This window comes from Bos javanicus, chromosome 15, assembly GCF_032452875.1.
Source record: "Bos javanicus breed banteng chromosome 15, ARS-OSU_banteng_1.0, whole genome shotgun sequence".
Classification (NCBI taxonomy): Eukaryota; Metazoa; Chordata; class Mammalia; order Artiodactyla; family Bovidae; genus Bos; species Bos javanicus.
Window position 1 is genome coordinate 3,740,392 of NC_083882.1, and position 72,089 is coordinate 3,812,480.

Consider the following 72,089-nt stretch of genomic DNA (forward strand, 5'->3'; position numbering starts at 1 on the left):
AGCCTATTATACAGAGTGAAGTAAGCCAGAAAGAAAAACACCAATACAGTATGCTAATGCATATATATGGAATTTAGAAAGATGGTAACAATAACCCTGTATACGAGACAGCAAAAGAGACACTGATGTATAGAACAGTCTTTTGGACTCTGTGGGAGAGGGAGAGGGTGGGATGATTTGGGAGAATGGCATTGAAATATGTATAATATCATATATGAAATGAGTTGCCAGTCCAGGTTCGATGCACGATACTGGATGCTTGGGGTTGGTGCACTGGGATGACCCAGAGGGATGGTATGGGGAGGGAGAAGGGAGGAGCGTTCAGGATGGGGAACACATGTATACCTGTGGCAGATTCATTTTGATATATGGCAAAACCAATACAATATTGTAAAGTTAAATAAAATAAAATTTAAAAAAAAAAAGAAAGGGGGATCTTACAGGAAAAAAAAAATAGAAACTAGACCTAGAAAACTACAGAGCATTGATGAGGGAAATTAAAGAAAACATAAATAAATGGATATACAGTACATGTTCAAAGATCAGAAGGCTCAATATTATTAAGATATTGTTGTTCAGTTGCCCAGTCATGTCCAATTCTTTGCTACCCCATGAACTGCAGCACACTAGGCCTTCCTGTCCCTCACTATCTCCTGAAGTTTGCTCACGTTCATGTCCATTGCATCAGTGATGCTATTAGGCCATCTCATCCTCTGACTCCCTCTTCTCCTTCTGCCCTCCATCTTCCCCACTATCAGGGACTTTTCCAATGAGTCAACTCTTTGCATCAGATGAACAAAATACTGGGATTTCAACTTCATCATCAGTCCTTTCAACGAGTATTCAGGGTTGATATCGCTTAAGATTGACTGGTTTTATCTCCAGTCCAAGGGACTTTCAGAAGTCTTCTCCAGCACCATAGTTCAAAGTCATCAATTCTTTGGTGCTCTGATTTCTTTATGGTCCAAATCCCACAACCGTACATAGCCACTGGGAAGACCATGGCCTTGACTATATGAATCTTTGTCAGCACTGTAATGTCTGTGCTTTTCAACACACTGTCTAGATTTGTCACAGCTTTCCTGCTGAGAAGCAATCGTCTTCTGATTTCATGGCTGTGGTCACCATCTGCAGTGATTTTAGAGCCCATGAAGAGGAAATCTGTCACTACTTCCAATTTCCCCCCTTCTATTTGCATGAAATAATGGGGCCAGATGCTATGATCTTAAGTTCATTTTTTTGTTTGTTTGTTTTAATATTTAGCCTTACGCTGTCTCTGTCATTCTCTTCCTTCACCGTCATCAAAAGGCTCTTTAGTTCCTCTTCACTTTTTGCATTAGAGTGGTATCAACCACATATCTGAGGTTCGTGATGTTTCTCCAGCCTATCTTGATTCCAGCTTGTAACTCATCCATCTGGTATTTCTCATGATGTGCTCAGCATATAGGTTAAGCAAACAGTGCAACAGCAGACAGCCCTGTCATACTCCTTTCTCAGTCTTGAACCAATCATTTGTTCCATACAGGGTTCTAATTTTGCTTCTTGACCTGCATACAGGTTAAGCTTTTGTATTAAGAAATTAGTTTTTCATAAGTTGATTTATGGTCAATCCAATTTCAGTCAAAACTCAACAGACAATTCTATAGAAATTAGAAATTTCAAATGGAAATTCAGGTGTCTAGAAAAGTTAAAATAAATTTGACCTATAATGTAATTTGATGACTTATGCAACCAGACTTTAATACAAATTATGAAAACTACAATAATCCAGATAGTGCAACATTGGTGTTAAGATAGACAAGGAACAGTAGAATAGATAAAATAATCCAAAATTTTATTTTCAACAAAATGCAAAGAAAATTCAGTGGGTAAAGAATAGTCATGCTTTGTATTTTTTTAAAAAACCTGGAAATTGGATATCTATATGCAAAAAATAATGAAATTTAATCCATACCTCATGTCATATACAAAAAGTAATTCAAAATGGATCACAGACCTATGTGTAAACTTAAAACTATTAAAGTTCCTAGAAGGAAATAGGAAAAATAGGAGATATTCTTTTTTATTTTTTTTATTTTTTATCTTGGGATAGGAAAAATTTCTTATTTAAAAATAGCACAAATATATATAAGAAAAATAGATACATCCTATGTCATCTAAATTAACTACATTTTCTGATAAAAAGACACTGTAAAGAGAATGAAAAGGAAAGTCACAAATGAAGGGAAAGAATTCACAACTCATTAAGTTGGTAAAGGATTTGTATCTATATTATATAAGAAACTTTCAAAATAAGAAACGAAGTCACGTCAAATCATGGGTGAAATTTTTAACAGAATTCAGAAAACATGTATGCATGAGCTCACTTCCTCCTCTTCCACTCTCTCCATGCCTGCCATAGACAGAAAGAAGGGTTCATGTGAGCACACATGGGAATGGTAACTATATGCAAGATAAGAGAAGAAGCCTTGGAAAGAAACCTACTTTGCCAGTATCTCGATCTTGGACTTCCTGGCCTTCAGAACTATGAAAAATAAATTTCTGTTGTTGGAGAAAGAAGTATATGAGTGATAGATAAGTGCAGGAAAAGGTGCTCAAATTATTAATCATTGTCGTTGTTGAATTGTTGGGTTGTGTCCTACTCTGTGATCCTACTGCAGCATGCCATGCTTCCCTGTCCTTTACTATCTCCCAGAATTTGCTCAGACTCATGTCCATTGAATCAGTGATGTTATCTAACCATCTCATCTTCTATTGCCATCTTCTCTTTTTGCCTTCAATCTTTCCCAGCATGAGGGTCTTTTCCAGTGAGTCAGCTCTTTGAATCTGGTGGCAAAGTATTTATTAATATTAATAAGTAATTATTTATGATTAGGAAAATGCAAACTACAATGAGATATCTCTACACAAAAATTACATTTGCAATTTAAATGACTGATTCAACTAAGTGTTTTGAAGGACATGAAACCATTCATTTTACTCATAAGTATTTGTTGTTTTTTAGTCGCTAAGTCATGCCTGACTCTTTGCAACTCTATGGTGTGCAGCACTTCAGACTCCTCTGTCCTCCACCATTTTCTGGAATTTGCTCAAATTCATGTCCATTGAGTCAATGATGTTATCGAATCATCTCATCCTCTGCCATGCTGGGGTATGAAATGGCAATCTACTTAGAATTTTTGCCTGGAAAATTCGATAGGCAGAGGAGCCTCGCAGGCTGTAGGCCATGAAGTCACAAAGATTCAGACATGATAGAGTGAGTGAGCAATCATATAAGCATAAGTATTTACATAACACAAATAAAAGAGTATATCCATAGAAGAGTTTGTACATAGCAATGTTATACATAATAAACATTAGAAACAATGCAAATTTCCATTAATAAGTGAATAAATTAACAAATTTTAGCAAAATGAACTGCTGTTCAGAATAAATATAAAAATAAAAAGTATGATACATGAAATAACATGTAAGAATCTCAAAATAACTGTGCTAAGAAAAATAAACAACAGAAAATGAATACATACTGTATGATCACATTTATATAAAATTCTAGAACATGCAAGCTAATTCATAGTAATAGAAAGTGGGTAGGGGGTTACCAGAAATTGTTGTGGATCATGGGGTATATAAGAAAGATTATCAGGGAAGGGACAAAAGACAACTTTGGGGGGTGGTAGATATATTTATTATCTTGACTCTGATGATAGTTCCATGAGTGTGTAAATATATCTAAATTTACAAAATAATACACTTTATAAACTATGTGTTTTATTTCCTTTTCACCTTTAATATTAAAAAAAAAAAAAGGAAAGCAATGAATAGCAGGAGATAAATTGGCTAGCCTGGATTGAAAGATTTGCACAAAAAAAATGGTCCCAGTTATTTCTTCTCTCATGTCCACATATTTTGCATGTATTTAAGGACATTACAGGGTACTATAAACTTAATAACCAAGTTTCTGGAAGTTGAGAAATGAAAGAAAATAGTAGATTAATCATTAAAGATATTTAATGATTTGAGATGCATGAGAAATTTGAAGAGAGATTTCAGAGCTGGTGCAGTGTTTCATTAGTAGTTCAGTCACTCAGTCGTGTCCAACTCTTTGCGACCCCATGAACCACAGCACGCCAGGCCTCCCTGTCCATCACCAACTCCTGGAGTTTACCCAAACTCATTTCCATTGAGTTGATGATGCCATCCACCCATTTCATCCTGTCATCCCCTTCTCCTCCTGCCCTCAATCTTTCCCAGCGTCAGGGTCTTTTCAGATGAGTCAGCTCTTTACATCAGGTGGCCAAAGTATTGGAGTTTCAGCTTCAGCATCAGTCCTTCCAATGAATAATCAGGACTGGTTTCCTTTAGGATGGACTGGTTGGATCTCTTTGCAGTCCAAGGGACTCTCAAGAGTCTTCTCCAACACCACAGTTCAAAAGCATCAATTTTTCGGGGCTCAGCTTTCTTTATAGTCCAACTCTCACATCCATACATGACTACTGGAAAAACCATAGCCTTGACTAGACTATTACTTTGTTGACAAAGTAATGTCTCTGCTTTTTTTTTTTTTAATTTTATTTTATTTTTAACTTTACATAATTGTATTAGTTTTGCCAAATATCAAAATGAATCCGCCACAGGTATACATGTGTTCCCCATCCTGAACCGTCCTCCCTCCTCCCTCCCCATACCATCCCTCTGGGTCGTCCCAGTGCACTAGCCCCAAGCATCCAGTATTGTGCATATAATTTATTTTACTATGAAGGGGTCATCTTTACTAATTATATCACACTCTTTAGGTGACTGTCTGTTTAATAAAGCTTACTCTATCATTAAAAAAAAAAAAAAAAGCATCAATTCCTAGGCTCTCAGCTTTCTTTCCAACTCACATCCATACATGACCACTGAAAAAACCAAAGCTTTGACTACATGGACCTTTGTTGGCAAAGTAATGTCTCTGCTTTTTAATATGCTGTCTAGGTTGGTCATAACTTTCCTTTCAAGGAGTAAGTATCTTTTAATTTCATGGCTGCAATCACCATCTGCAGTGATTTTGGAGCCCAGAAAAATAAAGTCAGCCACTATTTCCCCATCTATTTGCATGAAGTGATGGGGCTGGATGCCACAATCTTAGTTTTCTGAATGTTGATCTTTAACCCAACTTTTTCAATCTCCTCTTTCACTTTTATCAAGAGGTTTTTTAGTTATTCTTCACTTCCTGCTATTCAAATGATCTTGAGTTCTATGCCTTCTCTCTTCCATTTGGAGAAGGCAATGGCACCCCACTCCAGTACTCTTGCCTGTAAAATCCCTGGATGGAGGAGGCTCGTAGTCTGCAGTCCATGGGGTCGCCAAGGGTTGGACATGACTGAGTGACTTCATTTTCACTATTCACTTTCATGCATTGGAGAAGGAAATAACAACCCACTCCAGTGTTCTTGCCTAGAGAATCCCAGGGATGGAAGAGCCTGGTGGGCTGCTGTCTATGGGGTCGCACAGAGCCGGGCACGACTGAAGTGACTTAGCAGCAGCAGCAGCAGACAGCATATTAAAAAGCAGAGACATTACTTTGCCAACAAAGGTCCATGTAGTCAAGGCTTTGGTTTTTCCAGTGGTCATGTATGGATGTGAGTTGGAAAGAAAGCTGAGAGCCTAGGAACTTATGCTTTTTTTTTAAATGATAGAGTAAGCTTTATTAAACAGACAGTCACCTAAAGAGTGTCATAGAATTAATAAAGATGACCCCTTCATAGTAAAAGAAATTATATTCCCCAAGAAGGTATAAATTCTAAATTTTAAATCTGGGTGAATTGATGCTTTTGAACTGTGGTGTTGGAGAAGACTCTTCAGAGTCCCTTGGACTGCAAGGAGATCCAACCAGTCCAACAGGATTTCTTAAAAAAAAAAAAAAAAAAAAAGGACAGAACTATTGACTGTATTCATAAAGAGATGGGAATAAGAGAACACCTTACCTGCCTCCTGAGAGGACCTGTACACAGGTCAAGAAGAAACAGTTAGAAATGGACCTGGAATAATGAACTGGTTCAAAATTGGGAATGCAGTACATAATGGCTACATGCTGTCACCCTGCTTATTTAACTTACATGCAGAATACATCATGTTAAATGCCAGGCTGCATGAAGCACAAGCTGGAGTCAAGATCACCAGGAGAAATATCAATAACCTCAGATATGCAGCTGACACCACTCTAATGGCAGAAAGTGAAGAGGACAAAAGAGCCTCTTGATGAAAGTGAAAGAGGAGAGTGAAAAAGCTGGGTTAAAACTCAGCATTCAGAAAACTAAGATCATGGCATCTGGTCCCATCACTTCATGGCAAATAGATGGGGAAACAATGGAAACAGTGAGACTTTTTTTTTTTTTTTTGCGGGGGTGGGGGGGGTGGGGAGCTCCAAAATACTGCAGATTGTGACTGCAGCCATGAAATTAAAAGATGCCTGCTCCTTGGAAGAAAAGCTATGACAAATCTAAATAGCATATTAAAAAGCAGAGACATCACCTTCCAACAGAAGTCTGCATAGTCGAAGCTATGGTTTTTCCAGTAGTCATGTATGGATGTAAAAACTGGATCATCAAGAAGATTGAGTTCTAAAGAATCAATGCTTTCAAACTGTGGTGCTGAAGTAGACTCTTGAGATTCCCTTACAGTACAGAGTTCAAACCAGTCAATTCTAAAGGATATCAATACCCTGAATATTAATTGGAAGGACTGATGCTGAAGATGAAGCTCCAACACCTGATGCAAAGAACTGACTCATTGGAAAATATCCTGATGTTAGGAAACATTGAGGGCAGGAGGAGAAGGGAGTGACAGAGGATGAGATGGTTGGATGGCATCACCGACGCAATGGACATGAGTTTGAGCAAAATCTGGGAGATAGAAAAGGACAGGGAAGCCTGGCATGCTGCAGTTCATGGGTTCACAAAGAGTTGGACATGACTGAACAACAATAACAATTTTTTGAAGCAGAGTACATTTAAGAAACTTAATAAATATCATATATCTGCAAATGGAAAGCCATAGTTTGAATGAAAGAACTTTTGCTCAATCATAAAGCTAAATTATTCACTTTATTTATTATTTATTTTAATTCATAAATTAATCTTAAGTGTTTTTTTTAAGTAGGTCCTTGTTGATTACCTATTTTAAATGTATCAATGTGTACATGTCAATCCCAAAATGCCAATCTATCCCTTCCCCACAACTTTCCCCCTTGGTAACCATAAGTTTATTATTTAAGTCTGTGAGTTTTTTCCTGTCTGCTGATAAATATGTTTGCATCAAAAAGAATAAAATGCTTAGCTATAAACCTATCTAAAAACACAAAAGACTTGTCTCTGAAAACAATAAAACACTGATGAAAGAAATCAAAGATGACGCAAACAGATGGAAAGATCTGTCATGTTCTTGGATTGGAAGAATCAACATTGTTAAAATGACTATGCTACTCAAGGCAATCTACAGATTGAATGTGATTCTATCAAATTACCAATAGCCTTTTGTTATAGAACTAGATTTTTTTAAAAATCTTAAAATTTCTATGGAGACACAAAAGACCTCAGTAGGAGACCTGGGTTCAATTCCTGGGTCAGGAAGATCCCCTAGAGAAGGAAATGGCAACCCACTCCAGTATTCTTGCCTGGAAAATCCCATGGATAGAAGAGCCTGGCAGTCTACATTCCATGGGGTCGCAAGATTCAGACATGACTTAGCAACTAAACCACCACCACAAAAGACCTCAAACAGTCAAAGAAATCTTGAGAAAGGTGGAACTGGAGGAGTCAGGTTTCCTGACTTCAGAATATACTACATAACTATTGTCGTCAAAACAGTAATGTTGTTGGCACAAAACCAGAAATAGTCCAGAGTAACATCCATTCTCCTAAGGTCAATAAGTCTATGACAAAAGAGGAGTACAATGGAGGAAAGATAGGCTCTTCAATAAGTGATGCTGGGAAAACTATATGTAAAAAAGAAGGAAAGAAAATAGAACACTTCATACCATCATATACAAAAATAAACTCAAGGTGGATTAAAGACCTAGATATAAGATCAGACATTATAAAACTTTTAGAGGAAAACATAGACAGAAAAAGTTTTGACATAAATCACAGCAAGATCTTTATTGAGGCATCTCCTAGAGTAATGGAAATAAAAACAGTAATAAACAAATAGGACCTAATTAAATTCAAAAACTTTTGCAGAACAAAGAAAACCACACACACACACACAAAGGACAACCTGTAGAGGGAGAAAATATTTACAAATGTTGTGACTGACAGGGTACTGGTCTCCATAATTTATAAGCAACTCACTTGCCAAAAAAGGTCTGTATAGTCACACCTATGATTTTTTCAATAGTCATGCACAGATGTGAGGGTTGGACCATAAACAAGGCTGAGCACCAAAGAATTGATGCTTTTGAACTGTGGTGTTGGAGAAGACTCTTGAGAGTCCCTTGGACAGCAAGGAGATCAAACCAGTCAATCCTAAAGAAAAACAACCCTGAGCATTTGTGGGAAGGTCTGATGCTGAAGCTGAAACTCCATTATGTTGACCACTTGATGTGAAGAACTGACTCTTTAGAAAAGACCCTGATGCTGGGAAAGAATGAAGGCAGGAGGAAAAGGGGACAATAGAGGATGAGATGGCTGGATGGCATCACTGACTGAATAGACATGAATTTGAGCATGCTCAGAGGGATGGGGAAGGACATGGAAGCCTGGCATGCTGCAGTCCATGGGGTCACAAAGAATCAAACATGACTGAGCGATTGCACAACATGTGGCTCAATAAATAAATAAATAAAACAAAATAACAATAAAAAAATGGGCCTAAGACCTAAACAGACATTTCTTCGAAGAGGATATGAGACGGCCAAGAGACACATGGGAAGATGCTTTAACATGGCTAATTTTTAGAGAAATGTAAATCAAAACTACAATGAGATATCAACTTACACCAGTCAGAATGTCCATCATCAAAAAGTCTGTAAACAATAAATGCTGGAAAGGGTGTGGAAAAGGAACCCACCTACACTTTAGTTGGAAAATAAATTGCTATAGCCACTATAGAGAGAAAGGGTTCCTTAAAGAACTAAAATAAGGTTACTTATAGGAAGCAGCAATCCCACTCCTGGGCATATATCCAGAGAAAAACATGCCTCAAAAGGATATATGAATATCAATATTCATTGAAACACTGTTTAAATTAGCCAGGGCATTGAAGCAACCTAAATGTCTATTAACAGATGAATACAAAAAGAAGTTGTGGAATATTACTCAGTCATTAAAAAATGAAATAATGTCATTTGCAGAAACACGGATGGACCTGGAGATTATCATCTTAAGTGAAGTAAATAAGACAGAGAAAGACAAATATTGCTGCTGCTGCTGCTGCTCCTAAGTCGCTTCAGTTGTGTCCGACTCTGTGCGACCCCATAGACAGCCGCCCACCAGGCTCCCCCGTCCCTGGGATTCTCCACGCAAGAATACTGGAGTGGGTTGCCCTTTCCTTCTCCAATGCACGAAAGTGAAAAGTGAAAGTGAAGTCGCTCAGTCGTGTCCGACTCTTAGCGACTGCATGGACTGCAGCCTACCAGGCTCCTCCATCCATGGGATTCTCCAGCAAGAGTACTGGAGTGGTGCCATTGCCTTTTCTGAAGACAAATATTGCTATGCTAAGTCACTTCAGTCGTGTCCAACTCTGTGCGACCCTATAGATGGCAGCCACCAGGCTCCCCCGTCCCTGGGATTCTCCAGGCAAGAACACTGGAGTGGGCTGCCATTTCCTTCTCCAATGCATGAAAGTGAAAAGTGAAAGTGAAGTCGCTCAGTCCTGTCCGACTCTTAGCGACCCCATGAATTGCAGCCTAACAGGCTTCTCCGTCCATGGGATTTTCCAAGCAAGAGTACTGGAGTGGGGTGCCATTGCCTTCTCCGGAAGACAAATATTATATATGCTTATATGCAGAATCAAGAGAATTTCCTTAATATATGCTACTCACTTATAGAATAAAAATTTCCAAGTCTAGTTTTAAGCATATAAAGTGCAATAGTGTTTGCTTCCAATTAGCATCTTACTTGTCTAGACATATCTGCTAATTTTGTGTTTTGTAATCAAAATACCAAAGTACAGTGATAGTATGAGAAATGCTAAATCTGCCCTCATTTAATTTGTGGTCCCAGAAACATACCAGAGCAATTTCATATTTGATGATCTCTGAAAAGAGAGGTTCAGCTATTCTTGGCCAATGAGAAAAGATTAAAAGGAAAAGTCAAAAGCAGAAATATAATAACTCACTGGAATAATTCCTGTGATGTCTGTAATATAAAAGTGAGTCTTCCTATATCCCTGTGTAAACTTTAGGATGTACTCTATAGCTCATTCTCATATCATAGCATTTATATATGCTAAGCATAATATTTTTAATAATTTGAAGTAAAAGATAAGTAAACTGATGTGACTAGAAAATGTAGTAAGACTGTGGATGTTCATTGATTGCTTTCACAGTTCCCTCAGAGTCACCGACTTATAGGTCAGCATGCTATTCTTTACTGAAAGAGATAGAGAATTTTTTTCAGGTTCAATTTCTTATAGAGTTTTTTCACCTTTCTTGCCCCAAAGATAGTTTTAGGAGAGTATAGGATGCATCCCTATTAAAATTACATGGCCATAGACAGAGATCAGCAAATTTCTTTAGGTGTATGAAAAACAGAAACAGTTCGAATTTGGAGATTCATAGGGAGGGGTCACCAGACCATGTCTTGCATATGAATTGGGTTCAAAGGACCAAATCAAGTATGGAGAGAGTGTAACTTAGATGACTTCCTCTTTGAATATGCCAAAATAGAGCCGCAGGATTTCCCTGAAAAAAAAAAAAAAAAAGCATGTTAGAATCAGAAGGAAATCATTTTATTAAATAGGAAAAAGGAGAAACAGGAGAATAGGAGACAATACTAAAGTCATGTGGAGTTGAAGGAAGGTAGACAAGAAACATGCCACAGCCTATGTGCAGAAACTTGCAGATTTATTTACATTTATTGTAGCATTGTTTCTCTGTTGTGCTGTCTATAGTCCATGGGTGAAGAAGCATATGTGAAAGCGGTCAGACCAAATGTTGGTGGTTATCCTGGCATCTTGAAAAGACATATCTAATGCCTTAACATCATAGAGGCCTGAACTGGGTGTTGCTATGTGGCTTAAACAAAAAAAAATATGACATATTTAGCAGTCATTTTGTACTGGCCCATTCCTGCTAAGATTCAGTACCCTCGGTGCTGTTCTTTGTGCTTAGTCTCTCAGTCGTGCCCAACTCTGCAGCCCCATGGACTGTAGCCTGCCAGGCTTCTCTGTCCATGGGATTCTCCAGGCAAGAACATTGGAGTGGGTTACCATGCCTTCCTTCAGGGGGATCTTCTCAACCCAGGGATCAAACCCCGGTCTCCAGCATGGCAGGTGCATTCTGTACCATCTGAGCCATCAGAGCTCACCCTTAAGCATTTATTTTCCTAATTTTCCATTTCTGCTCATACCGCATACCTGCTTTCCTCATTTTTTTTTCTAAATTACCAGTCTTTTAATATAGAGGAAAGAGAAAAGAGCTAACCTAGGAATAGTGCTAAAAAAGTAGAGTGGAAGAGAAATTCAAGATTGTCACTTTCAATCCTCTACTACACACAAGGACCACTCTCTCCAAACATTTGCATATAGCTTTTTTTAAAATTTAAATTTATTTAATTAGAGGCTAAGTACTTTACAATATTGTATTGGTTTTGCCATACATCAACATGAATCCGCCACAGGTGTACATATAGCTTTTTTTTGAAATATCCAATGATAGGAATCTTGCTGCTTCAGAGTCAGCTTCTTCTATTCATGATCAATTGCAATTTTTAGAAAAAATAATTCTTACAGTGAGCTGAGATAGCTTAACTAACTCAAATTTATTTTTAACCTATCTTTTCTAGTAGAGTACAGAAATGTTACTTCCCCTCAAATTAGTTTTACTTGTCTTTCCATCAGTCACCTGTTTCCCAAACTAACATTTTTCCTTTTTTAGTGGAGCTATCAGTCACTACCACTGAGAGGTCAGTGACACCCTTGGGGCTGTAAGATCTAGAGTGGATTTAGACTCATTAAAAATAAAAACAAAACTTCTTGTACTAACTAGAAATTTTGGTAACCACACAACCACAGCTGTTTCACAGAGCAGAGGATTACTCTTTAGTTAATAATGAATGCTGCTTACCTGTCTGATTTGGCTCCTTTTATAATTGACACTTGGAGAAGGAAATGGCAACCCACTCCATATTTTTGCCTGGAGAATCCTGTGGATGGAGGAGCCTGGTGGACTGCTGTCCATAGGGTCGCACAGAATCAGACATGACTGAATCATGCAGCAGCATGTAATCAGCAGCAGCAGCAGCAGCATAATTAACTCTGAGCTTTTCTGTAACTCTTTGCTATTTTTAAAGAGTCTTTGGGATGGCACAATGTTGATTCTATTTCTCCCCCACCTAAAAAATTTTGAAACACTAAATAGATCAAATTAAAAGCATTCATTAAGAAAAAAATTGATAATCTTAGGGATTTCATTGCCCATTAAAATAAGGTCAGATCCCTAAGAGGGGGTGCCCCTTCTTCAGAGGCATAAAACCTTAATTTAAAGATAGGTTTTGCCACTGCATGACTGTGTGATTTTGGGGAAATGGCTTGACTTATGAAATTCAATTTTCTCATCTATAAAGTAACATTAATAAAAAATAAGTAAAATATATAATCAATAAAGCACTACATAAACTTTAGATATTATTTTTATCCTACTATACTATGGGCTTCTTGAGGGTGGCAACTGATATTACTTTTCTTTGTATCATAGAGTCCAGATATCCTGAAACAGAATTGAATGCTCACTAAAAGCTTGTTTGAAAAAAAGCAATAATTTCACTTCCTTTTATTTAGTAGGTAAACAATTTTCAGTAAATTTAAGACAAAGTAAACTTTTATGGACAAATATTAACACAGAGCTCAGAAATTTTTGTATTGTTAAATCAGTGTACATGAAGGCAGTGTGGGAATATTTATTTAAATTATATATATACATATATATATAATTTCTCAATTAAATATATAATTTTAAATAGCTATTCCCCAGGTAAAGTGGATCTTTCTTGAGTTTCCATAATACTATATTAAAGAAAATAGTGGGTATTTAATCAATATTTATTTGTTGAAAAATGGATATATATTCCAGCATTCCCAAACCAAGGACACATGTAATTTTTTCCTGGAGTTTTAATGAATTTGTGTTTTAAGGTTTATTTATAATCTCTGAAATTCAAAATAAGAAAAATAATAGAGTGGATGTCTCATGATAACTGAACTGTATGTTCTCAGGATCATCAGATTTTGGGACTTTGTAATCTGACAAAGTTCTTTGACTCATGACAACCAAAATAACTCTGAATATTTTACAGAAAGAACTTGATGATGAAGTTATTACAATAGAAATTTTGTTAATATAAATGGATTGCATCTTTCTGTAATTAACTGCTATAAATATAGAATCTGCCTCTTTAAATCTTTACTTCAATGCTACCTGAGTTCTCAAAATTTACTCATTGAATATAGACAAAGCACTGTCAGACTGGCTGGTTTAGCCTGACAAAGTGACCATTTATCAAGAAAATGTCTGCCTGTTTAGTCACCAGTTCCTAGAATCATTGCCTATTCTGCTTCACAGTAAGACACAAGAAATAGAGAGAAATTGCTCACAAAAGACTCTTGTTAGTTGTAACCTCCTGCAGATGTCTGTAATTAGGGTTAAATTGGTGACCTCAAGCCTATTTGGAAGTAGAAACTACTTTAAGGGAGAAGATAAATTCAGTTGGAACTTTAAGGAAAAAGAAATATATTCAGAGCTCCTGAGTGGGAACAAGATATTTAAGCAGTGGTGAGAGCATAAATACAGACTTGGAAGAGAAAATATCACTATGAAAAGAAAACAGATAAGATGAATTAAAAATTAATGGAAAACTAGACAATAAAATAAATGAGGGCAAAGTTGGGGTGGGAGCATGAATTTCAGCCAAGAAGTGTTACTACAGCTAATTGGATAGTGAGATGACATTGAAATGCAAAATATGAAATGACCAAAAGGAACTTGCAATTCCTACAACTGTGCCCGGTGCTGAATATACTGGTTTCTTGAGCAGTATGTTACTTGTTTTAGATTAAATTTCTGTTTAAAAATGTAGATGCTATATACACCTTCATAGAGTATTTTCTCATTTTTAATTTAAAAATACAGAAAAATATCCATACATAAGGAAATGTTTCAGCTAAAAGCCGGGGGTGGGGGGCGGTTATGTCAAATGCTGCTTATGATTAGAATATGGTGATTGATGATACGATGTGCCACATACATTCATCTTTTAGAGCCTTAAAGATTATCACACATCCTAGTAATCTATCCTGTTTTAAATATTATATTTTGCCTATGATCTAACATACAGTTGACATTTACATAATATGCAATTCAACAAGAACATATTTTTAATATACAGATTCAACTTAGTGATATTTATCTCAAGATTTTTTTTTTGGAACCCACAATATCTGTTTATTCTAATTAGTATATTGCATAATAATTTGATCTCTTCATCAGATTATCACTTTGTTCTTTCCTTATGCATCTTTCTTTCTTTCTGGGTACAGGATTTTTCTGCCTCTTGGAAATGTGACTCTGGAATCACTTCCTGTCACTCTATATAGGCAATTCACTCACGAATAAACTATTTTTGACTGTGTGCTGTGCTGTCGCTTCAGTTGTGTCCGACTCACTGTGGCCCTGTGCACTGTAGCCTGCCAGTTTCCTCTATCTCTGGGATTCTCCGGGCAAGAATACTGGAGTGGGTTGCCATTTCCTTCTCCAGGGGATCTTCCCAACCCAGGGATCGTCTCACATCTCCTGCATTGGCAGGTGAGTTATTTACCACTGCTGTCACATGGGAAGCCATTTTTGACTATAGACATAGCCAATTTCAGCTTTTTTTCCCCCCTGCTTGCATGTTTTTATTTCAGGACAAGTATTCTATTTCCTTGTCATAAATTGAGATGACTGTGACAGTGACACTTTGCAATATATTAATTTGAATAAGTCAATGCTGAGACCCAAATTCATTGATTTAACCAATAGTCTAATAATAATTTAACCCAAAGTTCACATGGTAGTGGAACAAGGCAGGAGTCAGTGCCTTGAAGTACAAATGTTCTCTGACTTTTCTGAATTTAATCTCCCAGAAAGCATGTCTTTTGTGCATTATCTTGGATTAAGTTTCAATTTTATTGCAAAGAACTCTGTGATATTGCACAATACCTGGTGAATACCCAGGGCAGCATTCTGAAATTGTACAGAGAGTGTATCCTCTCTTGAATATAATTGAAAACTATGTTGCTGCCCCTCTTCTATCACAAAATGCCATTTTTCAGAAGCACTAAGAAAAGTTGGAGCGAGAGTGAGACACTGTAGTAGAAGAAACACAGACCCAACTCTCAAGAAATCTGAAGTCTAGCTTCAAATCCATTGCTCAGGATCTTTGTGTACATAAGCTATTCCTATAATCCTAGTTTTTCGTCTCCAAAATGAGTTATAAAATTTGACCCAACTTCACAAGATTCATATCAGATCAAGCTGTTTAAAAATTGCAAAATGCAATTCAACTGAAAAGTATTATTGTTCCATATAACCATATGTAATCTTACGATGATTGAGAAAGGCTGAAATTGGCTCCCACAAATAAGATGCTAACCCAGAGAAAGGCCATAAGAAATACTAAAGGGTCTGTTTGCCATTCATTCAGGCTCAGATCACAGGAATTTAATTCTTTGATATAGAAATGAATTGCATTCTTGGCTTATAAATGTTCCTATCTTGCACTTAACCAACTCCAAATATATAGAATTTTTGATCATTCACTATCAAACTTAAATCCATATTGCCTGATGGCATAGTGTTAATATAATAAAAATGACAATGGATTACATCATGGGTCTAAAAAAACAAAAGTTTGGCTCAACAAATATTAATTAAAAGCACAACAACTGATAGTAAGGTGTTCTGGTGTATTGAAAACGTTGCACAACTTGGAGTCAGAAGTTATAGAACTAGTTTTTTCTCAGCTGAGTAACCGTGTAACAATCCATCATGTGTGACTTCATTCTTTTGTCCTTAGTGTTCTTAACTATAAAATGAAGATAAAAACTGATACTTTATTGGACTATGTTAAACACACAAAGTAATAAAATATGTGTATTTGTGATATATGGCATACGTAAATATATTAATTTAGCTAAAATTAAACTAAATCAGAGATGGGAATACCAGAGCATCTGACCTGCCTCCTGAGAAATCTGTATACAGGTCAAGAAACAACAGTTAGAACTTGACATGGAACAACAGACTGGTTCCAAATCAGGAAAGGAGTACATCAAGGCTGTATATTGCCACTCTGCTTATTTAACTTATATGCAGAGTACATCATGAGAAATAGTGGACTGGAAGTATCATAAGCTGTAATCAAGATTGTTGGGAGAAATATCAATAAACTCAGATATGAAGATGACATCACCCTTATGGCAGAAAGTGAAGAGGAACTAAAGAGCCTCTTGATGAAAGTGAAAGAGGAGAGTGAAAAAGCTGGCTTAAAAACTCAACATTCAGAAAACTAAGATCATGGCATCTGGTCCCATCCCATCATGGCAAATAGATGAGAAACAATGGAAACAGTGACAGACTTTATTTTGGGGGGCTCCAAAATCACTTCAGATGGTGACTGCAGCCATGAAATTAGAAGACGCTTGCTCCTTGGAAGAAAAGTTATGACCAACTAGACAGCATATTAAAAAGCAGAGACGTTGCTTTGCCAACAAAGGGCCATCTAGTCAATGCTATGGTTTTTCCAGTAGTCATGTATGGATGTGAGAGTTGGACTATAAAGAAAGCTGAGCGCTGAAGAATTGATGCTTTTGAGCTGTGGAGTTAGAGAAGACTCTTGAGAGTCCCTTGGACTGCAAAGAGATCCAACCAGTCCATCCTAAAGGAAACCAGTCCTGATTATTCATTGGAAGGACTGATGCTGAAGTTGAAACTCCAATACTTTGGCCACATGATGTGAAGAGCTGACTCATTGGAAAATACCCTGATTCTGGGAAAGATTGAAGGCAGGAGGAGAAGGGGACATCAGAGAATGAGATAACCATGTCAGGGATGACATCCCTGACTTGATGGACATGAGTTTGAGTAGGCTCTGGGAGTTGGTGATGGACAGGGATACCTGGTGTGCTGCAGTCCATGGGTTGCAAAACCTTGAACACTACTGAGCAACTCTACTGACTAATTTCATCTTTAATATTTTATCTTTCCCAACTTTTTGAATTTACAAAATGGATTGGTGAAGTTTCAAAATAGGACTCAGTAAATCCTATTTATAGATCCCATTAGTACATATCTATGTCAATATGGAGGGAAAATATTAAGTTTATGTGCATCATCATCACTTATTAAAAGAGTTCTATACATGATAAGGCCTGACATTTCTAGGTTCCTGGTGAATAGACACAGCTTGGCATTAAGAAAGTTCATGATTAGAATATACTCTCCACAAGTAATTAGGTACAACTTTCAACTTTATATATATCAGATTGTAACAGACTCATGATTTTAGTGACTTAAATTACTTTCAGTGAACATTACATCCAAAATAAGTATGCATTCTTGACCTTTATAGACATGTTTCTCTATAGTTTAGTTGTTACTTGTTGGGTCTTGTTAATAAAGTAAATTGTATTAGTTATGTGTGATATTCTAATAGAACATTATTAGTGTGCTCAGTTGTGTCTGACTCTTTGCAATCCTGGCAATCTTTGGTATCCTGGCAAGAATACTAGAGTTAGCTGCCATTTCCTCCTCCAGTGGATCTTTCTGACCCAGGGATTGAACTTGCATTTCTTGCAGGTCCTGCATTGGCAGGCTGATTCTTTACCACTGAGCTACCTGGGAAGCCTGCATTTTTAAATGAATATAATTTTATGACAGCACAGTTTAAAATTTAAAATACTGTAGGGTGGGAGGCCCAAGAAGGAGGGGATATATGTGTACATATAGCTAATTCACTTTGTTGTACAGCAAAAACTAACACAACGTTGTAAAGCAATTGTAAGGGCTTCCCAAGTGGTGCAGTGGTAAAAAAGCTGCCTGCCAATGTAAGAGGTGCAGGAGATGCAGGTTAGATCCTTGGGTCAGGAAGATCACCTGGAATAGGAAATGGCAACCCACTTCAGTATTTTTGCCTGGAAGAGTTCATGGACTACAGAATCTGGTAGGCTATTGTAGTCCATGAGGTTGCAGAGTCAGATGCAATTGAGCATGCATGCACTCATAAATGTGTTCATAAATTTCCCAGATGAACACAGATAATTTTTTAAAAATAAAAAAAATTTTACTTCTACATTCTACGTATTTCACTCAGTTTACATTTTGTTTCACATTTTTTTCCTCAAAAGAAAATCACTACAGCTTACTTAAAACATCAAAACTCAACTAAAATCTTAACTTACAAACTGTCCTAAAGGATCACCCACAGATATTCATTGTCTAGCTAACTTGACCATGTTTTCTAATTTTAAAGGTAAATTTAGCTAATTTGCATTCTCCTAGCTACTTTGCTAATAAAATCAGGGTCATAAACAGGGACTATGTTTTTAGTTTGGGCTATGACCAAATCTTTTTAAAAAAGTCCAACTAATATTTTTAAAAAGTATTGTATCTATGAGTTAGTTGCAGTGAGAAGAACAATGATAATTGAAGTATTAACAAAATGATATTTCTATTGCAATTAAAGAAATAAAAATAATGAGTTACAAAGGAAAGCCTGAATACCTAAGACTTTAATAATAATAATAAGAAGAAGAAGAAGCCATTTTAAAGCTAGTTTAGACAAGAAAAAAGACTGCTTGTGACTGATGGTGTACAGAAAGAACCACAGGGATTTTGCTATGGTCCTCAAGCTGTGGTACGTTATGTGTTTTTGTTGAAATATGGTAATAAGAAAATCTGTTTTTTAACATTATTATGCTAAGGTGCCATCAGATCCACTATTCTGAAGCCATGATCTAAATGATAAAGACGACCAGTTAGTAAATTTTCCCATTAGTTTACCAAGCTAAAGGAATAAAAACAATTGTCAATGTGAAATTTGTTCATTTACTATTACTTTTATATTGTGGAAGACTCTATCTCCAGGTCTCAAAAGGAAATATTTCCTTTCTCTTAAGGTGGGAAAAATTAGAGCCATAGTTTTTTAGCCTTTAAAAAAAATATTTTCCATGATTGTCTAATTTTAGAAATTTTTATTTCTAAAATTTAGAAATAAAATTTTAGATTATTGCATATTTAGATTATTTGATCATTGTTGATGAGTTAGAAACATCAATTAAATAGAAATACTCTGAAATATAAAACAGCTTACTTCTATGTTTATTATTAAAAACAATGCCCCCAAGAAAATAAAATGATTTGATTTCATGTTATTATAAAAATATAAGTAATCAATTTATTTTTAAGTAAAGCATTTTGAAAAACCTCTCCTAAGTAATGAATTCTACTCACTTAGTAAAATGTTCTTTCTTAAGAGAGTTCATCTGGTTAAAAGTGTGTATGAAAACACTTGTGAGGCTGTCTTCTTTTCTTATCACACTAGCTCTATCCTATACCTCCTCTTTATGCCAGGTCTTATGGTGTCTGTCAACCTTTTATTTATCCAGTTGTTAAGTAGGAAGTTAGCAGAGGAGCCTGGCTGAAAGGGATGCATGCTGATCTCTAAACATCACAGACACACCCAGGAGAGTTCAGAGATAAGCTGCAAAATAACCACAGAGACTTTTCAACTCCTACACACTTGCCCTAGGCACACAGTGGGTACAAAATAACCACAGGGGCCTCTCCAAGTAACCTTAAGCAGTTAGGAGCTAATACTCATGAGTATTCTACATCTAATTATAACAGACTGAATCATGGGAAGACATATGGGAAGATATAAACAACAGAGTCTGCTATCATACAACTTGAAATTATGTAATTTGAAATTGTCAGTTGGCCTTGAATGTGTGCCCATTTTCATTCGCTTTCATTACTGGTGGTGGGTACAAGCTGTACTTTGCACTGGGAATAACTAGAAGGAGGAGACGGGAAGTCTAAGAGGTTGAAGCCAAGCAGGATTGATAGGAAGGATAAGGAGGACTCCTTTGGAAGTGTCTAATAAGAGACCTGTCTGCTTGAGTTGAACTGAGTTATAACTGGTCTGTTGTTTCACACCTTTTGGCCCATCACTCTGAATTTTTGTTGCAATGAGATGAGAACCAAGAAAGAGAAATAAACTGACCTGACATAATCATACCTCGTAGCCCATAAAATAATTGACCTCACATTGGATCACGTGTCTATATAGGAGTTGCTCTGGAGTCTTTTTGAACTTTTTTTTTTTTTTTTTCCTGAGTGTAGGCTAAGTGTTATGATTTGAATGCTTTTGTCCCATCAATATTCATATGTTGAAACATTAACACACCCCATGTAATGCTATGGAGGTAGGGCCTTTGAGAGAAGAGGCCTTACAAATGAAACTAGTTCCCTTATAAGAGATCATTAGAGACCAAGCTCACTCTCTTTCTGCTGTATGTGGATACACTAGGAAGTAAGCATCTGCAACTTGGAAGAAGATCCAAACTAGAACTCAATGATCCTGGACTGTGATAAACAATCTCCAAACTCCAGAAATATGAGAAATCAATTTTTTTTGTTGTTAATAAGTCACCCAGTTTATGGTATTTTGTTATAGTAGCCTAAGTTGTCAAGGATACAAGAAAGACTTACAAGGAAATGTTATTACTACTGTTAATAGGTGTAAAGTTTATTGAACACCTGTTAAAATTTCTGGCTCTGTGCTAAGGGCTTTATGAACACTCTTTTAATCTACTCTGAAACCCTACAGAGTAGGATTTATTATTAACGTTTCTTTTTTAATTTTTATTTCCTTCAGAAAGAGACTTAATTTTGCCTAAGGGAGAAACATAATTACATATTGGCAATAATCATATGAGAAATTTTATAGTCATATTGCCAAATATGTTTTCAGTTCACAAATATATAAATCACATATACACAAACACAGAAAAATGGTAAAGATTCAGCTGGTTAGTGTAACAATTGTGACAGTTTGGCTGTCAGACTGGCTTCCTTGGAAGCCAGTAGTGATTACAAAGCACAGAAAATAGTAATAAAGAGTTCTTTCTTGAACATAGATGTTTGAATTCTGTTGCTGCTAAGTCGCTTCAGTCGTGTCCAACTCTGTGTGACCCCATAGACAGCAGCCCACCAGGCTCCTCTGCCCATGGGATTTTCCAGGCAAGAGTACTAGAGTGGGGTGCCATTGCCTTCTCCATTGAATTCTGTTAGATCTTCACAAAAAATCATTTGAAAGCAAAACATTTCTCTAATGTATATAGAAGAGCAAAACAGTAACAAATAATTTTGATCTATTACCTTTTCAACTTTGCTCAAGAAGTCAACCTCTAAAACACATGTGCACTGGTCATGCTAGTTGACTTACACCACCATTAGTGGAGAAAATACAGCAAATTCAACCAAAGTTGTATACATAATAGAAAAATATATATTAAGAAAGAAGCCGGCAAAGAAAATGCGGAAGATTTTTTAAAACATTATTTCATCATTCCATTCTTATGTGTTTGCAATGAGACTGTTTGTCGTAGTCAGAATCTCCCACTATCAAGAAATCATAGTTCAGAGATTAACATAGACACACTGCTATATACAAAATAGATGACCATCAAGAAGCCACTATACTATACTATACTAGTGAACAATACACTATATTTTATAAAAATCTATATGGGAAAAGAATCCCCCAAAAATCTATATGGGAAAAGAATCCCCCAATATATATTATATATATATATATATATATAAATAAATACATACACATATATATAAAATATATATATATATATGGGGGTGTGTGTATACATATAAAACTGAAATTTTGTGCTGTACACTTGAAACCATCATGATATTATAAATCACTCTACTTCAATTAAAAAAATTGGCATTAAAATGAATAAAATGTACCTACTAAATTAAAATTAAAATGATAAAAATCATAGTTCACTACAGAGGTCACCACACCTTTTCTCTAAAGAGTGAGATAGTAAATAATGTAATCTTTGCAGCCTAATTTGTCTCTGTCACAACCATTCAGCTCTGCCATTGTAGTACAAGACCAAACATGGACTTACATAAACAAACAGAAATGACTGTTTTCAAATAAAATGTTATTAAGACAAAAAAAATGGCAACCAGCCTACAGGTCAAAGTTTCCCAAGTATTGCTCTAAAAGAGAGAGAGAGAAATATTTAGAAATACCTATCTTCCTGATAAAAAGAACTGGGACTACTTAATGATGTGGAGTCTTAAAGATCACATTGGATAGCTTTTCAAAATGAGTACTAGAAATGTGCTAGCATTCTTTTTATTATTTATGGGTGTAAACAGAGAAAAATGCATTCCATAACCCAAGGCAGTGAGCTCCAATTAATAATTAGAAACCTTTTAAAAAGTCAAGGCAATGTCACCATATATCTGCTGATCATGAATAAGCATTTTAAGATTATATGACAGCCAGGAGAAATTTACCAGAAAAAGTCCACATAGAAAGACACTAATTGCATATGAGACCATTTCAGGATCTCAAATTTGTGATAATGGGCAGCCTCTAAGCTCTTTATTGAGGTCCTTAAGACACTTGTGCCTTTTTATCATAGCTATTCCTTGTTCTAAAATTTGCAGATGATTTCAGAAAGTGTGCAGTTATCTACAGTGTGTACACACCTATTCATATAGATGCAAATAGATAGAAAAGGGAAAAGTTTACTATCTGAAGAATTAACACTTCTATGCATGAAGGCCCAGTGGAAGATATGGATTTGAGGTTCAGTGTGTGAGGAGAGTAAAGGCCATTTTTCAAAGCATACTCTTTGTTGACTCTGATCACAGACACTTCTCAAAGATCTTTACCTACTATTTGACTAAACATCACCTGCTGAACAAGCTCAATTCCATCAGAAGAAGGAAATGAGAGTGATAATCATTCTTTCTCTAGGATAACAAAGCTTATAGTCACTGCCAAAAACTGAAAGTTTGTTGCTGAACAAAAAGACGCTGGGATTCTTGGCCTCCAGAGGAGAAGAATTCAATCCGTGGCCAGAGACAAGGCTTGATCACTCAGAGCTTTTGTGTAATAAAGTTTTATTAAAGTATAAAGGAGATAGAGAAAGCTTCTGGCATAGACATCAGAAGGAGGCAGAAAGAGTACCCCCTGCTAGTCTTCAGTTGGATGTTACATAGTCACTAGCAGTCTGTTAATGAAAGAAAGGAATGTCTTGAAACTCAGAATGGCACCAAGCCCCTCATCCATAAGATGCATTTTGGGATAATCTTGGCACCAGATGATTCATCCCGGGCCATAAAATGATTGACATGAATCTTGTAGAAGGGCAGATTACCATACAGATAGTTTCATTTACATATATTAGGGGAACAATATCTGAGTATAATATACTGGTTTGTCAAGTAGGTTCTGAGCCATTAAGCAGAATCGACTTGAAGACAGAGTCTGGGGTAAATGCATAGTACGTTAATATAGCTTAAGACAAACATTTCCATAAGAAAAATGCATTGGTTAACTCAAGGTTTGAGAATAGTTAACTTCAGGTGAAACCAGGTGTCATTATAGCAACACAGTATTTTAAGAGAAACCTCCTTTTAAATTTGTATAGAGAAGGAAAAAAATATCGCTAGTTTGTTTCCTCCTGCTGCTTAAGAGAGATAAAAATATCTGACACTTGCAGCCTATTTCCTCCATTTGGAGACCCCTGGCCTTCCTGCCTGTTACCCTCTCAAAACCAAAAGAGGAAAACTGGACAGATCTTATAATAATAAATTCATTTCAAAAATTGCTGCAAAACCTGTTTTTTCATGTTGTCCGTACATTGTGAATCATATCATCATTTATGCAATCACAGAAGTATGGGTAAACTTCCTTTCTTATATTCTCCCACTCTCCATTCCCAAATGCTGACAATCTTACAGATTCTATCTTTAGTACCATTTCCCAAGCCTGACCTTACTTTTCTACATCCATTGCTATTGCCTTCTTTACGCCCATCATTGCATCTTAGCTATATTGTAGAATAGTCTCCTATAACTCCTATCACTTGTATTTTTTTAATATAAATTTATTTATTTTAATTTGAGGTTATTTACTTTACAATATTGTATTGATTTTGCCATATATCAACATGAATCTGCCACAGGTATACACGTATTCCCCATCCTGAACCCCTCTTCCTCCTCCCTCCCTGTACCATCCCTCTGGGACGAAAATTTTTTATTTCATGGAAATCAGAACCACAATGAAATATCATCTTACCCCTGTTAAGTGGCCATTATCAAACACGAGATCATGAGAACTGGGTAGCCTGTAGATAAAAAAACAAAAAACAAAAAACCCTGTGCACTGTGTGTAGGAATGTACATTGGAACAGCCATTGTAGAAAACAGTACAGAGTTTCCTAAAAAAAAAAAAAAAAAAAAAAACTACAGTATGATCCAACAGTCCCACTTTTGAATATATACCTGAGAGAAGTGAAATCACAATCTTCAAGGAATACATGCACCTCCATGTTCATTGAAGCATTTTTCATAACAGCTAAAATCTGGAGACAACCTGTGTCCATTAACTAATGAACGGATAAGGAGATTATAATGTGTGTGTGTGTACATATATATACATGCATATACAATAGAATTGTACTCAACCAATAAAGAGAAGAAAATCCTGCACTTATGAAAACATGAATGATCTTTAGGGCATGGACCTAAGTGAAATAGGTCACACAGAGAAAGAAACATACTGTTAGATCTCATTTATATTTGGAATCTAAAAGACCTGAACTCGGATAAAGAAAGTGTAGATTGATGGGGGTTGCCAGGGGTATGGCATGAGGGAAATGAAGGCACATTAATAAAAAGATACATGTTTCCAGTCTGGCGATCTAATGTACAGCATCATGACCATAGTTAACAACACTGTATTGTACTTGTAAGTTGACCAAAAAAAAGAAAAAAAAATAGCTCTTATGTGTTCTCACCACACACACAGACACAAAGGCAACCCTGTGTACTGCTGGTTGTGTTAACTAACCTTATTTTAGTATTTCATAATATATATGTATACTAAATAATCACCCTGTATGCTTCAAACTTACACAATGCTATATATATATATAATATCTCAATAAAACTGAAAAAATTTTACTTTAATAAATCTAGAGACAGTATCTCTATTTTATTTCTTACACTGGCACCAGGAATTTTTTTTTTTTTTTAACTTTAACTTACTTTGTTTTTCTTACTTTTAAATCTGGGGGTATAATCATGAAGTCGTGTCCGACTCTTGTGACCCCATGGACTGTAGCCCACTAGGGTCCTCTGTCCATGGGATTTCCTAGGCAAGAATACTGGAGTGGGTTTCCATCTGCCAATGAATAAGCTATGCATATTTGATAAATGTCAAATTCTTTGGCAGGGCGTAACAAACTCTGCATGATCTATTCCTGACCTGATATGCAATAAATGTGCACTTTCTTTCTTCTAATAGCCAAACCTGCCTTCCTGGCTACAACTGTGGATGTGTGGCCCAAACAGAGCTATCATAAAACTCATAATAACCCATTTATAGTGAATGGTAGAGAAATTGGTATATAACCCAAATTGGGTCTATTAATGCCTTAGAACTTTTAACCCCAGATGGGAAAACAACATTCTATTCAAGTTTCATCATGTAGATAAAGAACACTGCATACAGGGCTGAGATCTATCTTCAGAGACCTTATCCTCCACATCACTCTTAAGGTGCAGTAGATAAAGAAAAAACTGCAAAGAGAAAAGTAAGAATAAGAAGTGGACGCAGTAGTTTAAGTCTGGCTGCTGCTACCCCTAACTTAGCTTCCATCTACTTCATTACACTCTGTTCTTCCATTATGTCACATGATCTAATGAATTTCTTGCTTTATCTTAAACTGCTGTACTGGAGTATTTTCACATGTGACTAAAGTTTTGCTGAAGTAGAGGTGGCTCAGTGATAAAGAATCTTCATGCTAATGCAGGAAGCACAAGAGTCACAGGTTTGATCCCCAGGTTGAAAAGATCCCCTGGAGTAGGAAATGACAACCTGCTCCAGTATTCTTTCCTGGAAAATTACATGGACAGAGAAGCCTGTTGGGCTATAGTCCCTGTCTCAAAGAGTTGGACAGGACTGAGCACACACACAAAAATGTTAAACTAATGCAAACTGCCTGACATGTCTTCTCCCTGGCTTTAGTCCTTTTATCTATGATTTTAGTCCTTTCTGTCTCAATTTTGAAGGCGTCCTTCATATTCATAGCTGCAACTTTATCCCAGGACTCTTTTTTGAAATGATCCTAAGGTCAGAGTCAAAGACCCAGCGTACTCTTTCCTTCTTTAATTTCATTCTTGTCTTACCTAAGACTTGACTTTTTCATTTTTCTTAATACCAACATGTAAACAGAAAAGAGCTTTAGAATTCAACAACGTGAACTTCTAAGAGCTCTGAGAAGTTATGATGGCACCAGACAGTATAAATTTTTTTGGATGAAGTCAGCTCCTTGTGGAATGGGAGCTTCTGAAATAAGATAAGCAACTTGCTGTCCAATAAAGAATTATAGGGAAAAATTTAGATAATGAAAATTGACTCATAATAGCCCCAAACAATTATAGTAAATAATTATTATCATTTTGTAATGCTTTTGAAATACTCCAGTCAGAAACCCTGAGTGATTGCTCTGAATATTTGGACAAATAATTTAATCTTATTAGTTTCAGTTTCCTTTCTTATTAATGGGCGTGAATGCCTTATGTGACTATATCACAGTTATGGTGTGATGATGAAATAATGAGTGAATGAATAAACTCTGAGAATTGGATAGATCTTTGTGAGTGAGGGACTCTTATAAACAGAATAGCCTAAGCCAAAAGAGCAGATCATCAGATGCTGAGATTGGATAGTGGCACAAGAGACTCTTTAATCCAGCACCCTCAGTCACACTCAATGGGGGCCATACTTTGTGTTTACTTACCATTTAGCACAACCAAAAGTTAAAGTAGAACGACTTTCCAAATAACTTTTTGAGGATAACTGATAAAACTATCATTCCTGGTTTTCAAGGCCTAGATTCAATATGTAATATAAATAGGCCACTTGTGGGAGACATGGCAATGTAAATGATACTGTTAAAATTAAACAAGGAAATATGTTATTTAGGATCTTCTTTAAGAGCATTTATTTGCATAATTGATACTTCAAGAATTCAAGATAATTAGATTCATAAAATAACATAGCAAAAGCACCCAATTTCAGCATTCTGATAGGCCCATTTATAAAACCTGCCCAGGCAGAAAGCAAAGTTGGTGAAAATGACAGTTTAGTATTCTTCTCCTAAAGTAAAGGAAATATCCTCAGAAACTTGAATCCATCTATCCTCTTTTAAGCAGAGTGTACTAGTTTTTTTTTTAATTAAAATGAGCACAAATTGAATATTTATAAATTGATTTTCTCTATTCAGCCTTGGTTTGAAACTTAACTTCTTACACATTTTAACAGGGATTTCTGAGTCTAAATCTCTTAGCAATGCCTTCTAAATTTAGCTATGACCTTTATGACAGTAAAGAAAGTAGTTATAATTTGGTAAAAACTTAAAGAAAATATAGCATCTGCTGATAAATATAAGAAAATAGCAATGACAACTACTTTTTAATGACTAAATTCTAAGATTTGCAGCTTTAGCATAATAGTAGCTCTTTGTTTTAAATACAAAATCATATACATAGAGGCAACCTAAGTGTCCAGTGATAGAGGAATGGATAAAGAAGATGTGATACATAAATACAATGGAGTATTATTCAGTCATTAAAAAGAAAGGAATAATGTCATTTGCAGCAACATGAATGGACCTAGAGATTGGCATTGAAATAAGCCAGGCAGGGAAGGAAAAATATCATATGACATCCCTTATAAGTAGAATCTAAAAAAAAAAAAAAAGATAGACTTGAACTTACAAAACAGAAAGAGATTCACAGGTTTAAAAATGAACTTATGGCTGCCTGGGGGAATGAATAGTTAGGGAGTCTGAGACTGACACGTATACACTGCAATATTAAAAATAGATAACAAACAAGGACCTACTTTATAGCACATGAAACTCTCTTTAAATTTATGTGGCAGCCTGGATAGGGAGAATGGATACATGTATATATAGGGCTGAGTCCCTTTGCTATTCACCTGAAACTATCACAACACTGTTAATCATCTATTCCCCAGTACAAAATAAAAACTTTAAAACACATTAAAATATATAAAGTCATAGAATCAACTGTTGCATTTTTTTTTATATTTCTATGTCTTCCTGTCTTCCTGCAGAATTTATTGAGCACCTACTATGTGCAAGGCATTGGACCAGTAAGAGATATATAAATATACCATACACTAATATCAAAAAACTTCATTTGACTTCTCTAAAGTACAGAATATGACAAAAATGAAGGAGTTTGGCGTCTGAGCGTAGATCATAAAAGACAGCACTGGTATATAAATAGAAGATATCAGAGTAGAAAGACTGTGATCACCTGTTACAAGCACATCAAAATTACAATTATTTACAGAATAACTATTGATGAAAAAGACTAGAATCTGCCAGAAAAGATCTTCTATAATTAAAATTATAAAGAAGGAACTACAACAAGATGGGTAGGAAGAATGGAGTCAAAGTATAGTCATGAGTCATACCCCTAGGTGGGTGAAGAGAATAATTAGAATTGCAGAGGTTCTTCCTAGGGAGGAAGGATTCTGAGGCCCACATTGGTTCTCCAGCCTGGGTGTCCTGTATCGAGATTATTTGTCTTTGTAGGTTAGTGGGACTTACTTGTAGGCATCCCAGAGTGTTACAGGAAATAGAAACTCCACTTTTAAACAATGCACATGAAATCTCACATGCTCTGTGATCCAGAGCAGAAATAGTAATTTGAAGGAATCTGGGTCAGGTGTACCTGTTGATCTTGGAGAGCCTTCTAGAGAGGTAGGAGGCAACTGGAGCTCACTCCAGGGATATAGACATTGTAGCAGCTGTTATGAGTAGCTCATTCTACCATGTGGGCATTAGTGCTAAAAAGCATCATTTTGGAATCCTCCTTCTAGCTTATGAGCCTCAGGACCCCACCTGGAACCTGCCCACCAGCTTGTGCACACCAGTATTGGGCAGCCTCAGGGCAAGGAACTAACTGAGCATGGATACAGCCCTGTCTATCAGCAGATAGGCTGCCTCCTGAGTCCACAGGCACCCCTGGACACAGCTATACTTGTTAGAGGACCCAGGAGCTGACCCCACACATGAATGCACAGACACTAGACATGGGACACCAGGGTCTTGCAAGTATACACCTTGGGCTCCAGCTTATTTACCAATGGGCAGGTGCCAGCCCCAGAGTGCCCTGGTCTGCAGCCACACCCACCAGTGAGTCTGCTTTAGGCTTGGGAAAAGCCTCACCCACCGGTGAACAGACACTAGCCCCAAGACAACTGTAGTCCTGCAATCTGTTGTGACAGGACCCAACTTGCTACTAGCAGGCTAGTATCAGCCCTGGGACCCTATCTCTTGGACCTTGACTCCACCCACCAATTAGCCAGCACTATCTATGCTCAGGACCACCCAGAGTTCCATAGCCAGCCATATGATGAACTGGTCCTACCAACCAGTGGCTGGCAACATCCACACAAGGCAGGGCTGGGCAGCCAAATTGGACTAGGGGCCAGGCATGTCTAGCAGACCATCCACAGTAGACCTTCAACCTTCCACAACAGAAGGATCATGCAGCCCACATAGGAGGCATAACTAGAGATGACCCAAGCAGAGTGTGCTACTGAGGCATATAAGACATGTCCTACAGGAAGCCACTTCTCCAGGTCAGCAAAGGTAACCAGTCTATGAGATACACATAAATTAAAAAAATGGAAGTTAGGCAAAATGGGAAAACAAAGGAACACATTCCAAATGAAAAGACATATTAAAACTCCCCCCAAAATAAATAAACTGGAGATAGGCAACCTACCCAAGAAAGAGTTCAAGGTAATGATTTCAAGGCAAAAGAAGCAGGGAGGAGAATGGATGAACAAAGGAAGTAAAGGTTTTTAACAAGGATGAGAAACTACAAAGAACAATCAAACAGAGATGAAGAATACAATGCTACAATGAAAAATCCACTAAACAGAATCAAGAAAATACTAAATGATACTGAGAAACTGATGAGTGAGCTGAAAGATAGAGGAGTGGAAAATCACTGTAGCTGAATGGAAAAGAAGGACAAGAAATGAGAAGAGATTAAGAGCACCCTGAAACAATATCAACTATATGGGGTCCCAGAATGGGAAGAAAGGGGCAGAGAACATATGTGAAGATACAATAGCTGAAAACTTCCTTAATCTGGGAAAGGAAACAAGCATCCAAGTCTAGGAAATCAACCGAAAGATGACTACATAAGACATATTGTAAATAAAATGGCCAAAATTAAAGACAGAGAAGAGTAAAGGTAGCATTTTTAAAGCAGTAAGTTACATAAAAGAGAACTATAATAAGGCTATCAACTAACTTTTCAGGAGAAATGTTGCAGGCCAGAAGGGAGTGGCATTATATATTTAGAATGATGAAAGGGAAGAGCCTACATCCAACAGCATTGGTGTAGCAAGGCTCTGATTCAGAAATGATGGAGAGATCAAAAGATTTACAGACAATGGTAAGTTAAAAGAGATCAAAACTATCAAGTCAACTTTATAAAAAATGATAAAGGGACTTATTTAAGCAAGATATAGGAGGCTGCAACTAGAAACATGAAAATTATGAAACAAAAAAAAATCATTAGTAAAGGCTAATATGTAGTAAAGGTAGTAAATAAACCATGTACAAAGCTAGCAGGAAGGTTAAAACAAAAACTAATAAAATCACCTATATCCAGAACTGGCAGTGAATGGATAAAATAAATAAATAGATGAAAAGTACATAAATATCATGTAAAAATAATCAAAAATAGAAGAGAGAGAAAAAAGTGGGATTATTAAAATGCATTCAAAATTAAGACATCAACAAGTTAAAACAGTTCAGCTCAGTCACTCAGTCATGTCCAACTCTTTGTGACCCCATGGAATGCAGCATGCCAGCCTTCCCTGTCCATCACCAACTCCCCGAGCTTACTCAAACTCATGTACATTGAGTCAGAGATACCATCCAACCATCTCCTCCTCTGTTGTCCCCTTCTCCTCCTGCCTTGGATCTCTCCCAGCATCAGGGTCTTTTCCAATGAGTCAGTTCTTCTCATCAGGTGGCCAAAGTATTGTAGTTTTAGCTTCAACTTCAGTCCTTCCAATGAATATTCAAGACTGATTTCCTTTAGGATGGACTGGTTGGATCTCCTTGCAGTCCAAGAGACTCTCAAAAGTCTTCTCTAACACCACAGTTCAAAAGCATCAATTCTTTGGTGCTCAGCTTTCTTTATAGTCCAGCTCTCACATCCATACATGACTACTGGAAAAACCATAGCTTTGACTAAATGGAACTTTGTTGGAAAAGTAATGTCTCTACTTTATAATATGCTGTCTAAGCTGGTCATAACTTTTTTTTCCCCAAGGAGTAAGCATATTTGCCAATTGCAAAGAATGCTCAAACTGCCACACAATTGCAGTCATCTCACATGCTAGTAAATGCTCACCGTTCTCCAAGCCAGGCTTCAACAGTACGTGAACCATGAACTTTCAGATGTTCAAGCTGGATTTAGAAAAGGCAGAGTATACCCATGGCTGATTCATGTCAATTTATGGAGAAAACCAATACAATATTGTAAAGTAATTAGCCTCGAATTAAAATAAATTAATTAATTAAAAAGTAGAAAAGGTAGGGGAACCAGAGATCAAATTTTGAACATCTCTTGGATCATCAAAAAAGCAAGAGAGTTCCAGAAAAATATCTACTTCTGCTTTATTGACTGTGCCAAAGTCTCTGACTGTTTGGATCATAACAAACTGAAAAATTCTTTAAGAGATGGAAGTAACAGACCACCAGACCTGCCTCCTGAGCAATCTGTATACAGGTCAAGAAACAACAGTTAGAACTGGACCTGGAACAACAGACTGGTTCCAAATAGGGATAAGAGTGTGTCAAAGCTGTATTTGTCACCCTGCTTATTTAGCTTATATGCAGAGTACATCATGCTAAATGCTTGGCTGGATGAAGAACAAGCTGGAATCAAGATTGTTGGGAGAAATATCAATAACCTCAGATAAGCAGATGACACCACACTTATGGCAGAAAGTGAAGAAGAACTAAAGAGCCTCTTGATGAAATTGAAAGAGGAGAGTGAAAAAGTTGGCTTAAAACTGAACATTCAGAAAACTAAGATCATGATATCTGATCAGTCACTTAATGGCAAATAGATGGGGAAACAATGAAAACAGTGACAAACTTTATTTTTTGAGGCTCCAAAGTCACTGTAGATGTTGACTATAGCCATGAAATTAAAAGGTGCTTGCTTCTTGAAAGAAAGTTAAAACAAGATGTGTGTGTGTGTGTGTATATGTATATAGTTATGTAAATGCTTATGGCAACCATAGTCCAAAAATCTATAATATGTAAATATATATAAATATGGGTTTCTCAGGTGGCTCAGTGGGAAAAAATACACCTGCAAAGCAGGAGATATGGGTCAGGAAGATCCCCTGGAGGAGGTATGGCAACCCACTCTAGTATTCTTGCTTGGAGAATCCCATGGACAGAGGAGCTTAGTGGGCTATAGTCCATAGGGTCTCAAAGAGCTGGACATGACTGAAGTGACTGGGCACGCACATATACATACACACAAAAAAAGAAAGGATATGACAACATAACACTAAAAATAGACATCAAATTCCAAGAGAAGATAACAAACAAGGGAAAGAAAAAATAGAACTATAAAAACAGCACCGCAAAATTAACAAAATGCTAATAAAAACATAATAATCACCTCAAATGTAAATGGACTAAATGCTCCAATCAAGATACATGTCCCAGATAACATTGACTTTAAAACAAAGATTGTTCCAAGAGATAAAAATGACATTAGCTAATGTCAAGGGATCCTCCAGTAAGAAGAATTAACAACTGTAAATGTATACGCACCAAACAGAGGAATATGTAAATACATAAAGTTAATATTAACAGACATAAAGGGAGAAAATTACATTAACACAATAATAGGAAGGGACTTTAACAACCCACTTACACCAAAGGAAAAGAGGGTGGAGATATAGACATACCATTGGCTGATTGATGTTGATGTTTGACAGAAAAAAAAACCCAGTATGGAGTAGAACAATTATCCTTCAATTAAAAATAAATAAATTTAACTTTTACAAAAGGACGCAACAGCTAGAAATAAAATTAATGAAATAAAAGAGACCTTAAATGATATATTAATAATAAACCAGTTGGATTTAACACATTCTAACTCTAAATAGCAAAATTGACATTCTTTTCAACTGCACATGGAATATTCTCCAGGATAGATTATATGATAGGCCAAAAAATAAGTATCCATAAATCTTAAAATTGAAATTGTATTATTTATTTTTCTGACCACAATGCTATAAGACTAGAAATCAAGTAAAAGATAAATCAAAACAAAAATTTGGAAAAAGCACAGACATGTCAAGGGTAAACCATTTGCTACTAAACAAATGTAGCACTTATAAAATGGTTGAAGAAACTTTAAAAAAATACCAGGAGAAAAATGAAAATGAAAACACAATGATCCAAGATCTATGGGATGTAGCAAAACCAGTTTTAAGAAGGACATTTATATATGCACACTTATCTCATGAAGCAAGAAAAATCTCAAATAAACAACCTACCCTTAAATGTAAAAGAAATAGAAAAAGAAAAACAAGCAAAATTTCAAGTTAAAAGAAAAAAATCAGAGCTTAAATAAGTAGAAACAAAAATAGAAAAACCAATGAAATTAAGAGGTGGTCTGTTGAAAAGATAAACAAAATTAGTAAACCTTTAGCTAGGCTCTTCATAAAAAAAAAAAAAGAACCAAGTCAATAATATTCTTAAAAAGACAAATTACAGCCAACATCACAGAAATACACAGGATCATAATAAATTACTATGAAAAACAAGATGCCAACAAAACAGATAACCTGGAAGAAATGGATGAGTTCCTAGAAATATATAATCCCCCATGACTGAATGAGGAAGAAATTGAAAATATGAACAGATTTATTTACAGTAATAAATTAAAACTGACAGTAATAAAATAAAACATACTCAACAAACAAAAGTCTATGACCAGAAGAATTTTTTTTAATTTAATTTTATTTTTAAACTTTACAATATTGTATTAGTTTTGCCAAATATCAAAATGAATCTGCCACAGGTATACATGTGTTCCCCATCCTGAACCCTCCTCCCTCCTCCCTCCCCATACCATCCCTCTGGGTCGTCCCAGTGACCAGAAGAATTTAACCAAATATTTAGAGAAGGGTTATTACCTATCCTTCTCAAACTGTTCCAAAAATATCAGAAATGGGAAGACTCCTGAACTCATTCTACAAGGCCAGCATCACCATGATATCAAACTCAAATACATCACACACACACACATACACACACAAACAAACTGACAGACTATATCCCAAATGAACAGAGATGCAAAAATTCACAACAAAATACTAACAAACCAAAGTCAACAAATTATTGAAAGGATGGTGGTATCCCACTGTGGTAAAGTGGGATTTTCCCCAGGGATACATGTTTTTTCTACTAATATCTGCAAATTAATCAATGTGATATACTATGTTAACAAACTGAAAAAAAGCCATACAATAATATCAATAGATACAGAAAAAAACTTTGACAAAATTCAGCATCCATTTTTGATAAAAACTCTCCAGAGAATGAGCATAGATGAAACATACCTCAGCCTAATGAAAGCCATATACGACAGAGAGAACATTATACTGATTGTCAAAAAGCTAAACACATTTCTGCCAAGATCAAAAACATGACAATAATACCCACTCTTGTCACTGGTATTTAACATAATATTCAAATTCCTACCAGAAAAATCAGACAAGAAGAAGAAATGAAAGGAATCCAAATTGGAAAGAGAGAGGTTAAACTGTCACTGTTTGCACATGGTATGCTACTATATATAGAAAATCATAAAGATGACACTAGAGAACTACTGGAACTCAGCAGTGAATATGGCAAAGTTGCAGGATAAAATATTAATATATGGAAATCTTTTGCATTTCTATACATTATCAATGAACTTTTATAAAAAAAATAAGGAAAAAATTCATTTTATAATCACATAAAAAGAATACAATACCTAGGAATAGGATTATGGGAAAAGCAAGAGAGTTCCAGAAAAACAGCTATTTCTGCTTTATTAACTATGTCAAAGCCTTTGACTGTGTGGCTCACAATAAACTGTGGAAAGTTCTGAAAGAGATGGGAATACCAGACCACCTGACCTGCCTCTTGAGAAATCTGTATGCAGGTCAGGAAGTAACAGTTAGAACTGGACATGGAACAAAAGACTGGTTCAAAATAGGAAAAGGAGTACGTCAAGACTATATATTGTCACACTACTTATTTAACTTCTATGCAGAGTACATCATGAGAAAAGCTGGGCTGGAAGAAGCTCAAGCTGGAATCAAGATTGCAAGGAGAAGTATCAATAAACTCAGATATGCAGATGACACCACCCTTATGGCAGAAAGTGAAGAGGAACTAAAAAGCCTCTTGATGAAAGTGAAAGTGGAGAGTGAAAAATTTGGCTTAAAGCTCAACATTCAGAAAACGAAGATCATGGCATCTGGTCTCATCACTTCATGGGAAATAGATGGGGAAACAGTGGAAACAGTGTCAGAATTTAAATTTTGGGGCTCCAAAATCACTGCAGATGGTGACTGCAGCCATGAAATTAAAAGACACTTACTCCTTGGAAGGAAAGTTATGACCAACCTAGATAGCATATTGAAAAACAAGACATTACTTTTCCAACAAAGGTCCGTCTAGTCAAGGCTATGGTTTTTCCTGTGGTCATGTATGGATGGGAGAGTTGGACTGTGAAGAAGGCTGAGCGCCGAAGAATTGATGCTTTTGAACTGTGGTGTTGAAGACTCTTGAGAATCTCCTGGACTGAAAGGAGATCCAACCAGTCCATTCTGAAGATCAGCCCTGGGATTTCTTTGGAAGGAATCATGCTAAAGCTGAAATTCCAGTACTTTGGCCACCTCATGCAAAGAGTTGACTCATTGGAAAAGACTCTGATGCTGGGAGGGATTGGGGGCAGGAGGAGAAGGGGACAACAGAGGATGAGATGGCTGGATGGCATCACTGACTCGAAGGACATGAGTCTGAGTGAACTCCGGGAGTTGGTGATGGACAGGGAGGCCTGATGGGCTGCGATACATGGGGTCGCAAAGAGTCGGAGATGACTGAGCAACTGAACTGAACTGAACTGAAGGAGATAAAAAGTCTGGGCTCAGAAAACTATAACATGTTGATGAAACAAACTGAAGACATAACAAACAAATGGAAAAGTACATCATGTTCTTGCATTGAAAGAATTAATATTGTTAAAGTAACCATACTACCCCAAACAATCTAAAGATTCAATGAAGACCTAATGAAAATATTCATGGAATTTTTCACAGCACAAAACATATAACACTCAATTTTGTATGGAGCCAGAAATATCCCAAATATCCATAGCAATCTTGAAAAAAAAAATATAGCTGGAAGTATCACACTCCATGACTTAGAGTATAATACAGAGCTCCAGTAATTAAAACAGTATGGTACGGTTACAAAAACAAACACATAGATCAATGGAACAGAATTGAGAACCCAGAAATAAAAACACGAATTCATGGTCAGTTAATCAGCAAAGGAGACAAGATTATGTAATGGTGAAAACACAATCTCTTCAATAAATCATGCTGAGAAAACTGAACAGTTATATGTAAAACAATGAAAGTACAATATTTCCTCACACCATTTTCAAAATTAAATTAGAAATGAATGAAATAATTAAATGTAAGAATTGAAACCATAAAACTCCTAGAAAGAAACATTAGCAGAACACTCTTTGATATAAAGTGTAATGATATTTTTTGGATCTATTTCCTAAGACAAGAGAAATAAAAGGAAAAATAAGGACATGGGGCCTAGTCTTAAAGGCTTCTGCACAACAAAAAAAATCCATAGGAAAATTGAGAAGGCAACCTACTGAGTGGAAGAAATTATTTGCAAATGATCTAATAAGGAGTTAATATCCAAAATATACAAACCACTCATTCAACTCAATATAAAAAATCAAACAACCCAATTAAAACCTATACCGAAGACCTGAATAAGAAATGTATGGATGACTAATAGGCTTATGCACATATGCTCAACATCTTTAATCATCAGAAAAATGCAAAACAAATTCACAATGAGATATCATCTCACACCTATCACAATGGCTAACATTAAAAAATAAAGTGTTGGTGAGAATGTGGAGAAAAGGGACCCCTAGTACACTGTTTCAGAGTAAAATCAGTAGACCCATTGCGGAAAACACATGAAGTTTCCTCAAAAACCAAAAATGTATCTTCCATATCATTCAAGAATTCCACTCCTGGCTATCTAATCAAAGAAAAGGAAAATTTTAATTATAAAATATAAATATACCTCAATGTTTATATCAGCCTTATTTACAATAGCCCAGATATGGAGGCAACATAGGTGTCTATCAACAGATGAATGGATAATGAAGATGGAATACTATACAATGGAGTACTAGTTAAACAGAAAATAATGAAAACTCACCATTTGTAACCACATGGATGGACTTGGAGGGTATCATACCAAATAAAATAAGTCAGACAAAGACAAATACTCTATCAGTTCAGTTCAGTTCAGTCACTCATATCACCACTTATATTTGAGTCCAAAACACAGAGCAAATTAGTGAATATAACAAAAAGGAAACAGACTCATAGAGAACAAACTGGTCATTATCAATGGGAGGTGTAATATCATGTTAGGCCTTTGAGAGGTACAGGCTACAAAGTATAAAATAAATAAAATACCAGGTTATATTATACAGCATAGGGAATATAACCAATATTTTTAATAGCTATAAATGGAATATAATCTCTAAAAATTTTGAATCACTCTTCTGTACATTTGGAACTAATATATTATAAATCAATTATGTGCATAAGATGGATATTCACTAAACTCACCATGATAATCATTTCATGATATATGTAAGTCAAATCATTACACTGTTCACCTTGAAAAACTATAACTCGATATAAATAAACAAATAAATATTTAAAAGTAAGTTCACAAAAAAGAAGCACTACTTTCTTGGCCAGAGGTTGGTTTTAATTAGTTTTCTGAAGCTGGACAAGTCACTTTTCCCATATCATTCATTTACTAAACACTTTTTTATTGGCATCTTCCTAGTGGACCATAAGCCAGAACATGTGGAATAAACATACCTCACTCTAGCCTTAGCTGGAGCTGATTTTATAGTGAGCAAGACAGACACTAAAGAATTGACTGCACACAGAAATAAATACACACACTGATTACATAAAGTGTAATAAAGAAGCATTTGTGTGAAAGAATATTTAAAATTTGGCCCCCTGATTTATTTCACCAGTCTTAGAAGATGTATATGAGAAAACAAAGTTTAAACTCATGTCCATAGTAAGATAGAACATTATGTGCAAAGAATAAAAGGGGAAGTGCAACTGGCTTGAAGAACATGAGTTTGGGTGGGTTGGAATGCAGTCCAAGGGGAGAAGGGTAAAGAGTAGAACTTAAGAGCTAGATCTTGTAAGTTCTGCCCAGATCTTGTAAGTTCTTATAGATATGCTAAGAATTTTGAAATGTATCCTAAGTGAAAGGAGGAAATTACCCCCCCCCAAAAAAAAATTAAGCAACAGAGTGGCATAATCAGATTTGTATTTTTAAAAGTTACTTGAACTGTAGTATATACAGTGAGTTGGTGGAATATGATGCAGCAGTTAGAAGGAAGAGACTAGATTGTAAACACTGAAATGTAGATAGACCGCTAAATACCATAATATTGAATGAAACAAGACACAATGCCCTCTGTAGCAAAATAGCACTTATATAATGATGATTTGAGCAGAACACATGAATATTGCATACACTTAAAACACCCTGTATGGTTTCTCTTGAAAGAATTCATAGAAATGGAGATAGGGAGAGGAGCTTAAAGAATAAATAACTGAGTAAAAAAATACTGAGGGCTCACATAAACACTGATGATAGTAGGCTAGAAAATTATGGGTATGATTAACAGGAAACACTATAACTGAGTTCCTCCTTTGGCATGCTCATAGGGAATAGAACCTGAGATGAATCTTAGTTGATTGGGGCTTCCCTGATAGCTCAGTTGGTAAAGAATCCTCCTGCAATGCAGGGAACCCTGGTTGGATTCCTGGGTTTGGAAAATCCGCTGAAGAAAAGATAGGTTACCCACTCCAATATTCTTGGGCTTCCCTTGTGGCTCAGCTGGTAAAGAATCTGCCTGCAATGCGGGAGACCTCTGTTCTATCCCTGGGTTGGGAAGATCCCCTGCACAAGGGAAAGGCTACCCACTCCAGTATTCTGGACTGGTTAATTTCTGGACTACACACCCCATGGGCTCAACAAAGAGTCAGACACGACTGAGCGACTTTAACTTAGTGGAAAAGTAGGATTTAAACATAAAATATGAAAAGTGTTGTTTTAGGAACATCATGAATAAAGCAAATATTTGTAAAATCCAGAGAATATTTGAGAATAGGGTTTCTGTTTAGTTTGCTTAGAACATAATTGCAATATTAATAAGGGGGAGAATAAAAATATTGAAAAATGGGATGAATGTAGATATCGATAACTTTGCATGCCCTAAGGAGTTGAACTTCTGTTTAGTGATAAATTGTATATCATTGATTTATAAACAGAAAAATGATTGAAAATTTAGAAGGAATATGTTAGATTTAAAAATAACATAAGACAGAATGAATAGAAAGTAGATAGGGAGGAATTGAAAATAGAGAGACCAGGTAAAACATTCACATAGTAGTTTAGGAAAATTTAACTAGAGAGAAAACTAACACAGAAGTCCAAAATAAAGATTATAGGGACTTAACCATGAAATTTGAGGAATAATGGGAAAAATCCGAAGTGAGACTGTCTTAATACCAACATCAAAGTTGGTTAAAAAGCGGAAGTATTGAGGTGAGGAAAAGGTCTAAGCTAAACAACTCACTGATAACTCATGGAATCATTGACAGCCAAGGGAACTGAGATTTCTTTAAAAGAAAATAAATTAATATATGTAGATGGGAACTCTAATTTGCACATGTTGACTACTAGAAGAAAATTCAGGTAAATGTACTTAAAGGATAAGGGAACAGGATGAGAGTTAATGAATCAGAGATGGACAGGACAAATATGACAGATTATAAAAGGTAATTCATAAAATACTTGGAATACAGCAAATGGGTTTAAATTGGTGGTGACAATTTCGCTTTGTGCATTAGAGCCATTTTATACATTTTAATCAGTTTATCCCCTTAATAAATAAAGTGTGCTTTCAGTTCAGTCCAGTTCAGTTCAGTTCAGTCACTCAGTTGTGTCGAACTCTTTGTGACCCCATGAACTGCAGCATGCCAGGCCTTCCTGTTCATCACCAACTCCCGGAGTTCACTCAAACCCATGTCCATCGAGTCGGTGATGCCATCCAGCCATCTCATCCTCTGTCATGCCCTTTTCCTCTTGCACCCAATCCCTACCAATATCAGAGTCTTTTCCAATGAGTCAACATTCGTATGAGGTGGCCAAGTATTGGAGTTTCAGCTTTAGCATCAGTCCTTCCAAAGAACAACCAGGACTGATCTCCCCTGCGATGGACTGGTTGGATCTCCTTGCAGTCCAAGGGACTCTCAAGAGTATTCTCCAACACTACAGTTCAAAAGCATCAATTCTTCAGCGCTCAGCTTTCTTCACAGTCCAACTCTCACATCCCTACCTGACCACTGGAAAAACCATAGCCTTGACTTGATGGACCTTTGTTGGCAAAGTAATGTCTTGCTTTTCAATATGCTATCTAGGTTGGTCATAACTTTCCTTCCAAGGAGTAAGCATCTTTTAATTTCATGGCTGCAGTCACCATCAACAGTGTTTTTGAAGCCCCCAAAATAAAGTCTGACACTGTTTCCACTGTTTCCCCATCTATTTCCCATGAAGTGATGGGACCAGATGCCATGATCTTCGTTTTCTGAATGTTGAGCTTTAAGCCAACTTTTTCACTCTCCTTTTTCACTTTCATCAAGAGGCTTTTTAGTTCCTCTTCACTTTCTGCCATAAGGGTGGTGTCATCTGCATATCTGAGTTTATTGATACTTCTCCCAGCGATCTTGATTCCAGCTGTGCTTCTTCCAGCCCAGTGTTTTTCATGATGTACTCTGCATAGAAGTTAAATAAGCAGGGTGACAATATACAGCCTTGATGTACTCCTTTTCCTATTTGGAACCAGACTCTTGTTCCATGTCCAGTTCTAACTGTTGCTTCCTGACCTGCACACACGTTTCTCAAGAGGCAGGTCAGGTGGACTGATATTCCCATCTCTTTCAGAATTTTCTAGTTTATTGTGATCCACACAGTCAAAGGCTTTGGCACCTATTAAATGCAGGACAATACAGGAACTAAGAATGCAGGAGTGAAAAATAAAACAGTCACTTTTATATTTGGAGGCTTTTACATTCAGTATTTATTGAGCATACCCTTCACTGTGCAACAGGACTGGACATGTGTAGATGAGCAAGATTTGCCCTGTGCTGTGTTATGGGAACTACTAGAGTACTAGAGCCCTGGAGAAGGAAATGGCAACCTACTCCAGTATTCTTGCCTGGAAATATCCCATGGACAGTAGATTCTGGGAGGCTACAGTCCATCATTCATGACTTAACTGAACAGCAACAACAAAGAGTGCTAGGGACATCTGGAGAGAGGAAGCTCTACATGGAACAACAGCCTGGTTCAAAGTGGGGAAAGGACTATGTCAATGCTGTATATTGTTACCCTGCTTATTTAACTTCTATGCAGAGTACATCATGCAAAATGCTGGGCTGGATGAAGCACAAGCTGGAATCAAGATCGCCAGGAGAAATATCAACAACCTCATATATGTAAATAATATTATTCTTATGGCAGAAAGCAAAGAGGAACTAAAGAACCTCTTGATGAAAATGAAAGAGTGGAGTTGGGAAAAGTTGGCTTAAAGCTCAGCATTCAGAAAACTAAGATCATGGCATTTGGTCCCATTGCTTCATGGCAAATATATGGGGAAACAATGGAAACAGTTACAGACTTTATTTTTGGGGCTCCGAAATCATTGTGGATGGTGACTGGAACCATGAAATTAAAAGACACTTCCTTCTTTGGGGTAAAAAAATATCTATGAAATACCTAGGCAGTGTATTAAAAAGCAGAGACATCACTTTGCCAACAAATGTCCATATAGTCAAAGCTATGGTTTTTCCACAAGTTATGTATGGGTGTGAGAGCTGGACCATAAAGAAGACTGAGCACTGAAGAACTGATACTTTTGAACTGTGGTACTGGAGAAGGCTCTTGAGAGTCCCTTGGACTGCAAAGAGATGAAACCAGTCAATCCTAAAGGAAATCAACCCTGAAAACTCATTGGAAGTACTGATGCTGAAGCTGAAGCTCTAATACTTCGGCTACCTGATGTGAAGAGCTGATTCATTGGAAAAGATGTTGATGCTGGGAATGATTGAGGACAGGAGCAGAAGGGGGCAACAGAGAATAAGTTGGTTGGATGGCATCATAGACTCAATGGACATGAGTTTGAGCAAACTCTGTAAGATGGTGAAGGACAGAGAAGCCTGGCGTGCTGTAGTCCATGGAGTCACGAAAAGCCAGACATGACTGAGTGAGTGAACAACAACAACAGACAATATTGGAAATGGACTTTGGGGAATGATTAATCCCTCTTTTTAGACTTCCGTCACATTTAGGGCACCAGAGAGCACTTGGTTGCCTGTGCTACATAGTATGCTCTCATTTGTTATGTCTTTTATACATATCCCACCCCTTTTCCACCTTGGTATCCATACATTTGTTCTCTATGTTTGTGTCTCTATTTCTGCTTTGCAAATAAGATCATCTTTATCATTTTTTTCTAGATGTCCTGCATATGTGTTAATATACAATATTTGCTTTACTGTTTTTGTCTTACTTCATTCTGATGACACTTTCTAGGTCCATCCACATCTCTGTGAATTAATTAATTTCATTCCTTTTTATGGCTGAGTGAGTGAGTGAAGTCACTCAGTTGTGTCTGACTCTTTGCGACCCCATGGGCTGTAGCCTACCACGCTCCTCTGTCTATGGGACTTTCCAGGCAAGAGTCCTGGAGTGGGTTGCCATTGCCTTCTCTTTTTATGGCTCAGTAATATTCTATTGTAATGGGGGGGTTACATGCAATTAAGCTTGCTAGAGGGGCTTCCTTAGTGGTAAAAAATCTGCCTGCCAATGCCAAAGACCTGGGTTCAATCTCCTGGTTTGGAAGATCTCCTGGAGAAGGAAATGGCAACCTACTCCAGTATTCTTAGCTGAAAAATCCCCTGGATGAAGGATCCTGTCGGGCTACTGTCCATGGAGTCACAAAGAATTGGACACAACTGAGAGACTAAGAACACACACACACACACACACACACACACACACAATATTCCAGTGTAAATGTATACCACTTCTCAGTGGAAGAACAAAAGTATTCCTTGTGATTATTGATTTTTCAAGAGTACAAATGGTGTGAGCTGTTGTGTTTGCCAAACAAAATACATGATTTCTAACACGTTATAACTAATTTGGGCAAATATATTCTCTAAAGATAAGGAAACAGATTCAAGAAACAGGTTAAAACAAAAGTCCTCTGTCAGTTAATTTTCAACAATATTATGAAGGTTGGGTAAGCATTCCTCTTTGACAAAAAGGGTTTCACTTTCTCAGACCCTAATGAACTTCTGAGTGAACTCCGGGAGTTGGTGATGGACAAGGAGGCCTGGTGTGCTGCGATTCATGGGGTCGTAAAGAGTCGGACACGACTGAGTGACTGAACTGAACTGAATGAATATAAATACACAAGCAAAACTTTATTACTTAGATTCATAGTGTTTGATATTCATATTCTCTAAAAGATTTAAATTTTAGCTTAATTTAAAACTAACAGTCAACATTTAAGAATTAAATATCATTCTCCAAATTAAGTGTTTTAGTTTGAATACCATGCATTGTTTTTCCTAAGAAAACAAGAATTTAATCTTCTATTTAATATCTACTTTTTCCTACTAATCAGTGTTGGTAGCTTATCAAAGAGTCAAGGACACCCTGCTTTACTACCGATGCAAATAAGTTTCAAATATGCTCAATAAGTTTCTACAACTTAAATAAGTCATTAATTTGAAAAACATGAGAATTAATGCCAAGGAATTTGGAGTTGATGTCAAAGACATTTTAAAATTGCTCCCAATTAAGCTTTGATTATTAATACTCCAAAAGTGCCTAAGGCAGATAATTTTAATTATGAACCATAATTTACACAATAAGAACACAACTTGTCAACTTCATAATTGTATTTCTAGCATAATTTTAACTAAAAACTAACATTTCTTTAGTTTAGAATATGACCATATTAGACAGCAAATGTGGCTCAAATTAAATATGTGAAGTGAAGTATGTTTAACCATCTCACTAAATACTTTATTTCTCTCCAATTCATATTATGTTTGTGAACAAAACTACTGTGTCCCCCTTCTCTACAAGGATGGTGTTTTAAAAACTTAATGCACATTTAATTTAATTAATGCACTCATTTTCTACATGTGCTGGGCAATTTTTTTCCATTTATTTTTAAAAGTTTCAGCTCTACCTATCCCCACAATTACATACTTATCTTATGCTTCAAATGTTTAAAGATTATTTATCAATGTCAAATTCCAGCTGATCATCCTTTAAATATACAGTGCAGTACATTTGAGTATTGAAACATGTCAGCAATAAATGAACTTGATAAGCTCATAATGTGTAAAATAGATTTTATTTGAATTAAAAATGATATAACCTCTATAGTGAATTGATCATTTATGATCCAGGTGTTTTACTTCTTTCTTTTATAGATGAAAACAATCAGTTATATGTATTGCACACCTTCTCCCAACTTTTTATAACCCCTCTTATATGAGGCTCTCCATCCTACCACTCCACCAAAAATGTTCTTGTCTATACCAACAATATACTATTATATTAACAATGGCCTTCACCTTACTAAATCCACTGTTGAATTGTCAAGTCTCATCTTTCTTGATCTATCAGTGGCATATGATTGAGTTTATATCACCCTCTTTAAAATACTTTCTTCAATTCACTTATATTTTAAGTCCTTATATTTTCATGATTTTTTTGTAATTTGGCTGAGCCTTCCTTATCTCCCTGACTAGCTTTTAAGATAATTCACGTCTCTTCATTCTCAAATTTTGTTTTGTTTGTTTCTCTCTATATATTCACCCCTTGGTTATTTTATTTACTCCATATACCTACATATGTGCTTCCAAGGGTGTCTCAGTGGTGGGAAATTGCCTGCAATGCAGAAGTCACGAATTTGATCCCTAGCTCAGGAAGATCCATTCTTGCCTGGAGAATTCCATGGACTGAGGAGCTTGGCATGCTATAGTCCATAGGGTTACAAAGAGTCAAACATGACTGAGCACCCATACCTACGTGTACATATAAATACATTTGATAATTTTCAGATTCATATTTCTATTCTTGAACTCCAAATCTATATATCAACTACGTATTTAATATCTCCTCTTTCCTGTCTAGCAGAAGTCTCAAACTTACCATGTTCATAATAAGCTTTTGCTGTTTTCTTTTACCTTTCCCTCAAATAAAGCTTCTAGTTGTCTTCCTTGTCTGTAAAGGACAACTTATTTCCTCTATTTTGTCAGATAAATTCCTTGGAACCATCAATGATGCTAAGATTTTTCTCAAATGACATATCTAATCAATTTAAGAACTACACCTACTTTAAAAAAAATACAAAACCTGACCTTTTCTTATCTCCTCTATTTCTACATATCTGATGCAAAATGGAACCATTTTTCTTCAGGATTTTTGTAATTTGTTTCAATCCATTTTCTTATTCATACTCTATTGTGTTCTGGTTTCAAGTCAGTTGAGTTCAGTTCAGTTCAGTTGCTCAATCGTGTCTGACTCTCCATCACCAGCTCCCGGAGTCCACCCAAACCCATGTCCATTGTGTCGGTGATGCCATCCAACCACCTCATCCTCTGTCATTCCCTTCTCCTCCTGCCCTCAATCTTTCTCAGCATTAGGGTCTTTTCAAACAAGTCAGTTCATCGCATCAGGTGACCAAAGTATTGGAGTTTCAACTTCAACATCAGTTGTTAAAATGTACACCCAGGACTGATCTCCTTTAGAATGGACTGGTTGAATCTCCTTGTAGTCCAAGGGATCTCAAGAGTCTTCTGCAATGCCACAGTTCAAAAGTATCAATTCTTCGGTGCTCAGCTTTCTTTATAGTCCAACTCTCACATCCATACATGACCACTGGAAAAACCATAGCCTTGACTAGATGGACCTTTGTTGACAAAGTAATGTTTCTGCTTTTTAATGTGCTGTCTAGGTTGGTCATAACTTTCCTTCCAAGGAGTAAGCGTCTTTTAATTTCATGGCTGCAGTCACCATCTGCAGTGATTTTGGAGCCCAACTAAGAACCACATATCAATACAATATTACTAGACAGATTCCATGGTTTATTCATATTGTCTTAATTTTTACCTAGTGTCTTTTTCTGTTTCAGGATTCAATGTAGAATATCCAAAATATCACATTGCATTTAGTTGCCATGGCTCCTTGGTTATGACTTGGTTTTTTTTCATATTTTTCTTCTTTTTGATCACCTTGAAAGTTTGAAGGAATACTGCTTTTTTGTTTTTTTGTTTCTGTAAGATGTAAAAGACTTTTATTTCATAATAAGAATATACATATCATGAAACATGTATTACATATTTTTATTTTAGATTATATATATATATATATATATATACACACACACATATATATGTAACGAAGTAAGTACTCTGGATCTTTAAAATTAGTTTAAGTATTTGGATATGAAATGGAATCTTTATTAATTTTGACAAACTGAAAATTATACATAGTATAGTTGACAGAGCACATATTAAACTCAATAGAATAATGTATATAATATCATTTGTATTTAATAATGGAATGAAATAAATCTAACCCTTCAACATTTCTTACATATTCCCTGAGAAAGTACTATACAGAGGATGCTAAACAATGTTCACCATTTAAAGTCATGATTTGGTATGTGCTCTCATGTCCTTCACATATAGCTTAAAAAGAGAAATATATATAAACAAATGATTATACCAGAGTAGAGTGATCCCATATTAGAAGTTAAATATCCTAATGGCAGAAAGTGAAGAGGAACTAAAGAGACTTTTGATGAAGGTGAAAAGGGAGAGTGAAAAAACTGGCTTAAAACTCAACATTCAAAAACTACAATCATGGCATTTGGTCCCATCACTTCATGGCAAATAGATGGGGAAAAAAATGGAAACTACCAGACGTTATTTTCTTGGGCTCCAAAATCATGGGGATGGTGATTGCAGCCATGAAATTAAAAGGCATTTGGGAGAAAAGCTATGACAAACCTAGACAATGTATTAAAAAGCAGAGACATTACTTTGCCAACAAAGGTTTGTCTAGTCAAGTTTATGCTTTTTCCACTAGTCATATATGAATGTGAATGTTGGACCATAAAGAAGGCTGAGGTCCAAAGAATTGATGCTTTTGAACTGGGGTGCTGGAGAAGACTCTTGAGAGTACCTTGGACAGCAAGGAGATCAAACCAGTCATCCTAAAGGAAATAAATTCTGAATATTCATTGGAAGTACTGATGCTGAAGCTCCAATATTTCTGGCCTCCTGATGTGAAGACCTGACTCATTGGAAAATATTCTGATGCTGAGAAAGATTGAAGGTGAGAGGAGGAGGTAGTGACAAATGAGATGTTGGATGACATCATCAACTCAATGGACATGAGTTTGAGCAAACTCTGGATATGGTGCAGGACAGGGAAGCCTGGCCTGCTGCAGTTCATGGGGCTGCAAAGAGTTGGACACAACTGTGCAACAACAATAAGAAAATATAGTGACAACTGGAAAGAGGAAGTAACCAATTTTCCTTAAGATGAAAGAACCAAGATTATACTTTAAGGTTTTGAAAGATAGATATCTGGTCCCTGTATTACTTACTGATCTTATTCCTGACACCAGTTGTCTTGCTGTTCACAGTAGGTGCCCTGTTCAATGAAACCAGGGTAGGCACAGCACAAGCTAAAAGGTTGGAAGAAGACTCGAGGAGCCATAGGAACTGCAGACATGTTTATTCTCTTCTGGCAGCCATACCACAATTCTTCTCCTCTAGTGGTTCACCCAGCTGACACAGCATTGACCCAGCAGCATTGTGCTGTTTTTAGGTGGAGCCCATATATTCATACAGCACAAAGTATCCTGTGAGCAAGTGCCTCATAACACTTATGGACAGTATTATAAATGATCTCAGCTCTTACATAGTCATTATTTACAAAACGTGGGGTGAGAGAACCTGAACATGCCATCTTGGATAATTTGCTCTCTCCCCACAGACCTAAAAGTGATTGAGTATTTAATGCAGAGGATGCAGTTTGTACAGGATGAGGTACGTGAGTGCTAAGTCACTTCAGTTGTGTTTAGCTCTTTGTGACCCTATGGACTGAAGCCCGCCAGGCTCCCCTGTCCATAGAATTCTCCAAGTAGAAATACTGGGGAAGGTTTCCATGCTCTCCTCCAGGGGATCTTCCCAACTCAGGGATCAAACCTGTGTCTCTTAGTCTTCTGCATGGGCAGGTGGGTTCTTTACCACCAGTGTTAGGTGGTACTAAAACCACTGGGAAACCACCTAGAATGAGATACAGTGTGTTTGAAAAATTATCAGTATTTTGTTGGAACTATATTAGTGAATTTGGACTTTAACACCATAAGGTATTCCTGTATAGAATAATTTTAGTAGGAACTCACATAGTTAATTTACTCTTCAAGAAGTCCACTAATGGGAGAGGACTAGGAGGTCAAAGGTGCTGGACAGGAGAGCTCTCAGGAATCAAGGGCCACAGTCCAAGGCAAAAACATAGAATGGTTGCAAAGTAATTAGCCTCCAATTAAAATGAATAAATTTATATTAAAAAATATATAGAATAGCCTGACCTAGAGCTCTGGTGCTGTGAATTGACAGGTGAAGATAGATGTGAATCTCCTTAAAACTCCTTAAAAAGTAAAACTGAGGGACAAGCACTTAGTACTTTTTACATTGTATGAGATTGAAGGAAAAAAAAAAAGATAACACCCAAGTTATTCTCAAACTGAATGATCAGTATTTCTAACAACTGAGAGAGGGGACATGGGAGAAGTAAACGGAGGAGGTAGAAGAGATAGAAGATGGAAAATAATGAGCTAGATTTTGGATGTGAAACACCCGGCTCATGTGAGGTCGACATTGTTTAAATGAGACTGAGGAGCTGATGCAAAATCATGGTTATACATGTAGCCTTAAACTCCTGCAGAAGATATCTTTTTCAGTTTCCTCTCTGATGGTCTCATATTCTTACATAGCTCAGTGTATCTTAACCTTTGTAGAGGCGAGCATTTGTCATCTAGTTTCAGTCCCAATACTGTTGAATGGCCAGAGCCAGAAGGCACAATAGCACATTGGAAAGTAATTTTCAAACAACTTTTTATTCAAAGTTGAATAAGGAAGAGCATCACTAGATTCTGTGTTCGCAGCTTCTTTCTAATTTCATCTACAGGTGACAGCTGAAGCTCTCAGGAATAAAGGTGAAAGGATTTATTAAGTGTAAGAGGATATGATGTTGTAACAGTTCTATATCAACTTTTAGCAGGTATGTTGCTACCCTGCAGGCTGGAGCTTTTTATGATTTGGTTCTCTTCCAAGTAGAAAGCAGATTAAGCACTTTCCAGACTTGGGCAATGGCGCCCCACTCCAGTACTCTTGCTTGGAAAATCCTATGGACAGAGGAGCCTGTTAGGCTGCAGTCCATGGGGTCGGTAAGAGTCAGACATGACTGAGCGACTTCACTTTCACTTTTCACTTTCATGCATTGGAGAAGGAAATGGCAACCCACTCCAGTGTTCTTGCCTGGAGAATCCCAGGGATGGGGGAACCTGGTGGGCTGCTGTCTATGGGGTCGCGCAGAGTCGGACATGACTGAAGTGACTTAGCATAGCATAGCATAGCATAGACTTGGGCAATGATTGTGTTCTTACAACATCCGGTTTCCAAACCAGTCTCTGATTATTGTGATCTGAGCTGCTCAGCAGCATCCCCTTGGTGCAAGTCTGGATTCCTGACCCTCTTTCTGTATCCTGCCTTTTCATTTTCTATGAGTTTTCTTTTTTTTTTTTTTTTAATTCATGTTGCTGTATGGCAAAACCAATACAATATTGTAAAGTAATTAAAATAAATAAATTTTCAGTTGTTTTAATTTCTTCTTTGTTTTTCTGAGTTTGTGTGCTCTATATTCATGCCACCATTCCCTGAACTAAAAAGGAGGAAAGGAAAAAAGGAAAGATATATCCATCTGAATGCAGAGTTCCAAATAATAGCAAGGAGATACAAGAAAGCCTTCTTTATAAATCAGTGCAAAGAAATACAGAAAAGCAATAGAATCAGAAAGAGTAGAAACCCTTCAAGAAAATTAGAGATACCAAGGGAAAATTTCATGCAAAGATGGGCACAATAAACGACAGAAAGAGTAAGGGCCTAAGATATGAAAAATAGGTAGCAAGAATACACAGAAGAATTATATAAAAAAGATCATGACCCAGATAACCTCAATGGTGTGATCACTCATCTAGAGCCAGACACCTGGAATGTGAAGTCAAGTGAGTCTTAGGAAGCACGACTATGAACAAAGCCAATGGATGTGATGGAATTCCAGCTGAGCTATTTCAAGTCCTAAAAGATGATGCTGTAAAACTGCTGCACTCAATATGCCAGCAAATTTGGAAAACTCAACTGTGGCCACAGGACTGGAAAAGTTAAGGTTTCATCCTAATCCCAAAGAAAAACAATGCCAAAGAATGTTCTAACGACTGCATAATTTCACTCATCTCACCCACTAGCAAAGTAATGCTCAAAATTTTCCAAGCGATTCTTCAATAGTATGTGAACCGAGAACTTCCAGATATTCAAGCTGTATTTAAAAAAGGCAGAGGAAACAGAGATCAAATTTCAACATCCATTGGATCACAGAAAAAGAAAGAGAATTCCAGAAAAATATCTATGTCTGCTCCATTGACTATGCTAAAGCCTTTGACTGTGTGGATCACAACAAACTGTGGACAATCCTTCAAGAGATGGGAATGCCAGACCACCTTACCTGTCTCCTGAGAAATCTGTATGCAAGTCAAGAAGCAACAGTTAGAACAAGACATGGAACAACAAATTGGTTCCAAATTGAGAAAGGAATATGTCAAGGCAATATATTTTCACCTTGTATATTTAACTTATATGCAGAGTACATCATGTGAAATGCCAGGCTGGATGAATCACAAGGTGGAATCAAGATTCTTGGAAGAAATATCAACAACATCAAGTATGCAAATGACACCACCCTTATGGCAGAAAGTGAAGAGGAACTAAAGAGCCTCTTGATGAAAGTGAAAGATGAGAATGAAAAAGCTGACCTAAAACTCAACATTGAAAAACTAAGATCATGGCATCTGGTCTCATCACTTCACGGCAAATAGATGCAGAAACAATGCAAATTCTGATAGACTTTATTGTCTTCAGCTCCAAAATCACTGCAGATGGTGACTACAGCCCTGAAATTAAAAGACATTCATTGCTTGTAAAAAATCTTTGACCAACCTAAACAGCATATTAAAAAGCAGAGACATTACTTTGCCAGCAAATGCCCATCTAGTCAAAGCTATGGCTTTCCAGTAGTCATGTACTGATGTGAGTGTTGGACCGTAAAGAAGGCTGAGCACCAAAGAACTGATGCTTTTGAGCTGTGTTGCTGGAGAAGACTCTTGAGAGTACATTGAACAGCAAGGAGATCAAATCAGGCAATCCTAAAGGAAATCAGTCCTGAATATTCCTTGGAAGGACTTATGCTGAAGCTGAAGCTCTAGCTCTCAAGAGTCTCTTGATGACAGTGAAAGAAGAGAGTGAAAAAGCTGGCTTAAAATTCAACATTCAAAAAACTAAGTGCATGGCATTTGATCCCATAACTTCATTGCAAATAGATGAGGAAACGATGGAAACTGTGACAGACTTTATTTTGGGCAGCTCCAAAATCACTGCAGATGGTGACTACAGCCATGAAATTAAAAGATGTTTGCTCCTTGGAAGAAAAGTTATGACCAACCTAGACAGCGTATTAAAAAGCAGAGACATTACTTTGCCAACAAATGTCCATCTAGTCAAAGCCATGGTTTTTCTGGTGGTCTTGTACGGATGTGAGATTTGAATTGTAAAGAAAGCTGAGCACTAAAGTGTTGATGCTTTTGAACCATTGTGTTGGAGAAGATGCTTGAGAGTCCCTTGGACTGCAAGGAGATCCAACCAGTAAATCTAAAGGAAATCATTCCTGAATATTCATTGGAAGGACTGATGCTGAACCTGAAACTCCAATACTTTGGCTACATGATGCAAAGAATTGACTCATTGGAAAAGACCCTGATACTGGGAAAGATTGAAGGCAGGAGGAGAAGGGGACAACAGAGGATGAAATGGTTGGGTGGCATCACCGACCTGATAGACATGAGTTTGAGCAAGCTCCTGGAGTTGATGTTGGACAGGGAAGCCTGGCGTGCAGCAGTCCATCCATGGAGTCACAAAGAGTATTACATAATTGAGCAGCTGAACTGGTACTGATTCCTGAACTGACCTAATGAACATGGTACTCACCCATACCTAATCTCCACCATAACACTAAGGTACTACTTAGTAGACAAGAGCTCACTAGGCCAGTTCCCTACTTAGTCCACACCCTATGATATTTCTATGATACCAATTCTAACAGAAACTAGATTACAATGAAGAATGGGAATGTGGATAAAATAATGTCAGTTATTAGAACCACAATTTCCTCTGAGTCACCAACTTCCTATTTCACTCCTCATATTTCCCATTGAAATGTTCAGTTCCACTTCTTTTTTCTAGCATAATGTTCCAGGTAAAGAAATCTACTACCTCTAAGAGAAATTATCTGGGAAAGTCATGGTATGTGCTGAGAGATGTCTGACTCCTAGGGAACTACTTTCCAAGTTTTGTTAATAAAATTATAAATATAAAAGGCAGAAAGCCATAAACCCAGAAGTTTAATTTTGTATAGTAACATCATCAAAGTTACCTCTGGTTATATATTATACTGTACTACTAGTTTAATTTTAAAAATTTGCTGAACATACATGCAATGCAGGATATTACCTTCTCACTCAAACATTCCTCTCCTTTCTATGCAAAATTTCAGGTTTTTCTAGTGTCCCTATTTCTAAATTTTGTTCCAAATTAAACACAAGGTTCACCACATTTCACATTTAATATGCTATTAAAAAACATATATGATTATAATATTATGAATATTGAGGTATTCAATAGCTTAATAATAGTTATAGTTCCTTTTTTACTATCACGTAATTTTCAAAGCATATTCATGTTTTTTTTTCTTCTTTTTTGATTCTCACATTTAAAAAAGTGAAATGTAGGCAGTGAGAGACTCCTAGGGCTACTAGGCTGAATTCTCTGGGGAAAGACATCTGTTAGCTTGCTAGAGGTCTAAGCCTAGCTGCCTGGAATAAACATACCTTGTTACTCTCCTTTCCTTTCTCCATAAGAGGGTCACTAGGTGAGCTCTTATTTATAGAGGAGAATGGCTCCAGGAAATTGAGTAGAAGGTTATAGTCGTGTTTGTTTGTAACCTTAGCTGAAGGTTTCACGTTTTACTCTTGAAGAGAGAGAGACACACACAGAGAGAGACAGAGTGGGAAGGGGGGAAGAGATTGATTTCTTGCATTATTTTTTCCTACCTATATTCTCCTGCCAAAAAATTGCATTACTTTTCCCTTGAACTATATTCTCATTTGATGAAGATATTAATCAATGTTTTATTTTTATAAATTCAATCAATTATTGTATTTGCTTTTTAAGGGAATGTTTTTGTATTGTGACTGACTTATGTGTGTTATTAATTGTTGCAGTGAATAATCTGCCAGAAACTATTCATATAAAATATATGCCAGGGAAGTCAGAAATTTTCTTACTAAAAGAAAATCTGAATAATCGGTAACATTTTAATATTTATTGGTTTACATAATACTTGAATGAAAACCCTGTATGTATATGAGTGTATGCCTCTTATACACAAATAAATACATATACATACACATACATTTATGTGTACAGATATACATATATATAAATGTGTATTTTGTGCTGATTTAAAGCCCTGAAACAATAATCATATTTTATCTTTTAGTTTACTAAATTCATTATGCATTATTGCACCTCTAATCCTAAAATCTCAACATCAATGAAATGTAAATAAGCAAGTGAATATTCAGTAACTCAACTTAGCAGTCAAGAGTTGGATAGCATTGAATGTCAGTGGAATGTCATTCCCTTAATATCTGAAAAAGTCCTACTCTTTGAGCCTGTGTTACAAGTGGGCAATGCTATATATGGAAAATTCAAGCACAGATAAGAAGCTTGACAAAAGAAAGCATAATGATTCACTTACCACTGGTATATCCTTGCTAGTTTTTTAATATCCAGATGTAACTTATGAAACATGTTACAGACACCTGGAGGACAGGGAAGCCAGCATGCTGCAGCCCATGGAATCTTAAAGAGTCAGACAAGACTTAGTGGCTGAACAGTACATACCTGACACATAATTGTTGCTCAATAAATTATACTGAGGGAGGAGGATTTCACAGCAGGTGTGGATGATCAGGCCACTCAAGATGGCTGTTTTATTGCTTTCTGTACATCTCCTGCTGAACCAGTTTCTGCTTCACCTATACCCTACTCACAGGACTGACCATCCTATATACTTTCTCCAGGAGGGGTAAGGGCGGGGTGCCCCTCTGCTGATTTCCTTGATAGCTGATAAGTCAACCTGACTTGCTATTGCTATTGCTAAGTCACTTCAGTCGTGTCCGACTCTGTGCAACCCCATAGACGGCAGCCCACCAGGCTCCCCGTCCCTGGGATTCTCCAGGCAAGAATACTAGAGTTGGTTGCCATTTCCTTCTCCAATGCATGAAAGTGAAAAGTGAAAGTGAAGTCGCTCAGTCGTGTCTGACTCTTAGTGACCCCATGGATTGCAGCCTAACAGGCTCCTCTGTCCATGGGATTTTCCAAGCAAGAGTACTGGAGTGGGGTGCCATTGCCTTCAATCTGACTTAACTCCTCCAAAAGTGGCATTCTCCCCTTCCGCCTGGGAGCAAAGAATGCTGCAATGTCCTGCTTGCCATGCATTGCACCCGGAGGGCTATTTCTCCAGACCTTGCTTCAGACGTGTAAAATTCCCTATCCATTAAACCATTGTCTCTGTTGATGACTCCAGGCTTTTTCTTCTGTCTTAAAGCTGGGCAAGTGTAGGCATTGTAAACCCATAATTTGCAGTCCCAAAAAGAAAACAGGACTTTGAGTCAGATGGGGGTGAACTCTAAGTTTTAATGGTTATCAATTATACAACTTTGAACAATTTATTTAATCCAGCCAATGTCTTGCTTTTTCTTCTGGAAAATAATATTAATAATGTCCTCCTTACAGATTTATTATAGAAATTAAATATTGAATACATCATTATAGTGAAGTGAAGTCACTCAGTCCTGTCCAACTCTTTGAGACCCCATGGACTGTAGCCCACCAGGCTCCTCTGTCCATAGCATTTTTCCAGGCAAGAGTACTGGAGTGGGTTGCCATTTCCTTCTCCAAAGTCATTATAACTCTAGGTCATAAATTCTCTCTACTATCTTTATCATCAACATCATCAGTAATTTTTACCTTTAGTTTTTTTTTTAATTAAATATAATCAGAAATCAGTTAACAATGAAGAATACCAAAGTTAAGATACCTAAAAAAGACATTATTGGAAAGCAAGATCAAGTTTTCATGCCAGAGCAAGAAATACGGGATGATACGTGTATAATTAAATCAAGGAGATCAAAAAATACAGACTAGGAATATGGGTGAACACTACTGAATATGGGTGAACACTCTAGAGAGTAAAACAGGGACTCAATAAACTATAGGCAGTGGCCATTGGGAGGCATAAAGCTTACATCTCTAAAGTATTTGTATTAAATACTATGATTCCTTTCTTAGTTCAGGTCAGGTTCTTTGGTCTTTTGTGTGCTTCTCAAAATAGCTAAGTGATTTTTTAGGCTTGGTAATATAAAATTAAATAAGGGTAGAAAAATTCATTCCAATTAATGAGAAGAAAAGATAATGAAATGAATGAAAACAACTTACTCATTCAATAGTGTTCTACATTACACATTACAATACTGATACATGAACTCTAGTACTTTAGATTAAGGTTTGGAAGAGGTATGATCATTTTATTAATATTCACATAACTACCACTGCCCTGGTGTCTCAGATGGTAAAGAATCAGCCTGTAATTCGGGATACCTGGGTTCAATCTGTGGGTCAGGAAGATTCCCTGAAGAAGGGAATGGCAACCCACTCTAGTAATCTTGCCTGGTTGCAAAATTAGTTGCAAGTCCATGAGGTTGCAAAAAGACGGACAAAACTGAGCTACTAACACACACGTATGAAAATGCCTCTCCTACTACTGAAGTATCATGTTAGCCTATTTATATGAAAATGGGACACCTAAAGTTTGCAAATGTATATATATATGATAACATATATAAAAACATTCCTTAAAAATAACTGTACTGCCTTTTCTTTTTATTGACAATATGGATTGAGTAATGCATTGATTTGTGTAGCCTGTTTTCTCTGAACAAAAAGTCACAAGTAGAGTACATACTCCCAAATCTACGTTTTGGTGCATAAATTATTTAGATAGTTGTGTGACAGCCTAAAAATGGCCATAGTTCTAATCATTCATGACCAGATCTCCTAGAGTTAATCCCTGCAACATGACTCCCATCATGTGTTCATATGAAAACTTTAGCGCTGAGCCAGGCACTATATAGATGTATGGCTAAGGGAGAAATGTGCCCACAAACTAGGAAAATAGTTCAAATTATTCAAGGTAAGAATTTTTTTCCTTTTTCTGTATATCTTTCTTTTGAAAGTATAAGCTGTATAAAGGTATCTTTAACTGTCACTATGTACCTTGATTCTGATTCACATTTAATGGAAGGTGATACTTAACTGGAAAATTCAATCTATTCAAAACCCACATTTCTTCTCATGGAGAGCATTAAGTCCCATACAAAGTGAAATGATTATTTTCATTAAATACAGGTAATTATATCTATAAACATGCTTCCTTTCTGTTAATAAAAGGATATTAGAGTCTTAAAAGAATCCAAGACCATTGTTTTTAATAAATACAGCAGACTGCAATGATGTATTTATAGATTTATTGCTGATTATATTAATAATAATAAAAATTTAAAAGATTTGTTCAAATCACACAAAACATTAAAATAAATCATCTTAATATCCACTTTTATAAACTGGAAAAAGAATCATATAAAGTTTTTGCAACATTCGGAATGGAAAGAATCACTAAATAAAGCTGAATCATTTGACTTTTTACCAGATTAGAAACATACTTTTTTAATTTAGTGACTATTAAACAATAATATTTCAAACACCATATTTCTTTCTCAATGGAACACTATATGAAGTTGAACTGTTATTAATTGTATAGGATAATATGCTGATATTAAAAAAAAAACAACTTGGGTAGTCACAATGAAAGAAAATGAAGTTTCAGCTACTTCTTTATAGTTTTGAAAAAATAGGAAAATAATTCTCTTGAATTATAATATTTATCCTCTGAAAAGATTAAAATAACATGAAGTAATTGTTACAATTAAATTTTCCATGTCTTTGCTTTGAAATTTGAGGATCTCAACTCACAAATGGCTTGCAAATAATTAATCCAGAAATCTGTTCAGCTCTTACAGCATACACAAAAGAAATGCACCTTATTTTGAAAGCAAAGCATTTTTTTTGTGTCTTACAAAAGGTTAAACATTTAAGCATTGTAATAGATCACTGTGGGAAGCTTTACTCAGAGATGCAAAAATGAATGCCATTTTTATCAAAATGGTGTTTATGAGGTTTCATTCAGCCTGAAATAACCTACACATACTTAATAACCTACACATTTGTGTAGGTTATTAAAAAGTCAAAGCATCTAAAGGGCCGCAGGCATGCAGCTAAGTTTTAGTCAGCATTTTCTGTTCTTTGCTTCACATAGAATCACCGTAAATCTAGGAAGAAGTCAATTGTTATCACCTCTAAACTCTACCATTGTACAGTAGAGAAATGCAATAGTGAAAGAGTCTCACATTTGAGTGAGTAAATTAAAAAAAAAAAGTTTAGATAGGATTTAGGTTTAACAGCTCCTTCCACACAGACTGAAACATATCACGGTATCTCAGAATTCATTTTACAGCATTAGAAACTTCATTTCAGCAGTTTTAACAGACTCTACAGATTAGAAAGATATGTTTTAATCAAGTTGCCTAGCAGCAAGAAAGAGGGAGACTGGAGACTTCTATATTCCTTCAGTTTTTTGATTAAAGTTGCAAATATTTACCAATCATTTATTTAAAGGTTTGCAGCATTTGCACTTATTCACTGAAGGGAATGATACACTGAACAATGTGTGAGCCAAGAGTTTCCTTTCTGTAGACTGTTGAAAAACGACCAACTTAAATACGAAAGGAGAATTTGGCTAGAGCAAGCGGATGGCAGGAAACAACCTGAATGTCCCTCTTTTGATTAAAGCTGTAATATGGGGCAAGATTCTGGGGGCAGCAGTATTGAAGGCTTCCTGGCTTAGCCTCTGGCATTTCTTTTTTTTTTTTCTAATTTTATTTTATTTTTAAACTTTACATAATTGTATTAGTTTTGCCAAATATCAAAATGAATCCGCCACAGGTATACATGTGTTCCCCATCCTGAACCCTCCTCCCTCCTCCCTCCCCATACCATCCCTCTGGGTCATCCCAGTGCACCAGCCCCAAGCATCCAGTATCGTGCTTTGAGGGAAGAAGAACAGTTGTGAACTCTCACTAGTGTTTACTTCTTAAGGAATGCAGGGAGACTAAGGATGTTGACAGTACCCACCTCAGTCTTCACCTATTTGATGTATGTGTAGTGTTCATTTAAGGGGATTTGCTGTGGTGGTTGTTCAGTCGCTAAGTCCTGACCACCTCTTTGTCATCCCATAAACTGCAGCATTCCAGGCTTCCTTGTCCTTCACTATCTCCTGGAGTTTGCTCAAAGTTACCTCAGTTGAGTCAGTGATGCTATATAACCATCTCATCCTCTACTGTCCCCTTCTACTTTTGTTGAAAATCCATCAGAAATTTGGGAGTAATATTGGGATGGCTATTAAAAAGCTGTGATGTTAATGCTGCAGAAAGAACATAAAACTGAATCCAAAGTTACTTTAATTCATATACCTAGAACCAAACAAAATTGAGTAGATTCTCATAAACTACTAAACTTTGGCACCAAGCTTCGATCACCTGAAATACTTACCTAAGCTTTTGATGTCTGATGCTCTTCTCACAATTCTGAAATCACTTGAAGAGAGAAGGCCAGCAGCAGTCATTCAAAAGCTCCCTGTAGAAAAGGGATTTAATCAGGACTTTCTTGGACATCACATAGAATGAACAAAATTCTAGACCTTACAGAATATGTAGTGCACCTGAATGCCTTCAACCTTCATTTTGTTTTCTCCCTTTTCTTGCTCTTTGTGCAAAAAATAAACACCTGAGAAAATTATGTGGAATTTCATACAATTTTCATCTTCCCTAGAGATAAATTTGCATTTATTTACAAAATCTGAATAGTCTTCCTCAAAAAAGAAAAAAAATAGTTTTTCTCATTATATTTGTATTTGATTTTCTCACTATATTTGCAGAGATATTGCATTTTCTCTGGAATATCAGTGTTTAAGTACAGAATGGAAAACTTTGCAAAAATAAGTGGCAACAATATTGCCAAACAATACTGTCAAAACATCATGCTTTTCTCAAGCACATAATCTCAGCAATGAAATGGCTCAGATGGTGTAAAATCTGCCTGTTGTACAGAAGACCCGGGTCCATTCCCTAGGTTTGGAAGATCCCCTGGAGAAAGAAAAGGCTACCCACTCCAGTATTCATGCCTGGAGAACTCCATGGACAGAGGAGGCAGGCAGGGCTACCATCCATGGAGTCACAGAGATGGATACAACGGAGAGACTAATGCTTTCTTTTTATGTGAAAGATTACACCAATTTTAGGAGGTCCCATCTTCATTTCTTAAGCTTTTTTTTTTCTTTTGTACAAATCTTGCAAAAATTGTTCATTAAAATAATCTATGTTACAAAAATCTGCTATATAAGTTCTATGATGTTTTGAATCTTTGGACTGCTGGGGTAGGGAAGACTCTAATAACTGGAAAAATGTATGCCCAACACTGAGAGATATTTGAAGGCATAGAACCTCTGATTTGAGAAGTTTTTCTTAAAGAATGCAAGAGCAAAAATGCTATAGATGTGTATATCTGCATAACTATATGAACTATGTTGTAAGATATAGTTTATCTATTCAGAAAGAAACCATCAGAATGGTTATATATACCCTAAACTAGAAGATACTCATATAGATGTGATCTGTTTTCTTGGGAAATTAACCCTATTTTTATTAAGAAATTCTTCCCTGGTGGCTCAGTGGTAAAGAGTCTCCTGCTAATGCAGGAGACACAGAAGAGTTGTGAGTTCAATCCCTGGGTCAGGAAGATCCTCTGGAGTAGGAAATGGCAAGCCACTCCATTATTTTTGCTTGGAAAATTCTAAGGACAGAGGGGCATTGTGGTTACAGTCTAGGGGCTGCAAAGTGTTGGACACAACTGAGTGCACACACAGACACACACATTCACAGTTTAACTGTGATGTGTGTTTTGTTAGTCACTTCAGTTGTGCCCGACTCTTTGCGACCCTACACCTTTAATTGTGATATGCCTCTCTCTCTCTCTCTCTCTCTCTCTATATATATATATATATATATATATATATATGGCTCAATTTAGATTGATACTTGATTGTTTTCACTAAGCTTCATGGATTTTTAAATTAATATTTTCACTAAATTTGAGAAACATTTAGGTTTTATTTCTTTTTAAGTTTCTTAAAACATTTAGACTATTTCTTAAAAAAAAATACAAATTATTCCATTTCTTATCTACCTTTGGAAACCAAATTACATGTATACTGTATTTTTTTGTACAGTCCCACGGATACCAAAGTGTCTGTTAAATTTTTTATCATCATTATTACTTTTTTTTTTTGTACATGAGATTGAGTAATTTCTATTGATCCGTCTTCAAGCTTACTAAACATTATCTGTCATCTCTATTCTATTGTTAAGTACATAAGTACATCCTGAGCTTTTTTTTTTTTTTGGTAATTTCAGATAATGATTTAGCAAATCTAGAACTTGGTTCAATTTTAATTTTTCTATTTCCCAGACAAGATTTTTCTTTGTCTATTATGAGCATATTTTCCTTGACTTTTTTGACCATAAACTAAACTGCTTTAAAACCTTTGCTAATTTCAATATCTAGAGTATCTCAGTTTCTGTATAGTGTTTTGTCTTTTCTCTTGAGAATATATATTTTCTTATTTATTCACCTACTGAGTAATTTTGAATTATATCTTGGACATTGTAAATTATATATTTTAGAAAGTTCTGAATTTTTTAATGTTTCTCCAAAGTGTGTTTTTATTTTTTTTAAGCAAGCAGTTCATGGGGCTGAACAAAAACCACAAATTTTGGTGTCCCTGTGTTAGGTGGCAGCCTAAATATTACATAAGTTCTTTTCACCTTAGCTGGTCTGTTTACAGTCTGCACTGCCCATGACAAGTTGAGCATTTAGGGAAAAAACTCTACATGGAATTTTGTGTGTTCCCCTGCAGTGGTGTCCTTTCTAGAATTTACTTCTAAAATTCCAGGAACTGGTTGTCCTAAAGCCTTTTCTCTGGTTCTTCAAGTCAGAAATACTGAATTATTCTAAAGAAATTTTAGCTGGTTTTCATGGCACTGATTAGAACATGACAAAAACCTGAAAAAGATATAAATTCACTTATTCATTTTCTTTCTTTCCAATGACAATTGACTTCAGTTTCTGTTTGCTTTGTTATAGCTTTTTTGAGGCTTTAGATATATTTTAAAAGTATACTTTCCCAGATTTTAAAAAATTCAGGTATAATGTGTATATATATATATATATTTCCCTGTGAGATCCTTTCACAAGTTTCTCAGGAAGAAGTTCTTAAAGAGTTTAAGTTTGTCTTGGACCATACTACTATTATGAAAACAAAACAAGCAATGGGTTGGGCACTTGTTATAGAGTAAAGCTAATGATAACATTTTTATTCACAATTGCAGCCTTCCTCTTACCTTTGCACACAGGTATACAAGATTCACTTAAATCATAGAAAGAAAAGAGCACCCCCAGACAATTATTATAAATGAGAACAAAATTCGAATTATGTAAGCAGTGATTATAATTAAAGTCATTTTTACTTTAGTTTACTATTTATACAAATCTTATTACCTGAATCTTCAAAAAGAATGCTAGACTATATAGGTAATTTTTAAAAGAAATATATATCACAGCATAGCATTGTTAGTATCTTCCTTAACACTATATTACTATTTAAAAATCACATACCCAAGGAATATAAACAAGAAAATAAAGAAAAGCATTAGCTAAATTAAGAGCAAAAAAAGAATTTTTGAAGAAAATACTATGATTTTTATTTGGCTTTAAGGGTATATTACAAGCTTGACCAAATCTGAGCCAACATCTTTTTGTGCTGTTGCTTTTATTCTTGGGGATGTCCTAATTATTTATTTTTCAGTGAAAATATTTCATACAGTCAAATCACTGAACTGCCCTCTGCTTGCAACTTCACACCCAGCCTTGCCCAACAGCAAAATGGCAAGACCATCAGCACATAAGGAATTTACTAACTCTGGGTATTTTAGAAAATTGTGGAGATGTTGTTGAACAATATTTCTTGTAACGTGGTTTCCTCCAGGACTTCTGTAAAGGCTTGTTTTATATCGCACATGTGGTAAGAACAAACTCTGGTGCCACTGAAAATGAGTTTTTCTCACTTACGGATAAAGAGACATAATGCAGTTAAAACGTATTAACTAAATATGTTAATTTACTTAATTTAGACATAAGAGCCATGTGAACTATTATGACACCATGATAACTAACACTAGATACAAAAGTAAGTTTGATTGGTTTCACTGTTTCACAGTAAATATGCAGATAATCAGAAAATATTTTTAGAGCACAAGAAATCATAAGCCAGGTTTTAAGCACTGTAAATATTATTAGACAAAAGGGAAAGCACACTGGATGTGATTCTTTATCTGTTGCTTTTTGTTTGTTTGTTGGAATAAATAATGGCACAAAGACATGAAGCAATAGAAATCAAAGAGTGGAAGACAAATTACTAAGTGAATGAATTCAGAGACATCTAAATGTACAAGTGTAGGGTGTATTGTCAAGAAATATGGATAACTTAATGCTAAGGCATTTATTTCTTTTAAGAAAAAAAAAATAGCAGTACAAGCAGGCCTTCAGATTAACTTGAGTGCATACTCTGTCTTTGGTTCTGTGTCGGTCGGGAATGATTATGTGAGAGTAACAAATGACCCCCAAATGTCAGTGACTAACAGTGAAAGTTCATTTCTAACATATGCTACATGTCTATATTGTGTTGAATGAAATTTTATTCCATATCATTTCAGCACTGATGTGATAGGCTCTATTTTTAAAATTACTATTTCTCATGACAGAGCAAAACGATGAATCCCATGAAGGCTCTTAAAGCTTCTGCTCAGAAGTGACACATATTACTAATACTTCCAATCGCATTTCATTGGCCAGAGCAAGTCTATGGTTACGCCTGAGTCCTACATGTGGAATGTATCATTGTCCATCACAGAGGAAGACTTCATATAGGAACGCCAAATGTAGATGGAGATAATAAAATATACTACAGATATCTATGACTTGAACTTAGACATGTAATTTAACATCTTTTCCCCATGAAATGAAGTTTTCAATTTGTTAAAAACCTAAAAAAGCAATACTAGAGTTTGTTGTGAAGATTAAATGCAATGAATATTAATTGCCGGATCAAGAACAGATACAAAGTACTGTAATGTTTTATTACTGTTCTATTTCATTTACCTACAAAATTTCCTTACAATATGATCAAAAGTTATTTGACAAATCTTTGCTGTCGTAACTCAGAGTCAACACAAGATGTGTTAGTCTGTGTGCCTGGCAGTTAGCATCGTTGTGAAATCAGCAACAGCTCCAGTGAAACTGCATATTTTTGACAATTACACATTTATTTATTTTTTTTGCCACAACTTATATAATTCAGAATGAAGCCTTTGGACATGAGTCTTATTCATTGATTGATTCATTTTATTAATGATAAATAGTTTATTCCCTAATGCGAGAGTTATAGAAAAAAAGGAAAATTTAGGATATCAATATGTCAAGTCAGTGTGATCACTCCCAATAGTTGAATGTCATCACTCTTGGCTTAAGGATAAGTGTTCCAAGAAAAGCCTAAATCAATGGGAAGCAATCCAATATAGCCTGTATTCCTGAAATTCCCCCAAACTTAACTAAGTATCAAGTTCTTGCATATGCTCCAACAAACGTATCCCAGAATATTCAGTAATTTACACCAGGTGGCATGTGCTTGCCATTGTTTTTATCACTGAATGGGAAGTTTTGTTAAATGACCTTATAGTCTGCGGCTTTTTAGGATGTGTATGCCTGGTTTATAATAACACAAGACACTGGAAATAATATTAACTATTCTTCAAAGTAAAATTTTCTTATAAATTCCAATTGAACGAAATCCCAAATTTAACTGTATTAGAAGATACTAGGGATTGGCAACCTCTCTCCATCAATCACATTTTACTAACTTAATGGAAGACTCTCTATGAAATTTATATTGGAATGGCCATAGATCAATCATAAAAGAGGGATAAATCTCTTATTCTTATTTTTAGCAGGAGAAAGATACATGTGATGGAACTAGTTGGAAAAGTAATAAATCATGGGGTTTTAATTATGAATGAGTCACATAGAAATCTTTGATACATCAATTATTTGACTACACAGTCATAATCTATTTCAGGTCATGTATGGATTACTGAGTAAGAAAGAAATTTTGTGCCCATTTAAACAGCAAGATTCACTGTTGTACTTGAGTAGTAATAGAGCATGTTGAAACTTTTCATCTTTGGGGTCTAAGTTCACTTTTATTTTCACTACCTTAAGCTCTTTAAAGACAAAATTATTTTTTATTTTAAGGGTACTGAGTTTGGCACCATGCATTTGTAAAGCAAGACTTCCCTAACAACAGTACAAAACTAGAAAAACTTCAGGTTTTTGTTCTCTGTTCCCAGGACATGTGAACATTTCGTATTCTTCTCACCTCTCCCTATTTGTATTTCCACTCTTCAATCTATAGTCTTAAAATAAAAAATATTCTATCCTATGGTAAATTTAGAAGTGTAAGACATGGAGAAGGAAATGATTGTTTTTATTTTAAATTTTCATTTTCTCGGTATAGACACTGAGCTTAACATAACTTAAGTAATTTGCCCAAATTCACATAGTCAGGTTATTTCAAAACTAAAGGGAGGTAATTATTACAAAAAAAAAAAAAAAGAGCCAAAAATCTATCACCATTTGAAAATTTAGAATGCCCAATTGCAAGCATGAAGAACAATATACTTCTTGATTCACTGCAAAGGAGAGCCAATACTGGCACAAACCCAAGCTTAAGAATAAGCATGATGTTTAGGATAACTGAACCCTTACCACAGAAAAAACCTTTTTGTTGGAAACAATGAGAGCCAGAATAAGTTTGTTCTTCCAAAAATTGTTTAAAAACAAGATCTAAATATTATATATATGTGTGTGTGTGTGTGTGTGTGTGTGTGTGATGTGTGTGTCTATATATAGCTAAAACTGTCTTAAAATATTTATGTGTATATAAATTTGCTACTATCTTAATGGGATTATGGCTTTTTCACAAGGTATATATTCTTTGATTAATAATTATCATTATTTATTTTATACTAATCCCAATTATAATGAATTGCCTACAGTTTCCATACATCTGTAATCTTAAAGAATACCACAGTATATTTGCTATTTTCTCTCAAATCTCCTTTTTTGCCTTAGTGTTAGTTTACTCACAAATAAAAATCAACTGATATTAGCCATTTAAAAACAGCTCATCTGATCAGAGTAGAGTGAGCAGAAGGTGCACCAAAGAGTCAACTAATAGTGATGTGCTTTCAGTACATTTGGACGTGCTTTATGGAGGAAATGGAGAGCGTTAGATAATGTAAGAGTGGGTAAAGAGAGATCAGTCAACGGTTGACCTGTAAAGGGGTGCAGAAGGCTATGCAAAAATGTCTTGATTCATCCCACAACTATGGAGATAGGGTGGTTAATAAAAGGCAATGAGCAAGGAAAGTCATTTCCAAACTAATCTCACAATGCTGCTGTCTCAAATTTATGTCTGCTGCTAAATATCCGAAATTTCAGCTGTATTTTTTAGAGTGTCAGTAAATTTTACCTTAACATTTACTAATGTATACTTAACGTTTTATTCCATGGCAAGGAAAGAAAAAAAAAATCTAAGTGTGGATAGCAACAAATTAATACTCTCAAAGAGTAAACTCTGAGTTAGAAAAGAAAGCATCAGATTTTATGAAATGTATGTTAAGTAACAATACGTATAATGATAGTTTTCACTTGCTTATTGATGAAGAATATGCATCTTCCTATTTTCTAGGTAACATTGAAATTAAATTCCACTAGAAAAGAAGTTTAGTTAACTGATTTTTCTGAGCTCTTGGCAAAGTTATAACCATAACTTTCAACTTTCCCAGACACAAATGAAAATAATTCCAAGAAACAGGACATTATTAATGGTACTCTAGGTTAAAAGCCCCTTTGTTTTTATATATTCCACTTAAAAAAAATTGATAGCCTGAATTAAATTGAATATGGCCAGTCTGAAATATTTTTCTATACTTAAGATTACCATATATAAGTCAAAGCAAGCATTGAGTACAGCATCCACATTCCTTTTGCCCCAGTCACATTTTTATTTTCTGAAATCTCAAAGATCATGAGTTCAGTCCAGTTCAGTCGCTCAGTCATGTCCAACTCTCTGCAACCCCATGAATCGCAGCATGTCAGGCCTCCCTCTCCATCACCAACTCCTGGAGTTCACTCAGACTCACGTCCATCAAGTCAGTGATGCCATCCAGCCATCTCATCCTCTGTCGTCCCCTTCTCCTTCTGCCCCCAATCCCTCCCAGCATCAGAGTCTTTTCCAATGAGTCAACTCTTCGCATGAGGTGGCCAAAGTACTGGAGTTTCAGCTTTAGTATCATTCCTTCCAAAGAAATCCCAGGGCTGATCTCTTTCAGAATGGATGTATGCAATTAAATCCAGTTAATGCAGTATCCGTGTTTCATTAAACAATCTTCTATTTTAATCTTAGAGTCAGGGGAGAGGAAACACAGAGGGAGGTAACTGGGGAAGGTTACCTGTCAACTTTTGGTTGACGATAGTGTTGTATAGCTCAACTGATGTCTAATTGCTTCTAAACTCCATCTTCATTAATTATTGAAAACACACCATAAAATAATAAATGAGCATAACCTTTAAAACAAATGAAAATTCAATAACATATCCATTCACATTAGGCTCTGCTTGCTGCTGTTGTTGTTCAGTCTCTCAGTCATGTCCGACTCTTTGTGACCCCATGGACTGAAGCATGCCAGGTTTTCTTGTCCTTCACCATCACCCAGAGTTTGATTAAACTCATGTCCATTGAGTCTGTGATGCCATCCAACCATCTGATTCTCTGTCATTCCCTTCTCCTCCTGCCTGCAATCTTTCCCAGCATCAGGGTCTTTTCCAATTAGTCAGCACTTTGCATCAGGTGGCCAAAGTATTGGAGTTTCAGCTTCAGCATCAGTCCTTCCAAAGAATATTCAGGGTTGATTTCCCTTTGGATTGACTGATTTGATTTTCTTGAAGTCCAAGGGACTCTCAAGAGTCTTCTCCAGCACCACAGTTCAAAAGTATCATTTATTCAGTGCTCAGCCTTCTTTATGGTCCAGTTCTCACATCCATACATAACTACTGGAAAAACCATACTTTTGACTATACAAAACTTTGTCATCAAAGTAATGTCTCTGCTTTTTAATATGCTGTCTAGGCTTGCCATGGCTTTTCTTCCAAGGAGCAAGCATCTTTTAATTTCATGGCTGAGATCAACATCTGCAGTGATTTTGGAGCCCAAGAAAGTAAAGTCTGTCACTGTTTCCATTGTTTACCCATCTATTTGCCATGAAGTGATGGGACTAAATGCCATGATCTTAGTTTTTTTGAGTGTTGAGTTTTAAGTCACCTTTTTCACTCTCCTCTTTTACTTTAATCAAGAGGCTCTTTAGTTATCTTTGCTTTCTGCCATAAGGGCATATCTAAGGTTATTGATATTTCTCCCAGCAATCTTGATTCCAGCGTGTGATTCATCCAGGCTGGCATTTCATATGATGTACTCTGAATATAAATAAAATAAGCAGGGTGATAACATACAGCCTTGACATACTCCTTTCCCAATCTTGAACCAGACCATTTTTCTATGTTCAGTTCTAACTGATGCTTCTTGACCTGCCTACAGGTTTCTCAGGAGACAGGTAAGGTGATCTGGTATTCCCATCTCTTTAAGAATTTTCCACAGTTTGTTGTGATGCACATAGTCAAAGGTTTTAGAGAAGTCAATGAAGCAGAAGTAATTTTTTTTTTTTCTGGAATTCTCTTGCTTTTCTTTTTATATGATCCAATGGATGCTGACAATTTGATCTCTGGTTCCTCTACCTTTTCTAAATCCAGCTTGAACATCTGGAAGTTTTCAGTTCATGTACTATTGAAGCCTAGCTTGAAGGATTTTGAGCATTACCTTACTAGCATGTGAAATGAGCTCAATTTTTTGGTAGTTTGAACATTCTTTGGCATTGCCCTTCTTTGGGATTGAAATGAAACCTGACTTTTCCCAGGCTCTGCTAGTGGTAAAAAAAAAAAAAAAAAAAAAATCCTTTAATTAATCTGGTGGTGATTAAAATTTTGGAAAAAAATAGAATGGCATAGAACTTGAGTGGTAATTTTTGATAAATTAATTCAGAAAATATTTTCTTACTGCTTCAGTAGTTATTGTGGTAGGAATATTTGCCCCTCAAAGCTGTTCATATCCTCATTCCCAATATTTGTGAATATGTTACAACTCTTAACAAAGGAAATTTAAGGTTGCTAATCAGATGATCTTCAATAGGGGATCATCTTCAACTATCTAGGTGGGCCCAATACTTTCACAACACATTTAATAAAACTTGAAATTTTCCAATTTTTTTTCATTCAAGAGAAAATATTTTTTATACATTCATATAATGTATTTTTATCATGACAACTGTTTACTGAATTCCTAAAGTGAGAATGAGTACTGTCCTATTAGAGGAGACACTTTTCTATGTTATGTTTTTATAGCAATAAGCAAAGGCATCTAATGTAGACTTGGGAATAATGATGTGTGGGATCTCTTGACATGTTAGGGTGTGTGACTCTGTCCAACCTGTGATTCTCTGAAGAGTTATTAAAGGATGAGACATAAGGCCTGAAAGACCAATAAAAGGTGTAAAATGAGACAAACTGATATATGAAAAAGATTATATAAACTATTCTAGATATTATTAAAGATATGTCATTTTTTAGGAGACCCTACATCCGTTTAGTAAAGAATGCTTTTTCTAGTGGTCATGTATGGATGTGAGAGTTGGACTATAAAGAAAGCTGAGTGCTGAAGAATTTATGCTTTTGAGCTGTGGTGTTGGAGAAGACTCTTGAGAGTCCCTTGAACTGCAAGGAGATCCAACCAGTCCATCCTAAAGGAGATCAGTCCTGGGTGTTCATTGGAAGGACTGATGTTGAAGCTGAAACTCCAATACTTTGGCCACCTGATGAGAAGAGCTGACTCATTGGAAAAGACCCTGATGCTGAGAAAGATTGAGGGCAGGAGGAGAAGGGGATGACAGAGGATGAGATGGTTGGATGGCATCACTAACTGAATGGACATGGGTTTGGGTGGACTCCCAGAGTTGGTAATGGACAAGTAGGCTTGGTGTGCTGCAGTCCATGGGGTCACAAAGAGTCAGACACGACTGAGCAACTGAACTGAACTGACATCTGGGTAGTCTGAGAAGGCCAAGGAAGCTAAGCAACTCATGATAATTTAGGGGTCCACATAAGCAAAGAAGTCCAAAAAATGGGATGTGTAGAGGTTGAGAGTCTCATTGATCTTAGGAAAACTGCCAACATATAGTTGCCCTGTATCATTTGAGGACATGGGTCTAGAATTCAAAACAGATGAGATATTATTTTCTTATTGCAGTATAATTGCTTTAAAATATTGTGTTAGTTTCTGCTGTTCAGCAAAGGGAATCAGCTATAGAAAACAAGTATCCTCTCTCTCCTAAACCTCCCTCCCTCTCCCCCACATCCACTCCTCCAGGTCATCTCATAGCACTGCGCTGAGCTCCCTGTGCTATACAGTCAGATGAGGTATTCTTAAACAAGAGTCTTTGAGCCCAGGAAGCTCCGTTTTGATTAGTTTGGATAAATATTCTGATTTCCATATATGTTTAATTTATACATTTTTATTTATAAATTTTCTAGAAAAAATTTTAATCATCCAACTTGTTCTGGTTAATCTAAGAAGGAGGTATTTTTTATATGTAGATTGAATAATTAAGTGTGATGCTGGCAACATATACTCAGTTAACCATCTGGGAAAACCTAGTAGAATTGGGGTAGTTAGGAATAATGGAAATTTTCTAATGCAACTTGTTTGCCAGCAGGAGTATTTTCCTCTCAGTTACCAGTGAGCTATATTAAAAGTAATTAGTTTCTTTACTTAAACAAGTTTATAGTTGTAGCCATAAAAAGAAATTATGAAACTAATTTTTCATGAAAATATAGTGAGTGTACTATGATAAAGATGATACAATTCTAATTTGCCTTGTAGTTTAGTTGTTAAACTTTTACCACTGGGAAATGTGTTCTTATTTTTTGATGATGTTAAAATTTTTGTAAGATCAATCTGGTAGATCCAGGAAAGGCATACATTCAGCTAGAACAGAGTTAGAATAATTAAATTTTTATAGAAATACAGGAAGAAGACTAGTATCTGAATCAATGTGGCAA